This window comes from Centroberyx affinis, unplaced genomic scaffold (assembly GCF_046629955.1).
Source record: "Centroberyx affinis isolate AG114_WGS23_722 - 3 ecotype Tasmania unplaced genomic scaffold, CSIRO-AGI_Caff_v1 ptg000063l_1, whole genome shotgun sequence".
NCBI classification, from domain to species: domain Eukaryota; kingdom Metazoa; phylum Chordata; class Actinopteri; order Beryciformes; family Berycidae; genus Centroberyx; species Centroberyx affinis.
The window spans coordinates 366,591-438,679 of NW_027278774.1; the positions used below are offsets into that span (position 1 = coordinate 366,591).

Consider the following 72,089-nt stretch of genomic DNA (forward strand, 5'->3'; position numbering starts at 1 on the left):
TTCAAAGGTCAACCCTAAATCATTCTCCCAAGTTTTCTTTAATGTCTGGAATGATGACTTTCCTCCTTTTGCAAGAACCATATAAAATTCGCTGATCTTTCCCTTGATTGTGTCCGAAGTTAGCAACAGATCTTCGATTTCCAGTAGTTCTTTTCGCAGTTTGTTTGTTTTTATAAGTGACTGGATGACACTATGAATTTGTAAGAATTTTAAGAAGTCTTTATTAGAAATATTATATTCAGACCGTAGATCACTAAATGATTTCAATTGTATGTTTTCTTTAAAAAGATCTCTAAATTGTTTTACACCAAGATTTGTCCATTCACTTATACCAGTCAATGTGGGATGCCTCGGTATGTCAGGATTTTGATGGATAGGGGAATACATTGTTGTACACATATTCCCACCATACTTCTTTCTACATTCTTTCCAGGTTTTCAACGTATTGAAAATGGTGAAGCTTCTTTGAATGTCTTTTATTTTTTCAAAATGGTTTATAAATATAAGAGAGCTCAAGGATAGTGGTTCCAATGAATGTTTTTCTATTTGTATCCACTGAGACTCTTGTCTCTCCAATATCCATGACACTAAATTTCTTAACTGAGCTGACCAAAAATAATGTTGGAAATTAGGGAGCTCCAGTCCTCCCATTGATTGTGGTTTCATTAATGTAAGGAGGCTGATCCTAGGTTTTTTATTGCTCCAAATAAATTTAGAAAGATATTTATTCAATGTTTTGAAAAAAGCTACTGATAAGAAACAGGGTATCATCTGAAATAGGAAATTAAATCGTGGGAGAATATTCATTCTAATGACATTTATCCGGCCCAATAGTGAGAGGGGGAGTGTACTCCATTTTAGTAGGTCCAATTTGACCTTATCCATAAGAGGTACATAATTTTCCTTAAATAAATTGTCTAAATTTGGTGTAATATTGATACCCAGGTATTTGAAACCCTCTTGTGTCCAATTAAAGGGACAAGATGAAAGCAGTTTTTCCGTTGGCGTCAGGTGAAAAAGGGCGGCGTTAGATTTAGTAAAATTAATCTTGTAACCTGAATGAAAAGAGAACTGATTAATTGTATTCTATAAGTGTAAAATAGATTTTTCTGGTTCTGTTATGTATAAGAGAATATCATCGGCGTACAATGAAATTTTGTGTTCATCATCACCCACTATTAAGCCCTTGATGTCTATATTGTCCCTAATACCTGACGCCAGTGGTTCGATCACCATTGCAAATAACAATGGAGACAATGGACAGCCCTGTCTAGTCCCTCTAGTGAGAGAGAAAAAGTCAGAGCAAGTACCGTTGGTTATGACTGCTGCTTTTGGACATGTGTAAACCATTTTAACCCATTCAAGAAAATCATTGCCCATATTAAATTTGTGCAACACAGAGAACAAAAAGCTCCATTCAACCCTGTCAAAAGCCTTCTCCGCATCCAGTGCGAAAAGCACTGGATGCGTTTAGGACTATTACATTTAGGACTCTTCTTATATTATCGGCGGCGTAACGCCCTTTTATAAAACCAGATTGATCAGGCTTGATCAAATTGGGCAGAACAGCATCTAGTCTTCTTGCTAATAACTTTGTAATAATTTTATAGTCATGGTTTAAGAGACTGATAGGTCTATAAGAGGAGCACTGAGAGGGATCTTTACCACTTTTATATATGACACTAATATGGGCAAGATTCATTGACTGTGGGAGTGATTTTTTGCGACAGATATTATTAATCATGTCCATGAAAATAGGTTTGATCTCCATCCAGAACTCTTTATAAAACTCTATTGGAAAACCGTCTGGACCTGGGCTTTTATTGGAGAACATTGAGTTAATAGTTGTAATAATTTCCATTTCAGTAAATGGGGAGTTTAGCAGCTGCCGATCCTGATCGGACACCTTGGGATGGTTTATATTTTTAAGATAGTTATTTAATACATCCTGGGAATAATCCAGCTGAGACGTGTAAAGGTTGTTATCGAATTCAAAAAATGCATCATTTATGTCTTTGGGGTGATGGGTTATTTTATTATCGCTAAGTTGAATACTTTTAATTGTCTTTTGAGCTTGTTCTTTTTTTAACTGATGAGCTAAAATTTGCTTGATTTATTCCCAAATTCATAATCTTTTTGCTTGATATAATGCATTTGAATGGTTTCATTTGAGATATTTAGGTTTAGTTGAGCTCTGGCAACCACTAATAACCGCCAATTATTCTCTGTTGGGGCACTCTTGTGAAGTCTTTCATATCTTAATACATCTCTTTCTAATTTTTTTCTTTTTATTTGTTTCTCATGATTTTTAAAAGAAGCATAAGATATGATAGAACCTCGTAACGTAGCTTTCGCTGCTTCCCAAATAATGTTAGGATCTAAAGAGGCATTTGTGTTTTCTTTAATGTAATTTGTTATCCACCCTCTCATTTTTAATTTAAATTCATTATCTTGAAGTCGTGAGGGGTTAAATTTCCATCTTCTAAAAGTAGAATTTTCATAGTTGAGATTAATTGATAGTTGAATTCTTGAGTGATCTGAGAGGACAATTGGATGTATAGTACATTTACTTATCATATGCACATATCTGGAAGGTACAAAAAAGTAATCTAGCCGGGAGTAGGAGTTGTGTACATTTGAAAAGAAAGTATAATCCCTAACTTCCGGGTTTAACTCCCTCCATGCATCAATTAAACCACAATCAGCACATAACCCATTCAAAGTCTTTGTAGCTTTAGGACTTGAATTTTTTGCCTGATTCGATTTGTCCCTTTGTGACTTTGTCAAATTGAAGTCTCCTCCTAATATGCCTAATCCTTTGCAATTTTCATTGAAAAGTAATACCATGTCTGATATGAATGATGGTTCGTCAATATTAGGAGCGTAGACATTTAGAAAGGTAACTGGAGTTCCACAGATAGAGCCGGCAATCAGCACAAATCTACCATTTGGATCGGTGACCAACTTTTCCAGGTTAAATGGGAGGTTCTTATTTAAAAGAATACATGTCCCTCTACTGTGTGATTTATATGAGGAAAAGTAAACTTGGCCTATCCAATCTTTTTGTAATCTGGCATGTTCATTGTCTGAGAGATAAGTTTCTTGTAAAAATATTACATCTGCCTTGTCTCTCTTAAGGACAGATAATATTTTCTCCTTTTTGATGTAATTACCCAGACCCTTGGTGTTCCATGAAATAATATTCATATCACACATGGTGTCTTTTGTACTGCGTAAATATTGTGATGTGAATGAGTTGTGGGACTCTGTTCAGTGACGTAATGAGCATGGACTCACTGATTGATTGAATACAGGTGGGACTGATTGCGAGCGGGGGGAGAGACTCTTAAGCAGGCAAAAGGCTGAGCAGAGGGCGCATTCAGGGGAAGCATCTTGCTGCTGCTGTTCGGCACTCTTTTGGGAGGGAGGGTGTCGTTCGCAGTTATTTAGGACTGCCGGCGACGAAGACAGGCAGAGTAGGGGGTTAGTTGTTCCTGTGTTAGGAGGGGAGGTCTGCTGCCTCCTGTAGAAAGTCAGGGCCGGGACTGTAGAAGAGTGCAGTAGCCGTCACCGCTCCCTGCCTTATTTCCTGCCGTCTGGCGTGACACTGGGGCCCGACTGAATCCTGTCCACGCCGTCCAGCGAAGCCGTTTCCCCGGGGAGTTGGACGGCGTCTCAAGCTTAGACCCCAGGGGAGGGTCTCGCCGAGTGGCGAGTTAATTTGTTAAAATATTGTGTATGTATATTTGTATGTGTGTGTGTAGGTCGGCCTATTTGTGGTTTTAATAGCGTGGGAAGGGGGAACAGATGAGGGAGGGGCAAGTCCATAGGCGGGACATTCAGATGGTTTCACTTTAAGCCGGTGGTAGTGGTGTATTGCAGTGCCTGTGCTGTGTTGCTTTGGTTGATAACTTGCAGTGCCTCCTGTTGAGAGGGTGTCAGCGTGCCGTGTTCGAGTGGTGTGCCTTAAGCTAGAGTCTAGCCCTGTGTGTAGTGGTTTTTCAACTTAGTGGAAACCTTGACTGTCCTGGTGTGGCTGGTTGCCCCTAGTTGTTTGTAGTCCCCCCTCACCTTTTATGAAGCTGCTATCTATCTATATATATATTTGTCTATTTAATAAAGATTGCTCTGTTTGTACTGTATATACTTGCATCTGTGGTTATTCAAGGGCTCTGGCATTAATAGCAGTATTCTGCTAAATAAGGACAAAACCCACATTTATTACAATATTAAGTGTATATGTTTGAACATAGACGATGTTGCTGCTTTGATAAACGAGAGTAACTCCAAAAACATCCCTCGATTCATTAGAAGTTAACTGAAATAAAATAAATACTAAACCCACCCAGTTTTGTTGTGGAAACCACAACACCCTTTTCATAATAGGCCAGAGGAAGCAACAATCACAAAGAAACATAAATAAAAAAACAAAATAAAACATTGTCAAAACATTTTTTGTTGTTTCTTGCAAGCTATGATGAATGAAACGGCAAAATTCACAAAGATTTCCAACAACAGTTCAAAAGTGGCTTCTGTCCACTAGAAATGTCCAACCAGCTGTCATTGCCATGTATAAGGAGTCCATCATAGTTGTATGGCCGTTAGCTTTTGCATTAGAATTTTGCCAGGTGCATTTCTTTGTTTTCGTCTTTAGATAAAATCCTGAAATATGGCCGACATTAAAGAAAACAAGCTCATGATGTTGATTTAAAAACAGACCTTTAATGTGTGCTGGGCTAAAGTACTTTACTATACTATAATATGAATGCCTAATTGTGGTATGCCTGAATAATGAAGAATTATTTACATAAACATTAACATACCTCATGTTTATCTTTTATACTAGTATAATATTAACAAAAACAAGTTTATTTGAGTTGATTTCAGGTATTCTTTACCTGTGGATTCACTGTAGGAGCTGTGGAATTCGAAAGCCATTGTTTGCATTGTAATGCAGAAACGGAACTCTGAACATGTGAGATCTGGTGCACAGCAGAGCAAACTTCAGTCCACCACACGCAGCTCGAATAAGCAATACGGTACTGGCGAAATAGGTAAAACAAGGAATTTTACAAGCAAAACTATCATTGAACCTGCAATGACCATGGAACTGTAGAATCCATCTGTAAAGGTGTGTACTTTTTGTGTTTTCTTTCTACTTATAAAGTGATTAAGTCGTGATTAAGTAAGTAATAAAATCATCCCGTTTGTTAGTTGACAAACTTTTAAACTGTATTAAATCCATCAAAGACATTCTCCATTCTTAAAATTGTATCCCAATGTGTATCATTAGTTATCAAGATCTATGGCTTTAATGTAATTGTGTTTTTGTGCTTCCAGATGAAGATAGAAGCAGTTTCTGTGCTTCAACAACAGGAGGCACTCAACAGAGAGATGGAGAGACTGGCGCAAAAAGCCCAGCAGCTTGAGAGAGCGAAGCTCACTCTGGCCAGCGATGCTGACGATCTCCTCTCCCAGGAGGAATGGATGCAGATGAATAAAGAGGTAGGGAAGAGGGAGAGGCTAGATAGACAGAAAGAAGATGTGGCTAGCTGAGGTGTCACTTTGATGAAACAAACAGATTGCCCACTGTATAATAATCAAAAATCGTTCTTTTTTTTTTCTAGAACGTGAAAGACCACCATCAGCTCCTTCTTAAGATTGCCAGGGAGAAAGAGAGGCAGTCTCTGCGCCGGATCCAGCTTAGCAGAGATGAGAAGGTCCTGGCACGGGAGACAGAGCATCTCGCCCTGAAGAAGGAACGTCTGGAGGACAAGACAGCAGAAAAACAACAATACGCTGAGGAAGCACTGCAGAAAACACTTTTGCATGACAAGGAAGGAGTCAACAAGCTGAGGGCAGACCTGGAGCTGGAAAAGCAAAGACTCATCGGAGAGAGAGAGGCCCTTCAACGAGAGGTCGATGAAATGAGCATGATGAGGAAGGCCTTCCAGCTGGAGAGGGACAGCATGGAGAAGGAAAGAGAGACCTTCCAAAAAGACAGAGTAGCACAAGGCATGAGGAGGAAGGCTTTCAAAGCTGAAAGCGAAAACATCCGCATGGAAAGGGAGGCCTTCCAGCTCCAAATGGCAGAGATGGCCATCATACGGAAGACCTACATTAAGGAGCAGGCAGGGATACAAAAGATGAGGGAGGCCTTCAACAAAGAAGCTGGCATGCTTAAGCAGAAGAACAGCATCAGCACAGATAAGGGGAAAGCAGGCAATGTGGTCAACACGCCAGCAAAGGCATCATCCAGCCTCCCCTCAGTGTGGGCCTGCAGAGACAAACACGGCAACTGTGGCTGCTCAAAGAAAGGCATACAGAAGGTGACGGAGGCCGTGAGCAAAGACGTGGTCATGATGAAGCCGAAGAAATGCCCAGATAAAAAAAACCCAGCAAAGAAGGAAGCGATCCTCAAAAGAATGACAGGCAATGTTGTCAACGCACCAGCAAAGTCTCCATCCAGCCTCACCTCAGTGTGGGCCTGTAGAGATGAACACGGCAACTGTGGCTGCAAAAACAAGCGTTAACATGGCAAACACAAAAAAGTCATTCAGTTTATTCATTAATTTAATAAAATTTGCATAATTTGCAAATGTCGTCACTGTGTTTTGATTTAGAGATACTGTATGTCATTTATGGGAAGTTTGTCCTTAGTAAATTAATTAATACATTCATTTCTTTGCATTAATTTTTTTGATGAGCAAAGCATTAAAAAACACTCACTAGAAAAGGCTAAATTTAGGCCAAATAGAGAGAGATGTGTGTGTATCTTACACAGTGAAAATACATTGTAGATGGTCATATTTGCAGTGACTAATGACTGGATCACCTTAGAAAAACTATAGAGAAACTATAGGTGGCGGTGACTATAACAATGTTTACTTGCACTTATATGTACAGATAACAGCTAAGCTGTTGGTTTGCCAGTTCAGGGGCTGCCCGTTCTGATCAAAAATGTGCATTTAATTGTGAATACCTCAGAAACCTTGTGACAGATCTCTTAGAAAAATACGTAGAACACACAGTTTGATGTATGTCTATGTAACGTAAAAACTGTAGAATAGTAATAGTAATAGTGATAGGATAGGAACTGTAGGATAGTAACAGTGTGCACACTAATGACAACATGCCCAATACTAAACAGTTCTTCAAAAGACACTTTCAACTTGATGATGATTCAACTGATGGATGTGTTTCTCTCTCTCTCTCTCTCTCTCTCTCTCTCTCTCTCTCTCTCTCTTTGTCAGCCCCATAATCAATTTTACTCATTACATCAATCCTCCTTAGCTATCAAGGTTATTCTGTGTGCAATGTGGACAGGTTTCTGATGCAAATCCCATTTTAAAAATTTTTTGCCCAGTGAAGTGAATTCTGTGGAGTACCTTATACTGTATGAGTTGTAGGTTGGCATTCTTAGTGCATGAAATAGATGTTTTTGCACATTTGGTTCCAGAAGTCATTTAACAGGGTTTCTAGCTTGCGTATGAAACAGTGGTAGAGGTGGCACAAGACTCACCAAGACTGAAGTCTGAGAGTGACACTGGCAACAACCAATGGGAGTTTAGATACAGGGAGAAGAAAGAGAAAATGAACTGGAAGATTTACATATATACCCCAGCATCTGCTTATTCACATGAAACCTACTATACTTCGCTTTATAATCTAAAATATGCAATGATTTGCTGACTTGCGAAATACGATCGACTTCTTGTTTACTTTCAAGACTCCTACCCGAATACATAATGTTTTGACACTGTGCCGAAACGTCAAATGTACATTTGGGACAGTCAATAATAGTATATGATTGCAAAGTAGTATCCAGTTATGGAATTATATTTATCACCACTTTGGCTGATTTAATGTGAAACATGATGGGTTTGTTTGCTACATCAGTTAACAAGCCAACTCGGTAACATTAGCGATTAATATAAAATGGCCATGGCAACATAAAAGCTATAGCTGGCTAGTGAGTCCGCATCAACCTTAATGCTATTCAAGTGCGAGACGAGTACATTTGTCTTTCCAATTGAAGATACACATTAATCTGTGGTAGTGACAGAGCTAATGGCCGAGATTTAAAGTGGTGTTGTCTGTGCCGTAAACTGTTTACGCTCGACTCACATACGGCTGACTTAGATCGGGCAGCGACAGCACGCCTGCGCGACTCAGATCGGGTAGTGACTCAGATGAACAATAGGTAATGACAATCCTTCATGTCTCCTCGGGTGCATTGTCTTGTGTCTCCTCCGTTCTCATCTCCTTGCTGACCTGGCATCCAAAAATGAGCCGCCATCATTAAGGAAGTTCCAATTGGTTAAAAGACGCATGAAGGATCCTTCACCTCTCCTCGCCTCCGTCCTCCAATAAGGCGTGGTCGGAGGATACTCAGGTGTATCCTCACGTGCGGATATAAGCCCACCTCCATACCATCAGAAAACGTGCCGACATTGGCAGAAAAAAATGCACAGGTGTAAGTAGCCCCAATTTGTTATATATTCTTCAAACATAAATGGCATAGGGAATTAGTCGTCAAGACGCCCGTGCACAGCCACTTATGATCAGGTGCAGGTTGGTCATAGGAATAAGATAGTCCATAGAAACGAATTTCGCTTCTCAAGCCCAATCTTAAGAAAATAAAGATGTAAGATAACAACTAAGTTTAACAGTGTGCGGTTGGATAATTTCTTTATATAAATAGCATAGGGTTTAAATGTTAGCCTGATATTTGTTCATCAAGGGTTACGTTAAATGTTCATATAGGCTACTGATAGATCTGTTGTAGTTGTAGGAGGTTAAACTTTTCCCATAGGCTAAGTAAATGAGCTTAAAGGCGGGAGGCCATCGGCGCTTCCTCCCGCTTTCATAGAGTCATGAGTGGAGGACCAGCAGCCGGAGTCAGCCGCTGTGCGCTCCCCATCCAGCACCGATCCCAGTCCCCCTGATGAGCAACCGGGGCCATCAGATACTGCTGCCCGCTCCCATGTGTGACCTCCGCGGCTTCCTCGGGTCCCACGGCAGGCAAGAGGCGAAGAGGAGAGGGAGCGCTGTACGGGCTGAGCAGCAGACTGAACTATATTAGAGAGAATGACAGGACATTTCTTCATCATAAAGGCCGGTATGTTTGTCTTTTGCTGGAATCACTTCTGTCTTCTCTGGATCACCAGTTGGTTTACTGTGTTTGTTTGATGTGTCTCTCATTCTGTATTCATCATTCTTGTGAACTGTGTTTGTGTGTGTTGCCGTGGAATTTCTCTTCGGGAGAATGGGAGAATAAATTCTTACTAAACCTCATTAACAGCATTCCGTTGTTTAAATCGCACATTATGCTCTTACAGCTAGATCTGTATTTATTTAGGAATAAAAATAATGCACTTTGGTTCATTGCCAGTGAGTGTCAAACAGCCCACATGACCGTCTAATCCAAGTCGCATAAAGGATAAAAGTTGGACAATAACGAATAGACACACATCAGCTCATGACATTTCTTTAAAAGCCCACTAATAATCTAATTTGTATAGCACCATTCTTATCAGTGCTACAAAGTGCTTTACAAAATGAAAATGCAGCATACAGCAGACAGAATAAAAAACAAAACAAAATATAAACAGAAATCAGGAAACGGGACACTTTTTAGGTGTTAGGAATTTCTACTACAGTGTTCTACCTTCATGAGACAAGGCTCATTAGAGGCTGGCATAATTTAGATGAATTAAATATTAATCAACCGGCCTATATTTGGGACAGGCCTTTAATTCCTTTCGCACAAAACTCTTGCTCAGCAAAGATGGGAAATACTATCAAATTGTTTATTTAAACCAGTATGGATATTACTTGTATAAAAATTAGGCTATCGAATAACATATCAATTACGAATCATTCATTTGATCTCACTCCGAGAGAGAAAGAGAGAAGTGGTGGTCAAGCGAGCTAGAAAGTGAATGAAGAGAGGGAACGGTGGTAGCGAGAAAGCCGGTGAATCAGTGAAATAAAACGTTATTTTCTGCTTGTTTCACAGCGGTTACGTTCTAAAGCACAGAGAGAGAGAGAGAGAGAGAGAGAGAGAGACAGAGAGAGAGAGAGAGAGAGAGAGAGAGCCCCGTATCAAAATACCGGTAGCCTACCTTAGAAAGGATGAAAGCTGAAAAAAGATCAACGGAGAAATGTCTTGCTGCTGCTTCTCCTGAGTTTTGTTCAGCAAATTTGACAACTGACAGCTTGAATTTCAGGTCGTACTTTTTTCTCTGTGCCGCCATGGCGATCAACAAATGTGACTGACGTTTGAATGCAAGTAAAAAAAAATAAAATAAACTGCTTCGAGCAGCGTCAATGGCAACCGGCTTCTAATTGAGACCGGCCTTTATTTGTCAAAACGTGCAGCCACACCTGGCCAGTAAAAGGGACTCGGCGTTTAATTGGGGTCTTCAATGCGGGTGGGAAAAAAACACTGCTAAAGATCATGTGACTGCCGACTGTTAATTACTGTGACTGAAGTGTTTTTTTTTTAAAGTGTGGGTTTATTTTTGACACAGTGAGGGTACTACAGATTTTTTTTTTGCCGTACCCCCGACGTAACTGCGAGTACCCCTGGGGGTACGCGTACCCCACTTTGGGAATAGCTGCCTTAGAGGGAAGGGTCACTACAAATCAATACAACGTTATTCTGAGTGATCACCTTTATCCTATGATGAAACATTTCTATCCTGATGGGAGTGGTCTCTTCCAGGATGACAATGCCCCCATCCACAGGGGTCACTGAATGGTCTGATGAGTATGAAAATTATGTGAATGATATGCTATGGCCTTCACCATAGTTACCAGATCTCAACCCAATTGAACACCTATGGGAGACTTTGGACCGACGTGTCAGACAGCGCTCTCCACCACCATCATCTGTGCCTGAAGTTCCTGCCACCAATGCCCCAATAATGAACCCTCTTTCAAGTCACTTAGATCTTTTCCTCTTGCCGTCTTGATGTGGCCTGCTCAGCATTTTCATACATGCCACAGAGCATGATAGGATGTGAATTGCTTAATTGTATCATGCAGTACACCTGTATGGAAGCATCTGCATTTGTTATGATTCTCCACTCATTTGCTCAGGTATTTCCTTTAATTTGTCACCCGTCTATACATATATGGTGTTGACAGGGGCAGACTTAATGATTTGGGGGCCCTAGGCAAAGGCAAGCATGGGGCCCCCTGAATCCCACCAGCTCACCTCAACCACCGCCAATGTATGGCACCCACCTGGGAGAGGTGACAGCATTATTGTTGTTGCTATTGAAACTGTAGTTGCTATTGCTATTTTCTTTATAATTTAAAGTGTATGCTAATTGCTTATTATTACATTAACACTATGAATAATTATTGATCAAAACTAATAAAAAGATATCTTTAAAATAAAAAAAAAACAGAAAAGAAGAATGGGTATCCTGGCAGATAAGTGGGTGAATGCGTGTACTGTATCTGCAATGTCAAAGGTTCAAGTATGACTCATCTTTCCTTTCTCTCTCAAATGTATACTATGTCCAATACTCTTTAGAAGCAATTTATCAGAATATTGTTTCAAATAATACTTCCTCTACAACCTAGCTGGTTAAATGAAGGTTAAATAAAGATGCAACTCAACTTTGGTTTGTTAAATTGTGAGTATATTCACATTATACATTACATGGAAAATGAACCTGAAACCTTCATAACCCATCACAATTCAAGATACAGCTGTCTTACTCCACTAGTGTAGTAGACCTCGTAAGTTGAATTTTCATATATGACATCAGCCTTGCCCAAATGTACAGGGATTGTACAATTGACTGATTCAAAACAGGGATGGTTAGAGCAAGCTATGAGCACAAAGGTAACAATGTAACAACAGTGTGCTACTTAGATGTTGAGAGAGACGGAGTCACTCATTCTGACGTAAAATATATGCGCCAAAGTTTTTAGCTTATTATTAGCAAAAATACTGCTTAGACTTGAAAACAGTTACAGAAATCAACAGACCGAGTGCCATTACAGAGATAAATAAACTGTACGTAGGTATAAACGAACAAACTTTGAAAAGCGTAAATTAAACACAGACTGTGACAGGGACGATTATGTGAAAACCCCATTTATTTTCCCTACAGGTGGAACCGTAAGTCCATATTTGGGCATGTTGGTGTCAGACTTGCATAAAAAATATAGATAAGACATTTCACTGTGAAAAAATGTCTTCAGTAAATACAGCCAGTGGTTGGACCAGTAAAATGAACAGGAACAATATCACACAGCTAAGAAATGAGAAATGTTGAGAAATTTTATTTGGAAAAAAAAATGCTTTCATGTCATCCCTACACAGTTTCTCTCAAAAGGTTTCCTGACTAGAAGGGTCAAAATAAGAATTACTGTTGCCCTACTACACAAAAATAACAACCTGTAGCGGATTCATATGGATAGAAACCCGTCTGTCTATTGGGAAGCACAACACACACACACACACACACACACACACACACACACACACACACACACACACTATCTGAGGCCCAGTTTCTTCTTCTCTCTCTGTTTCTTGCGGACTATCTCAATGTTGCGGTCCTTCCACATGCTCTTCCTTAGTTTGATAGGACGGCTGCCGACGTACTTCCCTGGACACAAACACACACACAGTGATGTAGACAGATACACAGGAGCTACAGTTAGTCATCAGTGTGATAGGAAGGCTGCTGGCCAGATCTGTACAAGTATTATTTGCTTTGCTGCGTGTAACAACGCATTATGTAATAACAACGCATTATGCAATAACTCGACAAAATGTAATAAATGTTCACTTCATTATGTAATAACACCCGCATTTTGTAATAATCTGCCGCATTTTGTAATACACAGCCTGAATGCAATATGTATGGTATGGTACAAGTTCTTTGCCTAAATATACTGTAATTGGGCATTGAGAGAATAAAGAATTTGAAAGAATTTACTGTTCCATATTGGTCTTTTGTTGTGCAACCATTTTTTGTCTCTTTTTCTGTATAAAATTTGCATAATCCTGATTGCTTAATGGCAGAGCTGTGTGTGTGTGTGTGTCTCCTGACATTTGTGTGTACCAGTACTTAGATGTTTGTGTCAGTATAACACTCAGTGTCGTGCAGTTTCTACGTCTCTATGAACCCTCAAGTACAGTTTCTATTAAGATAAGGAATACAGTGACACTTAATGTAGTTTTGACCAATGAAAGATACTAATCTACTGAACTAATAGACACTGATCACATTTTTTTTTTTTCACACGTTGCCTTTCAGGGGTTCCACATATGACTTATTTTGGAGTAGGATTTCTGTAGCCAAAATTAAATTAATGAAAATCATGGCTTTATTTGGCAAAATACTACTTAATTCTGCTATGCCTTTCACATTAGGCTAACTATTGTAAGAATAAGAACGATGCACAGAATGGAGCGCATGACACAAAGGGCATTGAAAGTTCAACCAAAGTCATGGTCACTCTTGGGGCGGTCGTGTAAAACCCATTAAGAAAAACATTACATTTTTCAATTTCTAAAGATACCCCCCTTAAAAAGCTGCAAAATGCAGCCAGGTGAAATCGTTTTAGCCGCTTTGTAAATGAGACTGACCGTTCATCTCTCTCATGGCTCTGACATAGTCGTTGGGATCTTTGAAGCTGACAAAGCCATAGCCTTTGGTCTTCCCTGTACGCTTGTCTCTCACCACCTGATGACATAGCATAGCACAGAAACCTGAAACTTAAAGGAATAGTTCACCCCAAAATGTTCTTTTAAACACAGTAAGAACAAAGAGAAGAAAGCAGAAAAGAGATAAAAATGAAAAAAAAAATCTGACCTTAGCTTTGAGAAAGGAGGGGTATCGGCTGAAGGCTCTGGCCAAGATGTCATCGTTCACCTCATTACCAAGATCACCGCAAAATATACGGAAATCGTCTGTCGACAAAAAGAGAAAATAAGTTTCAGACAGCAATGAAAAAGAGGATGAGACAGTGTCAGTGAACAGTGTCAGAACCTGGTGCACTATGTGGGTTGTTTGCAGGGTTTATGCAGGTTCAGCAGTTTGAATTGAATACTTTTTAAAACATTTTAATGCCATGACGTCATGTGCTAATTTGCATATCAATATATAACCTACAGTCTCCGCTCGCAGTGGAGGGAGGGGGGCTACACTGTGTGTGGGAAGCGCTGTGATCATTAGACCTCTCTGGATGACAAGCAAGTAGAGCAAACCGGCATCAGCCGTACCAATTTATTGGCAAATGCTTTGGGATTCAACACTTTAACATTGTACCCCATGGTCAGAAAAAGTCACCAGATTTGTCGCTAGTCGCTTTTCAGAAATAAAGTCGCCAGGGGGTTCTGAAAAGTCACTAAATCTAGTGACAAAGTCGCCAAGTTGGCAACACTGACTGTAACTAGCGAATTGATTGGCTCCATTTCTATAGGCGCTTGCTTCCTTTTGTTGACAGTCGATGCACGCGCATCCAAACGCGCATCCACAGCATCAGATGTTCGCGCTCCATTGTCTTTCTATGGAAGTCGCTTTGACTAGGCAGGCACTCAACCCCCCCGAGGCTGCAGTGGGCACAGGCTCACCAAAACTGGACAGTTGAAGATTGGAAAAATGTAGCCTGGTCTGATGAATCTCGATTTCTGCTGCGACATTAAGATGGTAGGGTCAGACTTTGGCGTCAACAGCATGAATCCATGGACCCAACCTGTCTTGTGTCAGCAGTTCAAGCTGGTGGTGGTGGTGTAATGGTGTGGGGAATGTTTTCTTGGCACACTTTGGGCCCCTTAATACCAATCATAATCGTTTGAATGCCACAGCCTATCTGAGTATTGTTGCTGACCATGTGCATCCCTTTATGGCCACAATTTACCCATCTTCGAATGGCTACTTCGAATGGCCAGCATGATAATGCACCATGTCACAAAGCAAAAGTCGTCTCAAACTGGTTTCATGAACATGACAATGAGTTCAGTGTACTTCAATGGCCTTCCCAGTCACCAGATCTCAATCCAAAAGAGCACCTTTGGGATGTGGTAGAACGGGAGATTCGCAGCATGAATCTGCAGCTGACAAATCTGAAGAAATTATGTGATGCAATCATGTCAACATGGACCAGAATCTCAAAGGAATGTTTTCAACATCTTGTGGAATCCATACCACGAAGAATTGAGGCTGTTCTGAGAGCAAAGGGAGGCCCTACCCAGTATTAGTATGGTGTTCCTAATAAAGTGCTCGGTGAGTATATACAGTACACATTAAATTATTATAGCCTAAGCCTATATTATATTATATAGTATTACACAATTTCCAGTCACTTGTTTTGGACTCAGTTTTCACTGAACAAATCCAACGGAATGTAAAGGGGGAAACCATCATCTCATGCTCATACACACACATACATACATGTATGTACATACATGTGTGTATGTGTGTGTGAATTGAACCTTTTTTGCTATATGTCCATGGAAGCTGCCTGGATGGCAGGGAATTGGTCCGGGAATCTCTCCACTATCAAGAACAGGCTGTTCCAGGCTGTTGACTTTTGGTACCTGCTAAAGATGCCCTGGTAGCAGTTTGGTCGTCACTGTCACGGCTGACACTGAAGTCAGGGAAAGTGATGGTCCAGCCGTCTGTTACACAGAGGGCTGGGAGTATGATGAGGCGGCGACACTTGGCTGCATTCCACCGGTACTTTTCTTCATGGAATCAAATACAGTGCAACTCTCTTGTCTTAGGTTGATGCCATGCACAATTAAATGCTTCATTAAATTTGATGTGTTACTGTACTTTGCACTAATTTATTTAATCACAGATGTTGCACCTTGTGTTGTCGCCATCAATTTTGGTGAAACGAAGCCAGACTTTGGATCATCTCTGTGACATTTACTGTGTGTAGGTTCCTTCGCACAAGCATAACTGAGCAATCTGAGCAGCAGCAAAACACTCACGCAAAAAAACAAAAACACAAATGCACACCTGAGCGCCAAATATTATTCCTCTTCCTGCTTATGGGAAGTAACAACTTGGAGAATCGGCAGTCAGATTTTAGAACAAGCATTGTGATTGGCTAAATGACGGTGGACAGATTAACTATTCAGGTATTGAACTTTGGCACTGAATGTCTCAGCCCTTTTCGGTAATCAGTAGTACCTGATTTAATTTGGTCTATGCCAATAAAAGTAGCGAATTTCAGTACCCAACCCCAGACAGGGTTGTGAATGTGATTCTTGATTTTTTTGGAAAAAGATATAATTTTTTTGAAATAGGGATGTACATTTAAAAAAATCTTGATCGATTTGCACTCAAGTTAACGATCAAATATTGATAAAAAAAAACAAAAAAAACAAACAAAAAAAAACACACACCACCACACACACTTCTAATCAAAGCATTATCCAGACAAACAACCAAACAACTTGACTCACACTGATAAGCATATTGAAGCTGAAAGGAGGCTATAATCATAAAGAACAAAATAAGAATATTATTATGTAGGCTGAGGCTGTATTATTAGCCTATGTGGGCGATGGAGTTATGGCTCCTAAAATCCTGGCGCGTTCTCATCTTGCATTTTCATATTCCCATATTAGTCAGACTGAAATAAAGTTTCCAAACTCCAAAGGAAATTACAAAGGCCTACTGTTGACCAAATAGGCTGGGGTTAACTGTTTTAGGCCTGCTGCCTAAACATTTTTATTTATAAAGATCAGCATGTCCAAACGCTCCAGAATAGAAAATCATAGTTGCATAGTTGTATAGTTTCTTTTCTCTTCATCTTTACTGTCTCTTCATCTTTATCAGGGGTGTGAACATAAGCGGAGGCTACTGTAAATTAAGACATTTTCAGAGTTTTCCAGGCCCTGGTTATACCTGAATCCCACTCCAGTAGACTCTGGTCCTCCCAGCAAGTCCCAGCTGCTGTACGGATACACTTCTTCACCTTCTCAGCCTTTCCTTTTTTCTTGTCCTCGGTAGTGCTTTCCGCAGGCTGGGAGACCACAGGACAGGACAAGTACACAAACACATCATATATATAATATTTATAATATTTAATATATATGAGACTGATCTGCCGGTCACCGGTCATGGCCGATCACCGGCCGATCGATCGGTGCATCTCTAGTTAGTGCATATAAAGAAATATGCCTTTCAAGCTGAATTTAGTAGGCCTATTTGATTTCTAATATACGTCCTTTGTATTGATTCTAAATTAATGTGGTGATGTAGTGATTAATTTGGTCATTCTAGATTTAAATATCTATGATTACAAGCTTCAGTCTTCAGAAAAAAAGCTATTAATCGCGATTAATCACAGAAAATTGTGCGATTAATTAGTTCATTTTTCCCATCGATTCCCAGCCCTAATACATACACATACTGTATATACATACATATAGGTTAACTCATAAATACACATATACATGTTATAAATAAAAAATAAATAAATATCTATATATACACACATATATACACATACGGAGTAGAATGCTACTTTGAAGTGTGAAGTACCTCAGTGTGGGGGGGTTCAGCGTCAGGCATGCTGGGTCCAATAACACTGCTGCTGTCTTCACTCTCCTTCTTGTCCAGCAGACCTGCTGCCATCACTGCTGCCTGCTGCTCTGCAACTCGCGCTGCCAGTTCCTCCTACAAACACCACATTCAAAACACTGACTCTTGACTGGCAACCTACTGCTACAACCACAACTTTCATTTATCTATGCTCCTCGAGCAACACCTGCTTCACATTCATACAGTTACACACATTCACACTAGGAACTCAATTTGTAGCTGTGCCTGCCGGACACGCTGCTATATTTGCTTTGTAGCCTGTAATCTGAACAAATTGTAAGTGTGTGTTAAATACCATTCTAGCTTGTCTTTGTGCTCTGATATCGGTTCTTTTAGGTCCAGCAGGGGTCGGAGGGGCACAGTAGACTGTGGGTGCTGCCTGGATGATTGATGGCGTTGGTTTGATAGAAGGCGGGGCTACCGGTCTGGTGGGTGGGGCTGACACCATGGGGGGCATATCACTGACCTGGGTGAGAGAGAGAGAGAGAGAGAGAGAGAGAGAGAGCGAGAGAGAGAGAGAACTTCGCTTTATGGCACTTACTCTTGTTGTTCTCTCCCGACTAGATCCTTGCTTGTGTTGTATTAAAATCTCATGTGTACGTCGCTTTGGATAAAAGCATCTGCCAAATGGGAAATTGTAAATTGTATAGTGAATATTGGCACAAAATATTGGCTATCAGCAGTTAAAAAACATATTGGAATTGGTATTGGCGTTAAAAAAACCCATATTGGTCAAACCCCAATCCAGTCCACAAATTCGATCTCCTTATGTGGTCAGAAAATCCTCAGCCTCTTGCAGGGTCTAATGTCAAAATGTGAAGTTTAGTCATCTTTGGTTAAAGTGGGCTTTGGCTATGGCATGATAACCATGAAATAGCTTGTAGATGAAGGCAGATTTGCAAAATCAGTATCAAACTTGGCAGCCTCGTCTGGAAATGCATTTCAAACGTGTAACAAATGTCATGCAATTCAACATGAAGGGGGGGGGCTATAATGACATTTCAAATTTTAAAAGTCTGCATCTCACAGAAAGTAAGTCCGGTAGACACCAAACTCTGTAACGTAGCATTTATACAGTCCCTCCAGTATTTCGCGATCGCAATAATTAGCGCAAATTCAACCAATGTCGATTGACAGCCACGTCTCTCCCGTGAAGCACACCGGAGAATGGCTAAAAATGCCTGGACAACAGAGGGGGCAGTGACAGAAACTGCTGCATCAAAGTCCATAGCAACCGCTGAAAGAATAAATATGTTAGATTAAATTTATCAGGTAGTGTCATGAAAAGTTTGGTAAGATGGTAGGGAGAGAGGGAGAGAAAGATGCAAGCGTGTGTGTGAGTGAGAGAGAGAGAGATACCAGCAATTTTATCACACACAAAACATTGCAAATTGCATTGCAATTTTCGAGAAAAGCCGCCACAAAATCAAGCATTTTAGACTGCAATCAATCAAATCCTGGTGGGTCTGATTTTAAATCTGCCTTGGGTCCACCTAATGACAATGACCAGCATGACAATTTTCTGCCATTTGGAATATTGTGAAAACATTTTTTTTCCCCTAAGGCTTTTTTGGCCCATGTATTCATTATTGCTCCTCCATCCATGAAACATCGCAATAGTGACGTGTACAGAGACATCTAATGCACAAGACTGGATAAGTTGCCTTTTGGCAATATGGCAACACAGATGGGTTCGGCTCTCATGTGCCTCAAAATGTCACTGTGCAGATCCGTTGAGAATGAATAGCGGCCCTCTTGGAGGCAGACTCTATATCAGAACCCAACCTGGAATTTCATGGAGGTCAGTAGGTTTGGCTGGATCCAGACCTGCTGACACATCTTACTTTGCCCACTGTAACCTTACTGAAAGATAACTGCTTGCCCTTGAACTCTTAATGCAGTTCACTCTACTTCATATTCCTCTGCAACACATACATGAGGTTACTGGATGTGAGTGTTAAGTAAGCACTGAATTCACTTGCAACGTGAGCTTTGTCAAACAAACAACAACAAATATTGTAGGGTTCTTACTTCTCCCCGTTATTCCCATGGTAGGTCCTTCAAGGATTTCCATGGTTTTTGGGTTGCCCATATGACACTTAATTTGATATATATACATTTTTCCCTTTGCCTCATTTCTATATATTTCTATCAATTCTATCAAGTGTGATCTCATCCTTGCTTACTTTCTAGTTGAGCAAAACCTTGTGTGTTGTGGCTAAGCCAAGTCTGCACTTGTGTACTGCTTCAGACTCTGACCTGAGGTGCTGAGGCCATGTGCTGGATGGGCTGAGGAGCACCCTGGGGTGTCTGGCCCTGCAGGGAGGGAGGCAGCATCATGGGAGGAGGCGGAGGAGGCCGCGGAAGAGGAGGAGCCATCATGCCCTGGGTAGGAGGACCACGCATGACTTGCATCCTCTGACCACCTACACACACACACACACACACACACAGGATAATAACGTCAACACTTGCACAGCACTGAAGACAGATAATGACCAAATTAAAATTTTTGGGTGACTTGCTCCTTGGTAAGATGGGAAAATGAGAGGAGTGAGGCCCTGTTAGCTGGCGGCGGCAGACTGAGCTGGTCAGCCTCAGAGAACTGATCACTGATGGCAGAAACTTTATCAGTAAAGAAGGATGCGACGAGGTCAGCAGTGAGCAAAGTTGGGGGTGGAGGTGGTGGAGGGTTGAGGAGTGAGTTAAAAGCTGAAAATCATTTTCAGCAAATGAACTAATCATTTTTTCTTTGGCGCTGCTGATTTTCTCCTGATAATAAGTGGTCTTGGCACTTTTTGGCAGCCTTACTGACCGACTGCTATCTCCTATCCCAGATCAGAGCTTGTTCTGGTGACGTTATTACCTGGTATTTAAGTAACGTTAGTGGGATTATTTAATAGAGGTGTGAATCTTCACTGGCCCCACGATTTGATTATGATTCAGAGGGCTATGATGCGATTGTAAAACGATTATTGATGCATCTTGATGCATCAAAATTTTTGATTTCTATACATGATTTATTTTTTCTCACTGTGTGACAACTTGCTACTTTTAAAACATAGCGTATTTGTAATGATCCATAATTAAAATAAACAGATGAATTTACCAGAGATGCAAACTCACCTTTCGGCGAAATTCACAGTTTTGAGATCAAAATAGGTCACCTATGAGATTCGTGTAGATCCGAGGAGAATTGTTTTGTTTTGGGTTTTTTTTTTTGGGGGGGGGGGGGGGTCGGATTGATCGGGTTAGATGCAGAATTGGTTAATTGAGGTGAAACAGACTGAGCACCGAGTTATTTTCTTCACCTCAGAGTTGGTTTAAGTTGTTTAAGTGCTGCAGTGTGTGTTGGTCAGCCGGTCTCATTGTTTGTTTCTGCTGATCGCTGCTCTGCTGTGCTAACGTTAGTCTCTGAATGACACCGTAGAAAGTTCACAATATACTTCACATTCGTCTCGCAAAGGTAATTATTGAGTCATTAAATCCAAAAATGCTTGCAACCGCTGCCTTTTTTGAAGATGAACTACAAGATACACGGATGTATTGACAAGATAACTCTAGCGTGTGCGCGCTGTACACTGTCCGGGTGCTGCACTGCCCTCGCAGTTGAGTTCCTCCTTTTTCGTTCCGTCAACATCACGTTATTAACTAACATTTAGAAAATCGTTTCTTGACATTTGGGAATCGATTCAGAATCGTCCACGTCCGCATAGCGACGCATCTTAGAATCGAGAAATTTCCACACCTCTATTATTTAACCGATTACCACGTAGCAGGGCTTCAGTGCATTGAATCAAACTCAGCTGAATTGAACACACAAGCCGTGGGTCTGTACAGGAGCTGTGCTTGTTATATTACTGCCACTGTTACATGTTATATTGCCAGAGCATTCCCAAGTAGGCTAGTAGCCAATGTAAATCAATAAACCAGTGTAAATTACTAGTAAATGTAAGGTAATAAACTACTGTAGGCTGGTAGGTTAGCATTTAATGTAAGGTCATGAACAACTGTAGATTAGTAATCTTACCAGGTCTCTGCAGGATGTGGGGGACGAAGGCTGGTCTCATCATGGGAGGAGGTGGAGGACGTACTGGGGGGACTGGGACAGACAGGTTACCAGTGAATGGAAGTGATGCATGTGAGGGACACTGCTCTACAACAAACTGGTGCACTACTGGATGTATACTAGAGACCAGTCCTGACTGGACCAGGCTCAGCCACATGGACAATACACACATGCATATAGATGGACTTGGTGTGTTGAGCGAGTGGCCGCTAGGACCAGAGACAACCAGTTGGGAGGATACTGGATTATTTGGGCTATACTGGTCACCCACTGGTATTTGACACCAATAAGATAAGATAGATAACTTTATTAATCCCCTTGGGGAAATTCAGGTTCCACAGCAGCAACTGGCAGAACAGTACCAAGGAAAAGTATAGGAAGATAATATAAATGAAGAGGTAATAAGATAAATAAAGGTAATTTACATAATATATATAGAGACAGTGCAAATAAAAAATGCTTGTGTATGTATATATATACATACATAAATTAAATACATTTTTGTGGACGCTACCTGAAGCTGAAAACGCGATTTGAGTCAGAAAACAGCGACGCTACCACCACGCTACAGAGAAATGTAGTTAAACTAGTAGCACCGCTACTTGTACACCAAACACAATTTCAGTCTTAGTATAGGTGGTAGAGTCAAATGACGCTCTATCTGTGTGTGTGTATGCAAGTGTTTGTGTGGTCACCTGGTCCCACAAAGGCAGGAGGTGGAGGACCAACAAAACTAGCAGCTCTGGCTTCTAACGTCTGCTGGACCTGAGAGTGAGAGAGACAGAGAGACAGAGAGAGAGAACGAGAGAGAACGAGAGAGAGAGAGAGAGAGAGAGAGAGAGAGAGAGAGAGAAATGAGCGAGATCTAATCCATCAGTTGATACTGTTAACAATAATAATCTGATCACTATTCAGAAACAGCCTGCCCTCCATGCATCCACTGTAAATAAATCCATTACATTCTGTCAGAATTTTGATATGGATGGAGAAACTTTTCATTTCATTATTTTTGAAAGCATCTTTGCTTTACGGATGTTTTTTTTTTACATGTGCCTAAGACTTTTGCACAGTACTGTATACATACTTAAAAAATCTGATCTCTCTGGATTAGACAAGAAAGTAGAGCAAGCCGGCATCAGCCATACCAATTTATTGCCAAATGCTTTGGGATTCAACACATTGCAAGAAAGAAAGTAAGGTCCACACACTGTAGCTCCCTTTAGTTCTTTTAATTAAACATCCCACATGTGACGTTTCAAGCTATTGCTCTTCTTGAGACATAAATGATTGAACACATTGGCACTGTTCCCCCTGGTCAGTATAAATGCCTCATTTTATATTTTAATTAATTTATCACGGTATCGCAAAATCCATATCATTGACTATAACACCAGTATACCGCCCACCCCTTGCAGGGCGGTTATGTCTAAACCGGAAATGAGCTCTCCAGTGCCCCCATGTTTGATTGGGTCAATAATAGGTGGTTTGCCCCTTCTTATGTCTGCTGAAATGCACACAATGTTTGATGGTGTTATATTAATCTGTTCGGAAGTTTAAGTGCCTTTTTGTGAGAAGCCACGGCCACTGCCACATCCCCCTTTGTCCAATCGGTGTGAACAGTTCATCACTTCTTCCTTGCCCCATGACCAACATTTCCACAACGTTTTCAAGGTATAGCGTGAATCATTTTGGAAGTTACCTTTTTATGAGAAGCCACAGCCACTGCCACACCCCCCTTTGGCCAATCAGTGTGAAAAGTTAATCTGTAATTCTTTGCCCCGTGACCAAAATCTACATAGTTTCATGGTGTTACATGAATCCATTCAGAAGTTACGTGCCTTTTTATGAGAAGCCATGCCCACTGCCACAACCCTCCGTTGGCCAATTGGTGTGAAAAGTTAACCAGTTCTTCCTTGCCCCATGCCCAATCTTTCCACAAAGATTCATGCAAATAAATAAATAAATTCAGTTCATTTTTTGTTAAAGTTGTGTTATCGTGTTGAGAGTGGAGACACTTTGGACTGTTTTGAAAGCTTGTTGGAGCATTCAAGTGTGCTCTGACATCCATCTGGGACAGAGTCAGAGTCAACTGCCAAACAGCAACCTTTTTAATGCAAGAAATACTAAATTTACATTATCCTTTTACGGCTTATTGTTTCTCTTCTGGGTTTGATTTTCGGACAACATTGCTTGTGATTTTGTGTATTTGCAATACAAATTTGAATTTAAAGACTGGATTTAGTTGGGGTTTTTTTTAAATAGTAGGTTATATTCTATAACAGATTTGAATATTCAGATTAGTATTTGATAGAATATTTGATTATGAAAATTATCGTTAGTCGCAGCCCTACAAGAGGAACTTTGAGAATGTAGAAGGGATCTTGCTGAAACCTTCCTAAAAAAGTGGAAGTGCAGAATAAAAAGGGGTTCTGTGCAGAACCAGCTAGATGGGTTGTGGGTACAACCCCATAATATGCAAGGGTTCTGTGATGAAAGAACATGTGAGGGTTCTTTACTAGGGATGCTGCGATCGATCGGCAGGCAATCGGAATCGGCCGATATTCAGTATAAATATGAGATCGGAGAAGTCCGATAATGCTTTATAGTCGCCGATTGCAAAATCCGATCGATGACGCAAAACATGTGAGCCATTTCTCAGCGGAGTTGGTGTCATTGTCACATGCTAACTCACCTCAAAACATGTCGGCGGTGTGGATGTTAATTAAAAACACAAATCTTCATGGACAACCGGTAACATCACAGTCCGTCACGCCCGCTAGTTCCCCGCATTTAATTCTCTGCTTATTTAATGCATCAAGTCATCGCATGCCATGTGCGTTTGCTTACATAATGGAACTGGACGACGGTTGAGACCCTAACAGCGGAGAGGCAACTGAAAAATCTCATTTCTCTCTCTCTTAAGAACATTCACTTATACAAAAACAAAGACTGAAACGGATCTTCGGAGGGTGTCTCCATTTATTTAACTCGACTCAACAACACAGGCAAGTGGCAACAGTCTGAGTCTTGTGCTTCGGTTATCTCACTAAATTGTAGTTGCGCTACCTAGAACGCACATTGTTTTGTTTACATAATGATCAAGTAAATATTGAGGTAGAAAAAAAGAAAATGTGGATACTTTTTAACCAGGACTCAATTTGAAGGATGAAATGTATGTCAAATGGAAACTGTTAGACCTATAATACTGCTATACCAGCTGCTATAACAAATCAAAAAAAACTATCGGTATGGTATATATGGCTCATAGACGATCGGCGGCAAAAAACGTTATCGGGGCATCCCTATTCTTTACTGAACCCATCTTATTGGGTTCCAAATGTAACTCAGGGTTCCCACACCTTCTTAAACATCAAATTCAAGCACTTTTCAAGGACTTTCCAGGACCAATTCCCTCAAATTCAAGGACCCAACACGGCATAGTTTGAGACACGATCAGGGTTAATTACTGTTACAACAGTGAGAATTTTTATAATGAGAACTAGCAGGCTTTACAGAAGCTCACAGACTACAATTAAAAAGAGAGAGAGGCTTGAATGTGTGAACACTTCTCAACTGTGCTGTGTTACAGTGATGGCAGACTATGTGGTCTCTTGCCTTCTCTAACACAGCACAGCAAAACAATATATTGTGTAGAGACAGAGACTTATTTATGAGTTGAGCCGCGAGTCCTGGAATTTACATTTTACTACTTACTGTGAGTTCTAAGTAGAACCATTTAGTAAGGGTTCTATATTAATCACACAGACAGAGTTCTAAGATACACCTTCAAAAAGGGTTCCACCTAGAACTAAAATGATTCTTCTATGAGGATGAGTCAAAGAACCCTACATGTAGTTAGCCCTTCTATTTGTAACAGCATAGAGTGTCATTACCAACCTGTCTGTAGGTGTTAGTGCCTATAATGGGTCGGACCATTGGGACTGCTGGGACAGCCAGAGCTACTGGTACTGCCTCCATTACGGCTGGGCCTCCTGATACTGGACCGCCAAGAACCTCCTGCTCAAAACTAGAGGGAGAGGCAGAGAGAGAGAGAATATACATAAGCACCAAAGTCAACTAAGCCAAAGTGAACTATGAACAGAAGACATTGCATTATACATATCTGCAGAAACAAGTGGCAAATGACGGTGAAAAGCCAAGGTTATGTTGGAAGTTGCTGGTTAATGTTTGTGACGTTATGGGCAGGGATCTTTCTAGCCGGTCAACAATATAATACTTCCATGGGTAGACCTTCCTGCATGTGTTGTTGCAAGCTGATGATGAACCGAATGATGGCCCAAATAGCCACAAATATATAGGACAAAACTAGAATTATTCCCCAATGCACTACAGTTGCATAAAACTACAGGGGAAACTGCTTTGGGACAAATGAGATGCGGATTGTGCAAAAGGGGCTGCAATTCAATATCAGGAAGATGTCCCTAATATTGTGTGCATTCAGTGTATGTTCTCATTAGAGAGCTGACATTTTTTTACAATGTATTTGTCATTTCCCTAATAAGTAAAAAAATATATATATATATATTTTGGGGAAAAGAGATTTTGTACATGTCTGATTTATCACAGCACAACCTGTGATTCTAAAAATGTATTAAGCATAAAAATAACAAATTGGGCTAATGTCATAACATAAGGAATACAGAAATTGTGAAGGGAATGGCAATCATCTTAACTAGAATCAAAGTATCCCAGCCACTTACATACATTAGATCCCTTTTGGGAACAAATTAAGTCATGAATACTGACAAACGTATATGTCTGTTCTGGTCCACTTAGCGATGGAAAAATGAATAAAATTGGACTTTGACAAAAAAATTGAAAAACCCTGTATTGCAGTAGTTGTACTCACAGAGCCATCTCAGCCTCCATCTCTTTCAAACGCTCTTCTCCAGACTTGAGCGCCATGCTAGGAGACAAAAACACCAATCAATTTAATTAATTTCTATTATCTACCAAAAGGAAAATAAAAGTGATAACAATAAATATTTACAATTTAGAAAATAACATGAAAACACCATCTACAAAAAAAGTCTGTGTGCTTCTCACGCTCTGTCTCGCTCCACACGTTGCCATTTATCACTTTGATCATGAAGGTTCTCTCAGCAGAAATAGGCTTGATTGATATAAAAAAAAAAAAAGGTCTACGTCTAGCTGCATGGCATGACCATGACACGTTTTATTGCTGTCATTTCATTATTCGCTGACATTGTTTCCTACGTTCAAAGTAGATATCCTATGAAAGTATTTGTATTGAATATTGATGCGTAACTACTCGAGCCAGAATTTGTCTGGTAAATGGTTGAAGCCATTGAAGTTTCCTCACAGCCAAGTATGTGGGCATTTTATGTTGTGCACAGTGCAGTTATATCTTTAGTCCACTACTTGAAGGGTAGGTTTGTACAAACCCATCGTTTTGGACAAAATTAGCATTATGTAGCCTATGCAATAATCAAATATTGTTATAGGTCAGCAGTAGACTGCGCTCTATGGTCTGTATTGATATGTTCGGAACCTTTTCGGTCTGGAAACCTTGCCCACATGAAGTCAAAATGCCGCAAAGACTTTTTCCGCATAATTCTTAACGGAAAGCCTCGGGACTGGCACCCATGCAGTGTAGTGCTAGTCCCAACGGGGCTGTTGCTAATAACAGATATTTTACAAAAGGCATTGTACTTTGTATTGGTATTTAAACAATACGATACGATTTAAAAAGTTTGCATTATAAAATGCTGGTTCTTGGCCGCAGCGCAGTGAGTTGATTCTTAGTTTGTCATATTCGTGTTTAGGTACTACCCGTGGTACCTAAACACGAATATGACAAGCTAAAGATGGAAGGAAGCTAACAGTTAGCTAGCTCTAATGTTAGTTAATTAGCAAATCAGCATCATTAGAAGATCAGCATGTAAATGAGGATAACGTTGCACATAAGATGAACCAATTAGAAATCATTCAGAAAAACATTACCTTTAACCGGCGGAGCTTCAGGCAGAGTTCAGTGTAGTTCTTGTTAGCTAGCTAGCTAGCTAGCTGTGCCTGTGTTCGACTGTGGTTCGAGTTAACAGAAAAGAACACTTCCGGTTTGGGTGTTTACAAAATAGTTCCGTGAAAGTGGCCACAATATCATTTCCGGTTCTGTCGCCGAAGCGCATTTTCTTTTCAAAATAAAAGCCCGACAAGACTGCCACTTAAAACACGGTTGTGAGTCGTGAAATCTTCTAACTGCGAAATGTTTCAGAAGATCGCCCTTTAATGCCCGCGAATCAAGTTAATGCTGAGCTGGAATAACAAATAGAAAGATAGGGGGCCTACTGTAGAGTTTTATTGTAATAAATAGTAGGCCTTAAATTTCCTCATCACTTTGATATAATAGAGTATTTCGCATAGAATGTAAATGTCAAATGTTTTTTGACAACAATATAGAACAACAAAACGATTTTCTTTAGTTTAAAAACTCTTTGCAATTTTGAATAATACATACACCACTGAAGACCAAAAATTGTAATTATAATTGTAATTTTATTCTTAAATTTACTGATAGAGCTCTTGATACAAGAAGTAAAAAATATACAGCAGCTGAACATGATAAATAAAATAATAAATAAAACATGTTATAAACTGCATTAATTCACACAGAAAGATGAAAAAAGGCACTATTTCCACATGTAATTAGCGTGGCTGGGAAAACTACAAATTGTGCCCTATTGAAATGGGGGTGAAAATGAATCTACAGGGGGAGAGGAATAAGAAAATGTATAGATATTAAAAAACCTATTGTCATTGTATGTGGGATGCATACCATTTTGAAATGCATACCATGTGATATTTTAAGTAGGATGAGAACGAAAATGTAAAGCCCAATCACACATGTATTTTTTTTTTCCAAAAATAATTATATCCATGTAAGTTGAAAAAAAAATCTTTTATGTGCAACCTTAAAGATATGTTGGAAGGCTATTTGTCTGTGTGTGTATGTGTCTGTGTGTGTGTGTGTGTGTGTGTGTGTGTGTGAGAGAGAGAGAGAGAGAGAGAGAGAGAGAGAGAGAGAGAGAGACCAGTGAAATGACAGAGGACTAATCTCTGATGTGTTGTTCTGTTTTAGAATTCAGTATTTACTGATGTTAAACCATGCCAGTAAAGCTCTTTGATCTGATTTATTTCGATCATGTAGGCTACTGTTACACAAATAATCAAATATACAAACAAAACAATAATGATAAATGTTCGAAATATTGTCATGCTGCAGAGATGTCCTGGCCTACACATCATATTCTACAGACTTAAGAAAACATCTTTGTTTGCTACAGATCCCCGCAAATATCACACCATAATCATTTTCATACATTTTTCAATGAAAATAAGAATAATGATGTAAAAATTATCATTCTCTCTAATATCGCAAATTATATCGCAATTGCAATATCAGTCAAAATAATCACAATTAGATATTTTTTCAAAATCGTTCAGCCCTAGCCTAAATGTTAGTTTGTAGTGAAAGTACACGTCTGCAGGAGTGTTTTGACATAGAACTTGTGCTGTTACAATGAAAGGTAAACTGTACAGTGTCCACTTTATTCTACAAATGTAGTATGGCTGCCTTTGAGGGCCTGTCATGACTTTTTTTTTTTTTAAATAGCTTGAACCTAAATTTTAGTTTGTAGTGAAAGAACCGGTCTGTAGGAGTGTTTTGACATATAACTTGTGCACTTACAATGAAAGGTGACCTGTGTAGTGTTTAATCTGTGTAGCGTATGTAGTCCAAAACTGTTTAAATGTAGAGGGGAACCTTCAACTAAATGATTACAGCAATTCTTATCATGGAAAAACATTGTACAAATTGTATAGTTGCATTTTGTTGCTTAATTATTTGTTTTTTGTGCAAAAAGACGTTTTTTTTAGTCAACATTTGAGTGTTGTGGATTTCTAGAAATTACGCTTTTATTCTGAAAAAATGGCACCGGAAGTCTTATTCTTATTTCAGCTGGAGATGAGGAACACATCTATGCTAAAATAGAGCTTAACGCATAGGATTGGCGGAACACGAGCGACTTTGTTGATGTCAAGCGGTTAAAGTTGACGTTTATTAGATGAGAAACTTCACGTTGACAGAGACGAGGAAGAATCATGTTTGAAAATTTCAGAGAAAGACTTCAGACGGTTCAGCAGGATTTCACCACGGGGTAAGCCTGCTCTCTGACACTAATATTTATACTAGTAGGACGCTTACTACTGTAACATGTCTGCTTTCTGAAACTGTTAGGACTTGTTTACACCTGAGATATCTGATGATTTACTTCTCTTGCAAGTCTGCTTTCTGATACTTTCAGGGCCATTTATTTTCCACCTCAGAGATCTGACTATTTACTGTTTTAAGTGGCTAGCTAGCTAGTTGCAGCTTCTATTCCATGGTTAGCTATATTAGTTACTGCACGTAAATTCAGTTCACCCCTCCTGGACTAAAATTGATACATCAGTGCAGCTATAATGAATATGATATTGTTTTAACTATTTTTCAGTTTGTTAATGACAAAAACCATTAGGTCGCTGGTTAGCTAGTTAGATTGTTAGCCTGCTAACTAGCTGAATTATTGCTCTCAGCTGACAATCATGTGGTGAGAGAGAAAAAAGAGAGGGTCCACTTGTAATTTTCACCGGCGTACGCCGAAACTGGCCCGGGTAGGCGGAGTCGGCCGGATGACCCGCTTTAACCTGACGGCTGAGACCGGCGCTGACGTCGTCTATTGGCTGAGATACTGAACAGAGTTACTAAGAGAACCAGACAAAACACAAGCAAGCTGAGGTTCACATTTCTCTTGCAAGATGTGATTTAGCCTATCCTTGTGCCAACATGTTTTGTGTTTACATCACACAAAGCTGCTGAAATAAGGATTCTTGTTGACAAGCTTTCTGAAGTCCTTCTGTTACATGAGTAAAACATATTTTTCAGAGCAATACTGGATCATAGAGAAGAGAGAAATGCACTCTATCTACATTCAACTAGTGTGGCTAGGAAAGATCATTAGAATTTCAGATGACTTGCTTGACCTAAGTAATGACTTGACTCGTTTGACTTTTAGCAGGGACTCAACTTGACTTCATTGATTCTAAACACACTGTGACTTGGGACCTGACTCGGGACTTGAAGGTTGAGACTTGAGACTTGCTTGTGACTTGCACATGTGACTTACTCTCAACTCTGCCTTCAATGCTGCCTAACGGCCCTGCTCCACTACAGCCATCAGGCATCAGGCATTGCCATCAGCCGGCAGCCATCGAAGGTTCTGGTGAATCCATTGAAAAGTCAACACGATCTGTAGAGCAGGGAGAACGTTGCATTGGCAAACGTCACGCAACGCTGATAGTGGAGCTCTAACGTAAAGAAGAGCACTGAGCTCGAAACACGTTGCATATTCTGCATGGTTATAGCCGAAAGATGTTCACCGGCTCATGCGCTTTTGTTAATTTATGTACTTTTGAAGCTTTAATATTTTGGCTATTTTGACATTATTGATTTACCTTTTAACTTGAAAATTTCACCACAGTATCTCCTTATATCCCGCTGATGCCTATATTAAAAATGTTTCTATTTTGATTTTAGGTCATTAAGCTACATTAAAGGAATAGTTCACCCAAAAATGAAAATTCAGTCATTATCTACTCATCCAAATGCCAGCTGAAACTTGGGTAAAGTTTGTTAGTCCATACAACAGTCCCTGAGCAGAACTCCATAGAAGCCTTCTCCAAAACAACTGAAGTTGCTGGGGCCCTGTCTTCAGAGTTAAAAAAAATAATAACTGAAAATAACCAGAAAATGACTCAATACAGCTCGTCCCGCATATTCCAAGTCTCCTGAAGCCAAATGATTTCTTTCTTTCTTTCTTTCTTTCAGCATTAAGACCTTAGGGGACAAGTCTAAAGATTCCAAAGTCAAGAGAAGACCCAGGTGAGCAGAAACAGAGCATTTACAAGTGTATGTGTGTGTTCATTTGTAGTGTGTAGGTAATAAACACCATAAATTTTCCTCTGTGTTGGTCAGGTTTGAAGAAAACCTTCCTCAGTTTACTGCTGGATTGGAGCTTCTCAGCAGGTTACTGTACAAGCATATGCACACATGCACGCAGACACCCAGTGAATTTCAATGTCATACATACAACATGTCATACACACGTTTGTTGGCGTAAGTGTATGCTTATGTATTTGTATGGTGTGTGTGTGTGTGTGTGTGTGTGTGTGTGTAGGTATGAGGAGAGTTGGGTTCTGCTTCATAAAAGAGCTAAAGACTGTGCTCAGGCTGCAGAGGTAGGCTCAATACTGTTCTGTTCTATTCTGCTGTGTTAGGGATGCACCAGGGCCACTTCTTTATTGCCATTACTGACACAGAGTATACAACTTAGTATATTCTGATTAGGGGTGAGTGGTATACCAGCATTAACAATAGTTGGATATTGGATATGGACATTTGCATAGATGTCAATAATAACTAATGGATGCTAGTGGGCTAAACAAGCAAACTCTGCAACCACCAGCAATGTCTCATCAGTTCCCTCTATAGTTCATGCTTGACAAGTGGGCATGTGAATAGACCTGAGAAATGGCATAAAAATTACTTTTGAACTGGCAGAGCAACATAAGCGCTGAATGTAACAGATAAGTACAAACTAAATGCAGTGCATTTTTGTTGCAATGATAAATGGCTGAATTTGTGACATAAATCATTTTATTAGCTCTACTTCACTGTAAAAGAAAGTTTGACAAACAGCATATTTGAATATTGAATCTGTAATCATGACATGATTTTGATCAATGGGTCAGCTATTTCTAACCCTGATACTGGTATTAGGGTGGTGCATCCCTAATTTTGTACTATTCTAATCTCTTGTACTATTCTAATGTATTCTGATTTATTCTTTTGTTCTGTTTTTTTTTTTATTCCATTCTATGCTCAGGTTGTTGTTTTTAGCATTATCAACATCATCAGTTTTACCTACTGAGATGATACTTCTAAATTTTTATCAACCTTTGGCTTAACAGAATAGTCAGATATGAAACACATTGAATGAACAATTATTGAAGTTTTATCTGTAGATCCATACCTCTGTAGATTTAAAGTTAAACCTAATTTGTTTTCATCGTAGTATACATTTGGCAACCTTGAATCTTGAACACTACAGCGCCCCCTTCTGTCTGAATTGCATTAATTTTAGTTTGCATGTTTGAAATGCCTTTCCAGACAAGACTGCCAAGTTTGGTACTGATTGTAGAAATGCACTGCAGTAAGACCATAAAACCACACCCACTTTTATCAATCAGGACCAGTAGTATATGGTTTTAGAACATGTGTACTAAATTTAACGCAATTTCAATAATGTCTGGCGACCTCCAACTCCTCCCACCTCTAACTCCTTCTACCTCCAGCTCCTCCTCCTGCATGTCATTGGTCTTTCAATTTTTTTTCCATTTGTTTGGTCCACAGTCCTGGCCATAACTTACTGCTTAAACACGTCTGTAGTTTCTAGACTTTTCCAAACATACATTATTGGACATTGGACTTCAAACAATTGATAAAGATTACATTTTTGGTCATGAATTTTAATAGTTCCGAACAGTATCCAAGTTTATTCACATCACTGGTAAATAATAGTGAAAAATTACACTTTAACATTGTTCAGTGTTTAGCATTAGCAACTCTGAACTTCTGCTTTATCTCCCTACCACCTTCAAAATAAAAGTCTCATCTCCTCAAAAAACATTTATCGTAGCAGGTGGAGATTCTCAGCCATAAATGCAGAAAAAGATTTGAGCTTAATTTGCGATCATGCTTCAATCAGTTAACCAAAGACCATGGAATTTTATTCTGTAATAGTTCAATAAATATAATAATCTTACAGCCCAAGTATGCTGCATGGTTTTTAATTTAGAACAAGCTACAGAATTCAGTTGGCTTAAAAACAAAATACAATTTCGTAATACAATACAAATACGAGATACAAAAATAATTCACCACAAGAAAAACATATTCACCACGGCATTATTTTTCAATGAACACAGTGAACACAGCACATTTCAGATGATTTTTCAGAGCACCTAATGTAGATTGTTACAGACATCTTGAGAGTACAGACATCCCTTTGTTTTATTTCCCCACTTGAACACACCAAAGAGGAAGTTGGCAGACTGATTATGCACAGGTCTTTGGAGGACAAGATTGTGAGTTCAAGTCCTGATCTACTGTGATCGTTTTGAAGTTTCATGAAAAGTAAATCAACATTAATAATGATTGACAATGACAAAACACAAAGCAGGTATTTGACATCATCGGTCAATGGCAAAGTACCTGATTTGGCATCACTGATTGGGGTGTGGCGAGAGGTTTCATCCCACAGAGAGCAGTGCAGCAGCAGTTTTCTAGCCCATGTATTTTAATATTGATTCATTTGTTAATGCAGGGCTTAAAGACCTCTGGCAATGTGCCGGATTTCCGGCGTATGGACGTTTTAGATTCACCAACTATTCTTGAAAAAAAAACCCCAAAAAACTCACTCCTTGTGTGTTTTTTTTTTTTATGCGTTTTATCCAATCATGTTTAGTGAAGCAAAGCAATATTTTACAATTACCAATGGAATGCGAGTGAAGTTTTTATGTATCTAACAAACAGCGAGCTACTTTCTATCACCATGTAGCACTGATTCCGTGGTGTAGCACAGCTGAAATATGGAAAAGAAGTTTATGACAGCTGGTGAAGATACACGCGTCACTGAGACACGAGTAAAAAACAAACAGCGATAGACACGGATTGAATGAACCGGTGGAGACGGAAAATCGTTTGACACTTGGTGCGTCAAATTAAGCGAACCGGGTGTTTGTTCTGCACTGTGGGCTCAAAGATGCTGTACGGCACCAGCAGAAAGAAAGTGCTTTTTTGACATGAGGTAAATCCCAGAGACAACGCCGCTGTGCGCACACTCCGATATCTGACCACATTGCCGGGAGCGACAGTTTCAGCTGCCACTCCAGCAGCAATGATAGACTGGAACGTGATCTGACAATTTACAACCATCATTCAGCTTAAAATGTGGCATTGCTTTGACTGTTCTCGACGGAGACCCCCAGGGGTCACCTGGTAAGAAAAAAATAATTGATGCAGAAATCCATACGGGCACCGATTGGTAAACCGTGCACGGCTCCGTGCGCACATTAGTTTGGCTGGCTGTCAAATTTTGGTTATGAACACCATTAGGAGGACAGCACAAAGGCCCCACCAGAGAAGGCAAAACCCTGGACCATTGCTACAGCACCATCAAGGATGCATACCAGTGAACCATCCCTGCCCCACTTAGGAACTCTGACCATGCCCCCATCCACCTCATCGCCTCATACAGGCAAAAGATAAAAACTGCCAAGCCTGAGGTAAAATAAGTGAGAACATGGTCCGCTGAGGCCATAGAGGATCTGATGGACTGCTTGGACTCCACAGATTGGGACATTTTTAAAACTACAAATGATAATCTGGATGATTATGACGATGCAGTCTAACTGATATAAGAAAAAATGTCCCAATCTGTGGAGTCCTGCATCCCAACAAGGACTATGAACAGGTACAACAGCAAACCCTGGTTCTCTGCTGAGCTGGGGAAATTACGCTCCACCAGGGAAGAGGCTGAATGACCGGGAGGCATACAAAAGGGCCAAGTATGCACTCAACAAACACAAATACAGGGACAAACTGGGACAGCATTTCTCCACAAATGACTGTTCTTCCATCTGGAGGGGACTCCAGGCCATCACAAATTACAAAACAAACCCCTCAAATGCTGCAGCAGACCCCCCCCATACTCCCAAACCAGCTTAACAACTTTTACTCAAGATTTGAAAAACAAAGGACTTCCACTCCACCCCCCTTCCCCAGCCCAGCCACAGCCATTCTAAAACACTCTACCACTCAAAACCTCCATCATCATTCCAGTGCCCAAAAAACAGAAGATCTCTTGCCTGAATGAATACAGACCGGTCGCCTACCCCCCCCCCCCCCCCCCCCCCCCAGTCCACATACAGGGAGGAAACAAGCCGGCTGGTGTCATGATGTGGAGCCAACAGCAGCTGAACACATAAAACTGTGGAGAGGGTCATTGACATCAGAAGGAAGCCCACTACACTCCCTCCCTTGGAATTACATGGCACCACAGTTAGCAGAGCAGAGTCTTACAAATTCCTGGGAGCTGTCATCCAACAGGACCTCAAGTGGGACAGGAACATCACCAAATTTCCTTGTACATTGCACTTGCCGAATAAAAGTTTCTGATTCTGGCTTTTTGTGTCTCCAGGTGTCTTGTATACAAAATCAAAACCTTAGATATTGTCTACAGTGTTAATACTGTCTGTATTGTTGCAACTTCTGTAACTTACAACCGACCTCTTTCTCTCTTCTCTCCCACTATCTCCTTCCACTCCCTCTCTCCACCGGTCTATCTGTTTGCCAGGCAGTGGATGGGCAAGTAGTGATGCTGTCAGCACATTGGGACAGGAGGACAGCAGCACTGACACAACTACAGGAACAACTGCAAACGTTGCCGGGCTTTATCAGCGAACTCGACACTATCACAGCTAGGATAGGTACGGAGCCTGTATCATTATCCACAGCACAGGTGAAAAATAATAATAAATATAGCCGCAAGCGGTGATTGCAGGGTTGAAGCACACTTTGAAAAGGCGGACAGACAAAACATCACGGAATGTGGACATGGTAGAAAGACAGACACACAAGTTTTTTGAAGATTGGACACACAGTCTATTAGTTATGGCCAATTTTTTTTGTCAAATTTAACATTTAACTGTGGCTATATTGTTCATGGTACATTGTTCAAGTTATTCACAATGGCCAGACTTTCTATTGGAAAATATGTCCCCTGTTCTTGGCAGTTTATTACTTCAGAAAAAACAAGCCTGGATTTGAACCCACAATCTCCCACAAGCTGATGCTTTGTCTACTGAGCCAATCTGCTGTTTTGGTTTTACTGAGGAGAAAATAACTTAAGTGAGAAGTATTGTGATACTGCAGCCTGTGATTGAAAGTGCTAACCACTTAACTACATACAACTTTATAGTGCTCTCCATTAATGAATAAATCAGTACTAAATCACATGGGCTAGAAAATTGCTGCTCCACTGCTCTCTATGAAAAAAGTGATTTAAAAAAAAAATGAAAATGGCAAATTTAAAATCAACACCTTCCAAAGAATCTATGGGCACAATCATTTTCTCTCTACAACAAATGGTTCAGAAGTTATTGGCCAAAATGTAAAGTTGTTTGTTACAGCGCCACCATCTGGCCAATATGCGTGGGATACCTTGTCTGAGTAGTGGGGGGCCATAGGAGCCCACCTGTCAAATATGGTTGCTGTAGGACTTAGGGCTTCTGAGCTGCAGACACTTTTAGTGGAGAAATAGAAAGAAAGAAAGAAGAATTCCAGTACATACAAGGACCAGTACCATCCAGCACTACTTGCTTGGAGCCCCAAATATTTGCGTGGCAGTCATGTGCCACAGCAATTTCATTCCAACTCACAGACAAAGTGTTAGATGAATGTTGTTAATAATCTGTTTTTCATGTAAGATATCTTCTAGGTGAGAGAGCGGGTGTTGCATATTTCCATTGATAAGCAGTCTGTTATTGTTGGGACAGAGATCCATAGCTTTTGTACCTATGCAAAAGATGGTGAAGTAGAAGTGCAGTGTGTGATGTTAACGTGTCTTTGATTTCAGTCAAGAATGTATAGTTGTATACAGTATGTGGCTAGTTACACTTGAATGAGTAGCATTTGTAGCGAAAGGGAAAGTGCAAGGTATTGCGTACGTATCGCGATGTTATGTTGACACAAACAAAATTACTGTATTTTGTTCAAATCTCAACATATCGGCATTTGGCTTGGTAGATATCTTTAAAATTTGTATCTCACCAACCTGTAGAAATTCATATGCACTAATTACCTTGGACAGGGGTTACGTTTTGTGCCGTCTGTCTGTCTGTCTGTTAGCTGGATAACTCAAAAAGTTATGAATAGATTTGCATAAAACTTTGTGGAAAGTTTGGTCATGGGGCAAGGAAGAACTGATTCATTTTCACACCAATTGGCCAAAGCGGCAAAGGGGGGTGTGGCTTCTCATAAAAAGGCAGGTAACTTCAACATGCACACATTTTGTGTGTCATTTACACAATTAAGACTTAGAGGGGCTAATTCATAAAACTCTGCGGTAACAGAATAGCGGCACGCAAAATCTGCACGGTAATTTCCCCTGATTCATAAATTTACCACACCCATGAATACCGTGACAGAGCCACATTACCACTGTGTTATCGTCAGCTGTAGCCCAGGTGACAGCCAATCAAAACCAACATGTTAATTAAGCTTTACATATGTAACACCTGTCAATGGGCAGCAGAGACACGTTAGAATGGCAGATGAACCTCTTCCTCCTCAGTCACTCCTACTGCTGTAATTGCAATGTTGGCCATGATAAACCGAATGTTTATGATGTCACTTACTGAAATGATAAATTGGCCAGTGGTGATCGTGACCTGATGAAGACGTTGTAAGATAAATATATGGGAGCATTGGCAGAAGTGTGCAGCGTTCTCTTTCTTAAATACTTTAGCTCTACTACACTCCAGCACCTGCTAAAAAGTTTATTGGACGTGCGTATGGTCATCTTCTCTTTTTTATCATGATAAACTGAATCCCACAATTCCCACAACCCCAGAATTCTCTTTAGTACTATTGAACATCTTATCAGTGCTCCCATGACTGCAAATATCAAGCACTCCCCTGATGAATGTGAGAGTTTCATGTTTTTTTTCTTTGAGAAAGTTGTAAACATTAGAAATCACACTATTCCTTCTGACTATTATTTAGATTTGACCCACCATGTTTCCTCATCACTGAGTTGTTTTGAGCGCACATCTCCACTATCTCTGTTAGATATTGTGTCACATATGAACTCTACCTGCTTCCCTGACATCCTACCATCAAGGTTTTTAAAGAGATAATTGGAACCATCTGTCCTCATATCCTTTCCACCTGGCCACAGGCTCCGTTCCACCATATTTCAAACATGCACTGGTCCAGCCACTCCTTAAAAAGCCTAGCCTTGACCCATCTATCCTTACTAACTATCGACCCATCTCAAAACTCCCATTTCTGTCTGTCAAAAGTCTGAGAAAAAGTTGTTTACATTCAACTGACAAATTACATGAGTTGCAGTGAATTGTTTGAAAAATTCTAATCTGGTGTCAGATCGGGTCATAGCACTGAGACTGCTTTACTCAATATCTAAATGCTCTGATTCATTGGACTTAACATATTTGTGGCCAACAGTGTGTTAATGAGTTGCACCTTAGTCTGTCAGACAGCAGACTACTAGCTGCTTTCCGAACTATCCAAAGTCACCATCCCACCATCCAAAGTCACCATCCCAAGTAATCTAAAAATACAAGAAAATTACATTTTGTCTTTTCTTTGGCATAAATTGTTAAATAGGTGTATGGTATGATAGTTAGAATGAGGCAAAAAATGTTTTCAGTGTGACTTTAATGAAAGGTGCAGTAACATTGTTTTTGCCAGACAGCCAAGCGGGGCCAGCCAATACTCGTATTTGTGCCTGACTAACTGACTGACTCCCCATTGTTGAAACAAGCATGCACAACGTTCCCATTCATAGGCTCATCTGTAGCGCAACAATGGATCTAAATCAGTCTCTAATGTGCTTAATGTGCGCATCACATCATTTGTCATTTGGTGCTGCACAGACCAGTAGACCAGTATCACTGTATTCAATTTGACAGAGCCTCCCGTTGTGAAAACGAAAGTGATACGCAAACAACACAATTTGCTCCAAACTTGCATGTGTTAGTAACGTATTTGTAAACAGTGACACTTTTTAATCAGAGATGTATAAAACCGCTCATCTCTCAGACAGTTAACATGAGTGCAAAGACTGCCATATTGCCCCTGTTTACCATTGGATTTCACCGAAGCTGCTGTCACTGTAGGTAAGGACAAGTAATTAATGCTATAGAAATTTAGCATAATAGAAGCAACTTGTAACACGCCGACTTCTGAATATTTGCCTGATACTGCCCAATTTAAGTCTAGGGGCACCATTTTAAGGCTCTAGGACAAAGTCTTGTGCCCGAAAACAGGCAGTCTCGCATGAGTCTAATATATGTGTAGATTCAGAGCAATCCGTTTTCCGTGCCACATTTTATGCCACAGCACCTGTTTTAGGGCACAGGGCATTGCCCAAGATCCTGCAAATGGTGCTCTATGTCTTACTGCCTTTCAATAGGGAGGAAGCTTCTGGAACCTACATGATGGTCAAATGTTTCAGTTCCTGACAGAGAATGTTCCCCACAGCAGCATTCGTGGTCTGGCTTTTTACTTTTAACGTTCATTTCCTTTTTTACTTATACTTATTTCTTTTAAGTGTCTAAATTGTGTGTCTACAGCCCATTTGGAAGGTGACTTTGAGGAGATGGAGAGCAGACTGGTATACCTGGAGACTCTATGTTGCCAGTGTGAGCAGCAGAGATTTAAACAACATCAAATCAACCAACTGGAGAACTATAAGAAGAAGAAGAGGTATGTGACATACATAATATTATTAGTGTGCCTGCTTTGCAATGCAAAGGAGCACACTCATATTATTGCTCATACTTATTATTATTCTTCCTTGCAAAACTTCGGCGCGTAACTAGTCTCGCAGCGTAGCCGCGACACCCCTCAAAATACATCAAAACGTGCGCCTTGAACGGGAATCAAGTGCTATGACTTTTCTTAGAGATTGCACGTAAAGTTTTCGCACGAAGTGCGAAAACGTGCCATTTTCGGCCCATTGAAATGAATGGAGAATCGGAAAAAAAATCGCAGAAATTCATCAAACCGGCCCCTCTTTGGAGCCTCGCCACTTGGTCATACTTTGTCGCAGAAACATGATTAAAAGTTTTTTTTTTTTTAAAGATTTATTTTTGGCATTTTATGCTTTATTTGAGAGAGACACAGGAAGGTATGGGAGAGAGAGCGGGGGGAGGACATGCAGCAAAGGACCACGGGTCGGATTCGAACCCGGGTCGCTGCGGGAAGGCCTGAGCCAAATGGTACGCGCCCTACTTGGTGAGCCACCAGGGCGCCCCATGATTAAAAGTTTACATGGGTCACAAGACTTTGAACTCTGTTGGTCTAACGAAACTTTTCAATAGCTACTACGGTTTTTACACAATCGCAGTTTACGTTTTATACGATTTTTGGACAGTTTCAGATTTTATGATGGGTGTGTATTGCACGGAATGTTCAGACCTAGAGCACGTGATGTCATCACACACTCTAGCTCCACGCCTTCAAGTTTTATCAGAAATCTTCCAAACATTATCATCTTAGTCCCACAGCTTCCACTCTACAAGCAAGATTTATACACCAAATTGTAGGCATTTTTGTCCTCTCTCACCCAATGTTACTTCCATTGAAATAGGACCCACGGTTTTTGAATAAATCGCCCAAAAGGGCAGGTAGTGCTGTCCAACACTCCCATCCGCTTCAATGTAATTTGACCGCTCAAACCCAGAGTGAGAAGAAGAAAAGAAGGTGATTTATATTTTATCACAGCTCCTTTTTTTTAAAAATCATACAGACACATGTCATACATCAGTGTCACCAGTGAAGTCTTGGGACGCTCTAAGTGAAAAAACATTTTTGATGCGAGCTTTACTTTTCGAGATACAGGGATTTGTTCGAGGACAGTCTTGGCTTATTGTGAGAGCTAATGAAACATTAGTTCAAAGTTTCTCGCCTCAGTGTGCCTGCTTTGCAATGCAAAAGACACACTCATATTCTGTGTCATACTGTTTGTGTTTGTGTGTGTGCAAGGGATGGAGATGCGCACCAAGCAGCAGGCACACTGCAAATTTCCAGAAATTTTCTAGTTATTATTTATGGTTGCAAGCCTGTAGGACTGAATTCCTGTCATTTTTGTGTTGGTTTATTATTTCCAGGGTTTTTCCTGGCACAAAAAGAGGCTTAGGTGGTGCCTCAGTGCGACTGGTCTGGCTTTGTCAATGCAGCCAAATTAACCCCCAAACCACTGGATTCCTTGGGTCATTCCGCATTTAGCCGTATCACGCCCATTTCCGCCAGACTAGATTTTCCGCCATTTTGTCTGAAAGTGTTTTTTCGCTACTCCTCCTAGGCCGTTCATCCGATAGACACGAAACTTGGAGTGGAGCATCTTGGGACCGTCGTCTTTCAAACTTCCATTTGGATAATTGATTGCGATAATGGGTTGGCTTTTATCAACCGATTAAACTTTTAACGAAACATGCCCTAACACAAAATAAGGCTTAAGTCCTTGACTATTCATTTAATCAAGCTAAAATTTGTAACACATGTTGAGGAGTGTTGCTTGAGCACGCCCACAAAAGCATTTGGAGTTCCATCACTAGCGGGCACTATAGATGCAAAAAGTTTATATCTGAATGACTTAATTGACTGAATGGATTTTAATCAAAAACTTTGTACACATGGTCTAAGACTATGTCCAAGTTAATGTAATTGAACAATGGAGTGCACTAATACAGTTAAAATACTAAATAAAATACTATAGGCTTTAAAGAGCCTATAGATTGGACATGACTTCGCCCTCCTTATTTGTGCTCCCTCTATTTTCACCAGTGGACTCACTAGCCTAATGGTTAATGCATAGGTCTGCAATGCAAAAGATTGTGGGTTCAAATCCCGTGGGTAACACTGTCGCCTCACATCACTCAGTTTGTGATAACTAAGCGTAATGTCTTAAGTTTCTCATTTTTGGACAAATGACCATATTGTGCTTGGACCCCGTCCGTTGCCGCTTGCGGATATATTTATTTATTATTATTATTATTTTTTTTATTATGTTCATGATTTTTATGAACTTAACACTGATGTGTGTATGTGATGTTTGACTGATATGCAATGTAATTGTTGTAGCCTAATGTGGTATATGTGATATATGTGCCTATATGTGTATTTAATATGTTGTTTAATTTAGAGTGCAATGGAATGGAATGACAGCATCTTTTTTATGGTCCAAGACAAATTTCTCCATGGAGACCAATAAAAAATCTAATCTAATCTAATCAAATCTACATCACCCAGAGCTATCTTTAACAGCGATAAAGTGTTTTAGGATTCCTGTAACATGAATAACACCTTAACGACATTTAATGGACATTACCTGGGTTACTCTGGCATGGAAACGTAGCCAGTGCTTCTAACATCATGAAAATAGACAGTGACATTATGGTAACATTGTTTGTGTTTTAACAGGAGAGAGCTGGAGGCCCTGAAAGGTGAGCTGCCACACTGTCATCAAGCCTACTGCTGTACAACACCCTTCCTACTTTACAACACAAACATTCTTACTACTTCACAAGACAAACATCTTGATTACTGTACAATACAAACACTCTTACTCCTTTACAGTGCAAACACTCACAAATCTTCAATACACTGTGACTACTTTACAACACAATCTCCCTACATAACAGCACAAACACCCAGACTACAACACTACAGCACAAACATTAAAAAAAAAAAAAATTAGTACACTTACTACTACACTATACATCAGTACAGTACTACTTCAATAACAAACACTGATTATTCTATTGGACAGCCTGACTACAACACACACTTACTACTTAATAACACAAACTATTTTACACAAACTCTTACTGCTTTTCAACACACTCTGAGCACTTTACCAAACAGCCTTACTACAACACAAACACTAGTTGACAACATGAACACTTACACTTGACACTTTGACTAACACTTGTTACTTTACAACACAGACTCTGATTACAGCACAAACGCTGACTATTTTACAACAAACACTCAGAATACTCTACATAATAAACTGACGACAACACAAACACTGACTACTTTACAACACAAACACTTTTACGTAATGTAATAATATTGTAATAATATTGATCAATATGTAATTACTGCTAAGAATCAGTGACAAATCTGAAGCTATGCTTATGGTACATAGTAGTAACACATTCCTGGTGACTCAAAATGAATTAATGGTTTGTTTGACACCAAACATTGCAATGTTATGTACATTATACATTAAATTATTATATGAGTGTAAAAAGGCATGTTCCACACTTTGTGGAATTGTCAATTGGAATTGTCTGTTATTTGGTACATTTTGAGAGTGCAGTGGAGTTGAGGACAGTGGAGCCACAGAACTCACCACTGACTGTAGCAGGGTGACTCCACCATGACAGAGGGAGGTCGAGTCACTTACAGTGCTATTGCAATTTCCATCCCCATGCCATATGGCGTTGATAGGTTGTAGATAACTCATTTGAATATCTAGTGACACCCTGACTAATTGTGTTATTAATGGTATACTGTGAAATACTAAAGAGTTTGTAAAGTACTGTATAATGTTGTTTTTTTTCCTGGTTCTAGTGGAGCTGGACTCTGAACATGCCCAGAAGGTGGCTGAGCTGGAGCAGGCCACGCAGCAGAAACTTAAGGAACAACAGAAAATCTATGAAGAAGCTTTTAACCAAGACATGGAACAATATCTATCTACCGGATACCTACAACTCAGAGGTAACTAACTTAGACTAAACTAATTCATAGCTAAACTAAATAACAGTGTTCTAAATGCCATTAAAAACAGTTTTACAAACAAGATAAAAACTAAAAGCCAATAATCTTATTGGCTTTTAGTTCAATCAACAAAAAGACCAGGCATTTTTATGGCACAGTTGCGTTATATTTTATGGCAGTTACATTATAGCTACAAGCAGCAATATGGCAACCAGGCTCGGTCTAGCCATTTAGTAGTTTATATGGAACATTTTCTGTGCCACATTCTAACTATAAATTCTGCTTCATGTCATGCATATTTTGATGGGCTATTCCAACTGGACTACTGACGATACAGATAAACGTTTTTCATTCATATCCAAGCATTATATAACATTTGCCATATTTTTGAGTCATCAAAGCTAGCCAATGCATTCGAAGAGTGTAAGTTTTTGTTATTAGATGTTCACATAATTTATTGTTGGATTGTGGCACAAGGAGAGAAAATAAATTATATAAAAAAACATTTAAAAAAATCATTTTTTAGTATTCATTCAGAATTCTTTTTAAGCCTATATAAAATCTAAAACAATGGCAAAACAGTTTAGTCAGGGGAGAGAAAGAAGTAAGAAGAGAATGATGTAGTGTGTATTAAACCTTTAAAAAATTCAAGAAAAATTCCCATGCATACTTACTATTTTTTTCCCATTCATTTCTATAATTAAATTAACATTGTCTGACAAAAAATTGGGAAAATACTACCTTATTTATTAAGAAAAATGCATAAAGTACCATTTACAGTAAAACATTTCAATGCACTGTGGGCTCTATTTTTGATGTATCAAAAGTCAAAATGTATCATTTATCAGGGACAGTCAGAAAAATCAAATACTCTAAAAAAATGTTTTTAACCCATTTAAGCCTACTGCCAAAGGGTATAGTTGTCAATTCTCATTAATACACTTTTTTTTTTTTTTTGCTTTAAATGTTTTTTTATTGTGATAGCCTGCAAGAAAACAAAGAAATAATAATACAGTACCACCAAATGTTGCATGCTACCTCAGAGTTGACCTGTGCACATATGTACCAAATTTGTTTGGTGGTGGTTGGTGAAGAATGGACAAAATTTGTAGGAGGAGTAGCGAAAAAACAGTTTTGGACAAAATTCAAAATGGCGGAAAATCTAGTTAGGCAGGAATGGGCAAAATGAACCCAAGAATCCAGGGAAAGTGGAATTTACTTCCTCACTTATTTCCTGTCACATGATGTTCTTCCTGGCGGTACTTCCTGATGGCATGGCAGTGGCAAAACCTCCCAAAAAAAGGTCATTTTCATATAATCATGATAGCTTAATTTTTAACATATAATATGGTGCCAGAGACGGAGCAGAATGCATACAATACTGATGACATGGCATGCGATTTTGGGCAACATCTAGAACCTCCCACTTACAAATAGTTATTTTGACTAATAGGAATGGGATGATCTGCTTATCTCACAATACAATTCAGTAGGCGATATGGGTTCAGGATTCAATACAACCATGATACAATGTGATTAATAAAAGTTCAGTGACAACAAAATCTGACTGTGCAGACCACAAATCTTTCTAGCGATGGCATTGGCTTGCTAGAATGTAAAGAACAATTTAAAAATGTCTTTATAAAGTGCAAACAATATAATTTCAACAGAGAACTTGTGAAACTGTGATGGGCAAGCTATCTGATTTGTAAATTAATTGTTCAAAAGAGTTAAAACTCCATATATTCTAGAATATATGCATTTTGAAGATTTTTTACGTTCAGAAGAACATAAACATACATACATAATAAAGGATTTTTCTGGTGTTGTTAGTCAGTGTTCTTGCACTTTTATACCAAATGCACTTCTGAATAAACATTGATCTATTAAAAGCAATTAAGTTCAATGAAATCCCACTATTTTCCTCTATAATGCAGTTTTTACTTTAAAGAGGTACTTATAAGGTTTATGCCCACCAGCAACTATAGTTGCCATATGTTTAAACAAGATTTTCTTGGAAATAAAGAAAAACTTGGAGAAAATAACATGCAGAACATGTTCATATGGGATGCTATCAACATGGCTATATATTATATTGTGTCACAAATGGGTTAAGTAGTGATTTAGCAGGTGACACTAATACTACTACCATTACTACCACTACAACAACAACTGCTACTACTACTACACTACTATACTAATTGTAATTTGTGTGTGTCTGTGTGTAGAGCCAACAGGAGGTCAGGTGTGTGTTCTGGATCAGTTGACAGTGACTGACATGTCAGACCAAGAGGCGTTGGATGATTTTCTCAACTCCACGGGTGATGACATCAGTGCTGCCTCATCACTGACCTCAGGTAAGCCCCTCCTCTGCCAACGTATAGACTGAAGGAAACTCAAGACAGAATTTGGAAAAATACTTTATGTAGTTATAAATAAAGGAATACTGTGCATTTAGGGAAACTAGCACATTTGGTCAATGACTGAGAACAACTTAATTCCAGTGCTCCATGCTAACACTTTGTCGGGTGATACTCGGCACCAAGCTAACACTTTCGCATACATTATGTTGAGTTATAGTCAGCTTCATGCTAACTCTTGAGCATACACTATGTTGAGTGATAGTACGCTCCATGCTAACACTTTAGCATACACTATGTTGGGTTTGAATTAATTTTGTCCACTTACTATAATCAAAGACATTTAGGATCAAAAACCAAAAAGGGAATTACTGCAACCCAAAACTATGAACACTGTAAAATATGACGGAGTGCTGAAGGCACTTTGTAAGGCAAAGAAATTAGATTTGCATCCAAAAATACAGGCTTTGCAAAATAAATTTTAATTTTTAATTTGAAACCGTGCATGTTCATTACTTCAATCTCCCTCAGATTGCAATTTAATTCCTCATGCAACCGCATGCCATGATGCTGCAGCCTATGACTTAAAGGTTTTAGAACTGTAATAGATCCCCCCATAAATCAATTTCATCATGGCTTTACAAACATCATCTTGAGAGTATTCACAGTATTTTTCATTAGTTTATGAAGACAAATCAATCTATATTGAACATGTAATAATAATAATAACAATAATAATAATATAGCCGCAAGCGGTGATTGCGGGGTCCAAGCACAATTTGATAAGACAGACAGATAGAAAATACATTACAGAAGGTAGAAAGACACACACAAAAACTGACATGTTGTGAATATCGAACATGCAGTATAACACCGGCTTTTGTGTTGGCCTGTGACTTCTGTCAAGTTAATCTTTCCATTGCAACCACATTGCTGGAGTTGTTCACAACGGCCAGACTTTCTATTATTTGTCCTGATGACTAATGACTTTGGAAAGGACAAGTCTGGATTTGAACCCACAACCTTCCACATGAAAGGCTGATACTTTACCTACTGAGCCAAAGGACTGTTATAGGTTTAGTGAGGAGAAACTAAAGGGAGAAGTTTTGAAGTTTTTATGAAACTTCAAAATGGTCACAGTTCATCAGGGGCTTGAACTCACAACCTTGTGGTCCAAAGACCTGAGCTTTACCACTCTGCCAACTTCCACTTTGGTGTGTGCCACAGTGAGGAAACAAAACAAAGCGACAAGTGATAGGTCACAGGTGCTAGTCCAACCCATATTGAAAGCCTCAGAAAGAATATTATAACTGTACTAGGGCACCACATTAATCAATTTAGATTGATCAAACTATCTTGAACATATCACATTGTCAATTTATCAAACTATTTGCAGCTGCACATTTCCATCTATTGTGCATTCAGTTTTCAAGATATCATTATAATTTTTGGGCTGTTTACTAATTAAGGTATGGCGAAAATCATGTTTTTTTTCCTGTAACGTACAGTTTAGGAGGACAACACTGTGGGATCACAGTCAGTTTTTGCTATAAACAGAGGGGGGCGACGTCAGAATCGGGGGTAGGTAGCAGTGTACGAAAGATTTATCTCACTTCACCCGACATGTCCTGAAAATTTCAGCTCTCTTAGACATATGGCTGATTTTTTATGAATTTTTGAAGTTGTGACTTTAATACCAATGAAGATTTGGTTATTATGCAATAAGCTACGCCCACTTTCATCAATAATGACAAGATTTCATGGATCAACTTGGACATCATCCTAGAACATGTAAAAAATTTCACAAAAATCTATGCAGTCAATTACGAGATATTAACTTTTTGCATTTGTAGCGCCCACTAGTGGTACAGCTCAAAATGTTTTTGTGGGTGTGTTCACGCAACACTTCTCAACATGTGTTTAAAATTTTGGCTTGATTAGATGAATGGTTAATGAGTTATGGCCAATTTAGTGTTATGGCGTGTTTTGTTAAATGTTTATTGGTCAATAAAAGCCAAACCATTGCCAAACCATTCATGTGAATTGGATGAACGGCCTAGGAGGAGTTGTGGAAAAAAGTGTTTCTTACATAATTCAAAATGGCGGACAATGCAATATGGTGGACTTTGAAAGTGATATATGGGTTGGACTCGGCACATTCCAAAGACTCTAGGAACACGAGAATTTTCTGTCTATGACACATGGTTCAGAAGTTATTGGCCAAAACATAAAGTTGCTTGTTGTAGCGCCACCATCTGGCCAATGTGCATAGGCTGCTTTGCCTGAGTAGTGGTGGGCCATAGGAGCCCACCTGCCAAATATGGTTGCTGTAGGACTTACGGTTTCTGAGCTGCAGATACTTTTAGTGGAGAAAAAGAAAGAAAGAAGAAAGAAAGAACAATTCCAGCAAATACAATAGGGTTCCAGCACTACGTGCTTGGACCCCTAATTATAACCTTTATTTGTATGGCACCAAAGTGCTTTACATCAATGGAAGAAAATACACACACACACATATACATATATATATATATATATATAGTGTGTATATATATATATAAAAACGAGCAAAATGCATTGCATTAAAAGAAGTAAAAATAGAAAGATAATATGCAAATAAAACAAAATAGACAAAGTGAATTGCCTGCCTCTCTTAATATTCTTTGGTAGGGTGTTCCACAATTTAGGAGCATTAGGAGCAGGAAAAAAAAAACAACAACTCACGGGGTGATACACTCAAAGTAGGCCCAGAACGGAAACCAGGTCTCATAGAAACGTTCAGGTTTTCCACGAGAGCTGAATTTAAGTTTCTCTAGTTTAAGGCCTCCTAATAAGTCTCTGACCCAATGATTATAAGAGGGCAAAAAATGTAAGGGGGAAACATGGTATTTTGAGAGATTGGACCAGATATGGAAAGATGTTTCAAGTTAAGGGCTAATCGGAATTGATTCCAGATCTTGAGTGATTGTTTTACCACTGGGTTGTCGCCACATTTTCTTAAAGGAAATGGAAGAGAGCAACATAGTAAAGACGACAGAGCGGTAGGTTTGCATGATTCTGACTGTAGCTGGACCCAGAGAGGAATTGTATGCGCTTGATCTGGTGGTATCCAGTGTAGAAGGCCTCTGAAATTCGCTGTCCAGTAATATATTTGGAAATTTGGTAGTGCTAGACCTCCCAAGTGTTTGGATCTTTGTAAATGGTTCTTACCAATGCATGGTACTATACCATCCCAAATACAAGACAGAAAAGTTTGTTCAATTGAAGTGAAAAATGACTTTGTTATAAAAACAGGTAAACATTGGAAAAAATACAAGAACTTCGGGAGCACATTCATTTTTATAACATTAACCTGACCAATGAGTGAAAGAGGTAGAGTCTTCCAATATATAAAACATTGCTTGAGGCTATCAACTAGACCAGCAATGTTTGCCTTGAATAAGTCTGAGTATTTTTGTGTTACTTTTACTCCTAGATATGTAAACTGGTCACAGACCACTCTGAACTGGAAGTGTGAAAATGAGCTATTCAAAGCAACGTTGTTTACCGTAAACAGTTCACTTTTCCCCACATTTAACTTGACACTTTGCCAAAAGCTTCCATAACAGATATAGCCTTGAGCAGAGAGACATTTAGATTGGATGTAAACAAAAGAAGATCATCAGCATACAAAGACAGTTTCAGTTTAAGAGTAGCACGAGAAATACCCTGAATATCATTGTTAGCCCATAATGCTATGGCAAGAGGCTCGACCGCTAGAGCAAACAATAGGGGTGACAAAGGGCATCCTTGTCTTGTGCCATGCTCTAGAGGGAAATACTCAGAAGATATGTTATTTGAGTGCGCTGAAGCCATTGGGGATAGACATCGGGTCTTAATCCATGTCACAAATTTGGGGCCAAATCCGAATCTTTGAAAGGTGTCTGTCAAATAATCCCACTCAACATGATCAAATGCCTTCTCTGCATCAAAAGATACAACTACCTCAGGACGCTTTGATGCAGGGGAGTACAGCACATTGAGGAGCCGTCTGATGTTGAAAAAGGAATGTCTATTTCTAATAAATCCTGTTTGGTCAGGATGTATTATCACTATAATTTAGAATTAGAAAAAGGTCTATGACCGAAACGTCACAACAAACTGAGATTTGTAAGTAGATGTGCGGGAGCCTCATATATTTAAGTTTCCCAATTGAAACAAATGAGTAAATGATGATACCCACTCACTATAAACTCACTATAGAGTACCATAGACATGCTAAATCCCTATAGTAATATGATAGGAGGAATATTATGATTTTTCACTGTGTTTTTAGGCTGTTTTTTAGCCTACATTTTTTCCCCAACATACAATTAGCCTATCATTACTTAGGCCTAATATTGTTCTGTACTTGATCGAAGTTGATCCAGTCCACAAAATTTTGCACACAGCATATGTGGATGTCCTATATTGTGAATATTACACCAATTTTTGATTGTCCTAGCCATTTAGCTGTGAAACACAACCAAAATTTACCGTAAAAACATTGTGTAATTCCTAAATGCTTGATGCTAGAGCAATCAGATTCCACATAAATATATTAGGTAGGCCCAGAAATGTCAGACCACATTTGGTCATGCTCCGTCCCGTCACCATCAGGCCAACCCTGCAGTAGCACCTATTTTTTTATTTGTCCTACAAAGTTGCCATAAAGAAAATTAATATTTCAACTGCCTACATTATCTTTGTACATACTTGTAACCATTAGACGGTGACACACATAAGTTGACAGCGAAGACACAAACAGGAAGGTTGCATAATTCCTCAGCACCTAAATGTTTGGGCAACCAAACTTAATCTAAATGTTCGTGAAGGGCTTAGAAGTATGTCAGTCCACATATGGTTATGCTCTATAGCTTTACCATAAGGCCAGAATTGGCATTTTTTCAGAAGGCAATATATCAGGCAACATTTCACCTGCACCTAAATATTATTCTTATTCTTCTTCTTAATATTATTTTAATTCTTATTATTCCCCTGGCTGCAAGATAAGGATCAGTCAAGGTTAAGATGACCTTTCATAGTTTAGGTATAAAACCTGCATAGCTTTTATATACAACAATACACCCTCAGTATTCTATTCACAAACATTTTGTCATTGTTCTAACCAACTGTCTAATATTCTGTTATTGTCACGCTAGGTCCTGACTGCTGCTGCCCTGACTCTCTAAGTTAGCTGTTAAGTTAACATTCAGTTACATTGTTGTTATTGGTTTCACTTTTATTTACCCATTGAATAAAAGTAATATTGTGGTTGCTCTTCTAGGTCCAAACCGTGAATTCTTGTCCTCTGACTCTCTGAGTCAGCTAACTAAATAATTAAACTGAACTCAAGTGACTGTAATTGTTCTTTCAATTCCACAACAAAGTGTTGGTGCGCTGTTTCTTCATTAGTTAACTCTAACCCTAGTTAGGTAGTTGGTTAACTCAGATGTTGTGTCCTCTCTAACAGGTCCAGACCTTGAGTCCTGGTCTTCTGAATCTCTGAGAAGCTCAACAAGCCAAGCCCCTCCCACAAACAACCAGCCAGCCAACCAGGGTGCAGCAAGGGGGCACGAGGATGAGGTGGCGAGCGAGGAGAGTGATGAGCCTCTGGTCCAATCAGACGAGGAGGATGTTCAAATAGATATGTCATTGGTTGTTCTACCAGAGGTTGGTCCAATGAGAAGCTCTGATGAGAGCGACTCCGCAGGGGACTTGCCCTCTGGGTAGCCTAGCAACCTGCCTAACAACCTGCCCCTATTATCTCCCTAATTACAGGGTAACAACTACCCTCTGTCAGCCTTTGGTAATGTAACAGCTACCCACTATCACCCGAGTAATGTAATAACTACCCACTATTACCCCTGCTACATGTAACGGTTACCCCCTCTATACCCTGCTGGGCACTGTAACCTAGCCTTTTCTTTTACTTGATGTCACAGCCCCCATCTCCGGCCATCTTGAAATAGTGCTCTAGTGATGGCCAATTTCATCTCTCATCTTTGGTTTAAACGGTGCTATGCCAGATTTAATGTAAAGATCCAGCTGACTTATCAGTGTTATTCACAAAGTTGGGCTGCAACAAAGAAGAGCATCCCGTGCCCCCCTAATTGAGACGCTGGAGATTCACCCATTTTACCCAAATTAAATTCTTGTGTTGGTCACTGGCACACAATCTGCTCCACATTGGAAGTGACAACTCACCAAGAAATCTTAGATCTTTTGCCTCTCTTGTCCCTTTTGTACCTTTTGGTATCCTCAAAATTAAAAGAATTTCCTTTTCGCTGTCATTTGGGGCCACAAAAATGTCCTAGTGCAGCTTTAATACTACTTGGAAATAAAATGGCACAAGTGATAGCCCATACCTGTACCAACTATTGCCGCACTCTACCCTGAGCAGTGAGACCAGACGAATTAACACCTACTCCTTCTTTTCCCCCTGGGCAATGTAACATATGGAACTGCATTATGGCCAACAATAGAGAAATCTGAATGTACTGGACAGCTTCCAGTGTATGACTGATAGTTAGAAAAAAAAGAGAATACAAAGAGAATACAATCAATCCTGCTTTCCTGTTCTACCTTCAGCCCTGGACAAACAGTTGAGAATGACGGTGAAGGTCAGACCACCTCCAAACTGGCAATCAAACAATTCTTATCATTCAGATATTGTATGTCTATCTTTAAACATGTCTCTCTATCAGCATGTCTGTTTGCCTATTTGTCTGACAGCAAGATCATGTCTGTCTTTCTGTCACCCTGTCTACATGATAAATAAATCAATCTGTCCTTATATTGGCTTGTCTGTAAGTTTTATAAAGTTTATTTATAGAATACAGAAAACGAGTGAGTGAGTGAGTGAGTGAGTGAGTGAGTGAGTGAGTGAGTGAGTGAGTGAGTGAGTGAGTGAGTGAGTGAGTGAGTGAGTGAGTGAGTGAGTGAGTGAGTGAGTGAGTGAGTGAGTGAGTGATACATTTTATTTCTAGAGTGCTTTACATGGTACTCAAAGACACTTTACAGCGAAGGGATAAAGAGAATAAAATATTAAAATATATAAAGCAAATGTTACAAAAGTGATGATAATAAATAAATGACCATAATAAAAATAAATATCATGAGTATTAAGAGAGTAGAAAGACAGAAAACAGAGAGGCAGTGGGAGTCAAGTATTTTGAAGCAGTTTTGAAGAGGTGGGTTTTGAGTTTATTTTTGAATGAAGGTAGTGAGTCTGATTTTCTGATGTGTGAAGGGAGGGAGTTCCAGAGGGTCAGGATCGGTTGCCATCAGCGATGGCGAAGGCTCTGTCCCCCAAGGTGCGGTGCTTGGGTCCTGGTGATGGGGGTCAGGAGGTTGGCATCAGCTGATCTGAGGTGGCGGGTGGGGATGTGGCAATGGAGGTTTGTCAGGTGTGAGGGGGCAAGATTATTGAGAGCTTTGTACGTGATGAGGAGGATCTTTAAGTGGATTCGGTGCTGTATTGTGTTACCTGGCAGACCCAGTACAAGGTCCCAGATCAGCCCTCACTCTAAGGTGGCCTAATTAACCTGCCTACTATTTTAACAGCGCAGGATTCTAATGGATATAGGCTGAAGTCGAGAGATATTCATCCAGCGGCTGACTGTCTACTATCCCAAAGTCTACCCTACTTCCACTCCAAATGCACCCCTACTGGCCTGTGTAGAAGTACATATATGAAGCCACTTTGGTTAACAACAGCTACTCTCTAATGTAGCAGTTGGTGTGGTTGCTGGATAATAATTTAAGCAATAAGTATACTTTTACTGCTAAGGGCATGTACATTTTCTTGGTCTAAATTAACCCATAAGAACCTTCATCTCGTGAACCTGGCTTAGTGACACTCTATCTGGAATCTTTTACATCTACAAGGAGAGGCACACTACCCCTGTGAGAGCCCTCACAGAGGATAGAACGCTAAGAATTCAGTACTTTAACTGTAAATGGTTTGCTTTATTTCTTCACTCAAGCAGATAAGTTCAGCTAAAGCAAATTTCAGTACAGTAAATTTGTTAAAGTAAAATCAATAAAAACAAGATAACTGCTAATTAAGAATAAATAAAATAAAACTCCTTGTCTACCTGTTTAATCATTATTTAATTCTGAGTGATTTCTCAGCCAGGCAGCGTGTATGACACATACGTACTGTATGTGCGTGCCCCTTAGTGCATGGCATGTACACTTGACACTGATAGATCACTCAGTATGCCTTTTAGCACACAGACATTGACATTGCCTCGTTATTAAATAAGGTTACCTGATTAAATTATTATTATTTTGTTCAGTTCTAAATAATTAGGAGGAGAAAGTGAGATTTCTATTCCTATCATAACTCCCTATCCTACTAACCTTTCTTCAGAGCAACCCTTCAAGAAATAATCCAAAATCAATCATCCAAAGAATTAATCCCAAGAATATATCCAAAGAGTATTTCCAAAGAGTGTTTGCTGTCTTCAGAGACTAAGAGTAATCGAAGCTGTAAGTCCCACTTCTCCGTTTCGGGGCTAAGTCCTGTTCTTTGCCCAGAGGCTACGTCCTCAGCCGAGAACTTCTCTGAAAATGGTTAACTCCCACCAGTATAGTCCAATCCTCAGTTCAAGCGACGTAGTTTCCTCGTCCTGAGAGCCCTCACCGGGCGACTCTTCTCCGTACAATTTCTGATGCCTCTCTTTCTCCTCCTTTTTACTGACAATCATACCATATTTAGCTCAGCTTTACCTCCGGTGGCTTGGTGTGCTATCTTGAATATAATAAAAAAAAATAAAAATAAAATAATAATAATAATAATATATATATATATATATATATATATATATATATATATATATATATATATATATATATATGTATATATACACATATATATATATGTATATATATATATATGTATATATACACATATATACACACATACACATATATACATATATACACATATACATACATATACACACACACATATATATATATATATATATATATATATATATATATATATATACACACACATACATACATATATTAATAAAAAAAGAAATAAATGCATAAACAACTTTGATAAAAATAAAAATAGAAATAATTCAATGATCTAGCAATGTTCAATGATTTAGCAATTGCTTTGATGCAATGTTGTGTTACATCAAATTCATTGATATTGATTAAATTTTGAATATTTTCTTATTGAATTGTTGAAATTTTATTCATGCACAACATGATTAGACACCCTTTCTGATGACAAAATGTGCGTAAATCATAAAACACAGAATTCAGAAAAATGTAAAACGGGGAACACAGAATTTGGGAAAAAATAAAACAGAATCTGAAAAAAATTAAAACGGATTTCATAGGGCCCTAGATTTGCATAAGCGTTTACAACCATGAAAGCAAGCATTAATTGCAGAATAAATGCACATACATGATATAAAGCAGAGGTGTCAAATCTTATCTGCAAAGGGCAGGTGTGGTTGCAGGTTTTCTTTCCAACCAAGCAAGAGCACACCTGATACGACTAATCAACTGTGTGAAGACTGAGATCATTTGAACTAATGAGTCGAGTCTGGTGTGATCCTGCTCGGTTGGAATGAAAACCTGCAGCTACACCAGCCCTTTATGGATTAGTTTAGACAACCCTGGTGTAGAGAGAAATTGACACAAAAAGAATACGTTGGAGGGTCAAAGAAACTTTTAAGTAAGGAAAGTAGAGCAGTAGTTAGTCTAAAGTCTAATTACCTGCAGGTGTAGCGTTCATTCACTTTACTCGGCCATAACTTGCAATGATGGATCAATGCGCATGCGCGCTTACAACACCTGAACAGGACCGTGTTCACAGCGGTCCAAAAAGCATAAGTACGCATATTTACCATACAACAATTATGTGATCAATATACCACATTATCTCCCCTTTTAGCTGAGAATAACATCCAACTAAAATGATTCCATATAACACTAGAAATATTAATAAACATGTTTTTCTTAACTGAACAACAGTTGTCTGGTAATTAACAAAATATATATGGCCTCAGTTTAACTCAAATAGCATTTTTTCTTTCAACATTTCCTCATGTATAAGGTATGAGTGTTCAGACTGTCCGAGTGTGGGTATAAAGACACAGTCCACTGCAGTGGTATACAGTCTTATGGCATATATCGCTTTGGTGGGTTACTCACTCGGGTTGAGCGCCTCAGAGCCACGGGTTCGGGCTCTGGGAGCTCTGGTGTCTGAATAGTAGAGTCAACAATTTCCTGAGAACTGCTGCAGTCTTTACCATCAACCTGTTCTGCATGTGATTCCGTACCATCTGTATCAGGTTCAGCAATGGCTCGAGCTCGCAGCTGGTCTCCATGGCGTCTGTGTACTGTATCGGAGTCCCGCTCTCTGACTTCATACGATACAGGGCCTGTCTGTCTCACCACCAACCCTGGAATCCACTTGTGACCTCCCACAGTGCTACGCAGATATACAGCGTCGTCCACACTAAAGAACCGGTCTGCAGCACTGTGGTCATGGCGGTCTTTTTGTTGATACTGTCTCTTACGTACTGTCTCTTTGGTGCAAGGCTTAAGAAAATCCAGCCTTGTCCGGACGTGTCTGTGTAGAAACAGGTCTGCCGGGGACTGCCCAGTTGTGCAGTTAGGCGTCGTCCAATATTGCAACAGGAACAGTGAAATCTTGTCCTCAATGTGCAGGGAAGTGTTAGCAAGCTTTTTCATACCTGCCTTGAATGTCTGTACATATCGCTCTGCCAGACCATTAGTTGCTGGATGTCCCGGGGCACTTGTGGTGTGCAGAATTCCATTCTGCTTGGCGAAAGTCTGGAACTCCTCAGATGTGAATGTGGTAGCGTTGTCTGTCACAATTTGTTCAGGCAGACCAAAGGAGGCAAACAGTCTCCTCAGCCTCGTAATGGTAGCTTGAGAGGTGATTTGTGACATGCGAAACACTTCCAACCACTTCGTATGTGAATCGACAACAATCATGAACATGTTGTTCAGGAAGGGTCCAGCCTGGAAACTCCCATGGGTGCAGTGGAACCCGCTGAGGCATTTTTTGTTCCAGCTGGCATGTCTCACATTCCTTGCAAATTTACCATACAACAATTATGTGATCAATATACCACACCAATCACACGCACATTACATAGTATCCAGTTGCTGGCTGGTGGTGTGCCCTCTTTCATGGCCTTGGTTACATTGAGCACTGAGGCTGGTGGCCACCAGCATAATTTTCTGTCGGTGCCCTTGAACCACTCTGATGGAATGATGTCCGCCGTCTTTCAGCCATCATGGTCAACTTCATCCACGAACTCCACCACACTGAATGAGGGTATCCTGCAAAGTTCATCAAGTCATGTGCTGTGTAGCTGAGGCAAAGCCACAAACGTATTCTGAAGAGGCAATAAAAGCAGTGGTTTTGTGAAGTCTGTTACTGGAGCACTGGCAAGCTGACCAGACAGTCTTGATAGCAAACGGACTCCCAGAGATGTTGAATCAATGGGGTAGTTGAAAAAACATGCCCCCGTCTCAAAAAGTTCATACACCACGTGTTCCTCCAGTTGAATGCACAATAAAAAACAATAACAAACAAAACAATTGGTACCACTGGAGTTTGAGATTATTGTGTCTTTGTGTTTATACATCTTGTATTGAACATACTGATGCATGGACAATTCTGTCAGCATTGGTCCAGATGCATGGGGCTGTTTCAGTTCAACACATTCAGGCATTTCTTGAGACATGCGAGGAAATAATTGCCTTTCATAGACACGCCTGACAATTTTTAAGTATTCTCATAGCAGATGATAAAACCAGGAAGTTTTTGTACTGTTGACGGGGCAATCTCTGAAAAAGCACAACTGGCCCTGTATAAAATAAAAATTGCCTGAATTCTGTAGCCTTCCATTGGCTGTACTCAGACAAAGACTGTGGCTTTCTGGAGAAGCTCCGTGGTAAGCTTTGTCTACACTGTTTCAAGTGATCAGAGATGGTGGATAGAACAGAAGATGGAACCCAACACTGCAATGGTCCCTTAAACCACAGAGCAATCAATTTACGGACAATGCCCAAGCAAACTAAGTGCATATAGTCCAGAGGAAAAGCGGAAACCATGCCAATGCCTTGCCCCTGGCGAGGTGATTTAGAGTGGTGGTGGTCTTCATCAGACATTTGTTCAAACTGAGTGTCTGTCCTTGGGCTAGAATGCATGTCTGGAAACACAACTCTACCATCAACATAAATGCCATACTGTGTGCAACGCTCACAAGAACTGTAGCCACCATGACCTTTGGTACATTTTAAAAAAGCTCTTGCTGGAGTGTCACAGATAAAAGCATCTGGAAGTGGTACATTGTACTTTTTACCATTAAAAGTTACACCAATTGTTGTGATGATTTTTAAATCTTCTATAAAATCATGCATGTAGTCGTTTACTGATTCAGGTTTACAGGGACCTGCATATACACCTATGATAAACACATTTGATTCTGGTAGTTCAACTATTTGACCTAAAATAGGCCACAGCTGCATATTAGAGCTCCTATGGAGAGGCAATCCATCAACATTCACACGAACAGTCAATGTATCTGTTGTCAGTTCATGCTCATTTGTCATTTTCAGTTCTGAAATTATTGCACTTGCAAGCCCAAAATGGTAGTAGCTTCCCTGTCCCATCTCTTTGACCTCACAATCTTTCAATGTACTGAGGAGAGTTCTGGGATCCTCAGGTAAATCCAGACCTAGCTCCAAAAGTAAACCTAATAGCTCTGACAGCGCAGATTGAGACACATTTCGGGTAGCTGCCCATTCAGCTAGTTTCCTCTTAGTGTCAGAATGGGGTTGCTCTTCAGCAAAATCACAGCTAGGACCTTCATCAGGGTCACTAGCCATGTAGTCATCAACTTCACTATCAATGTCAAAATCGAGATTTACAGCTTCATCAGCATTGTTCTCCACATCTTCCTCGATATTTTGCACTGCCTGGTCCACAGCCTGATCTGCCTGTTCCACAGCCTCCATGGCAAGGCTCATTAAATGCTGCTGCACTCTGATTTTGATTCTCCTCCTCATTGTCCGTGAATTGCCATGAAGGTAATCCATTTCACTAAACTACACAGAGTAGACAATAATCATATAGTATTTCCCACAGAATTTTATGAAGCTGTGGTGGTGGGGGATCTAGTTAGAGAAACCACTAAACACGTGCAGCGGTCAGCCGAATGGGATAGCACGAGGTCTGTAAATATGATAAATAAATAATTAATATAATTATAATATAGTTTCAGCCCTAAAACAAGCAGTGGTGCTACATCACACAGCATACTAAACGTATAGGTGTACAGTTTTCACAGTACTGTTTGCTGTCCCCCTTTTATGGAGCAGTGAATCCATCGAGAAGGACTACTGGGCCCACGACTCTCAGACAATCCTCAAACACTGCAACTGCATTAATAATGAGATAAGATGCGTCACGGTCCATCTGATTTCAATATCCTGGGGGAAACTATATTCGCACATGGCAAAATTTTCTTTTTTTCCTTAAGTAAAAGTAGCAATACCTTTAGGTACAATTACTCCACTACAAGTTAAAGTCCTGCGTTCAAAATCTTACTTAGGTTAAAGTACAGAAGTATTAGCAGCAGATTATACTTAAAATATCTTAAGTAAAATTACTCGTTTGACAGCAGAAAAGCTATTTTTAACTATTTTACAATCCCAAATCAGAAAAAGTTGGGATGGTATGTTAAATTGAAATTAAAACTGAAAACAGTGATTTGTAAATTATCTTTGACCTGTATTACATTGAAAACAAGCACAATATTTGATGTTTTATCTCATGAATTTTACTGTTTTTTCAAAATAAACACTTATTTCAATTTTGAGTCTTGCAACATATTTCAAAAAAAGTTGGGACAGTAAAGAATTTACCACTTTGTAATGTTGCCATTCCTTTTCACAACACTTAAAAGACGTTTAGGGACTGAGGACACCAAGTGATGAAACGTTTCAGGTGTAATTTTGTCCCATTCTTCCTGCAAACAAGTCTTAAGGTGTGCAACAGTATGGGGTCTTCGTTGACGCATTTTGAAACGCCAAATGCGTTTCAAAATGCTCTATTGGGGACAGGTCGGGACTGCAGGCAGGCCAGTCCAGCACCCGCACCCTCTTCTTCCACAGCCATGCCTTTTTAATGTGTGCAGAATGTGGTTTTGCATTGTCTTGTTGAAATCTTTTCCAGGGACGCCCATGCATACTATGCATGGGCGTCCCTGGAAAAGATGTCGTCTTGAAGGCAGCATATGTTGCTCCAAAATCTCTATGTACTTTTCGGCATTAATGGTGCCATCACAGAAGTGTAAGTTACCTTTGCCTAGGGCACTGACACAACCCCATACCATGACAGACCCTGGCTTTTGGACTTGTTGCTGGTAACAGTCTGGATGGTCCTTTTCTTCTTTGGTCCGGAGCACACAGCGTCCATTTCTTCCAAAAAAGACCTGAAATACTGATTCGTCTGACCACAATACACGTTTCCACTGTGTGATGGTCCATCCCAGATGCCTCCGAGCCCAGAGAAGTCGACGGTGCTTCTGGACACGGTTGACATAAGGCTTCCTTTTGGCACAGTAAAGTTTTAACTGCCATTTGTGGATGTAACTACTTATTGTAGTGCTTGACAAAGGTTTTCCAAAGTAATCCTGAGCCCATGTGGTTATATCGCTTATAGATGAATGACGGTTCTTGATGCAGTGCCGTCTGAGGGATCGGAGAGCACAGTTATTCAGCTTAGACTTGCGCCCTAGCCCTTTACGCGCTGAAATTCCTCCAGATTCCTTGAATCTTTTAATTATGTTATGCACCGTAGAGGGTGAAATATCCCTTCCTATCTTTCTTTGAGGAACATTGTTTTTAAACATTTCAATAATTTTCTCACGCATTTGTTGGCAAACTGGCAATCCTCGGCCCATCTTTGCTCCTAAAGGACTAGGCCTTTCCTGGATGCTGCTTTTGTACCAAATCAACCAGATTACAATCACCTGTTGACATCACCTGTTTCAAATCACATCATTATTTAATTATTTTACCTCATTACTAGCCCTAAATTGCCCCCGTCCCAACTTTTTTTGGAATGTGTTGCAGGCCTGAATGGCAGGAATTGATGTATATTTACAAATGAAATGAAGTTGACCAGACAAAACATGAAATGGCCTTCTAACAGCTTCGCTATTGGTTTACCCATGGCGCGCTAGTGCGCCTGCTGAACTTTTTTTTATCTACGCTCTCATCCAATCAGGATGAGGGCCAGTGGGCGCGCCCTCCTATATAAGGCCTACACGCCCACTGCTCTGCTACCATGTAAGTCTTCAGCGAGACCCAGGGAGACAGCAGGGCCAAAGTTAGAAGGCTACGCCTATGCTCATAGAACTTGAGTTACAATACTTAACTATCGTTCTATTTCACATAGGCTTCGCCTTCTAACAGCTTCGCTATTGGTTTAGAGGCGAAGCTGGATATAGTCTGCTCCCTGCTGGATCCAGAGATAACCCCTGATATACCAACAGTAGCACATAAGCACCTCAACATACTGACCCTTACTCACCAAAGGTGAATAAGAGGATGGAGATATATTGATTATTAGTGGAGAGGGACGTATTGTCCCACCTCTGTCATAATAAATCATTCATCTATGAGGCACAAGCCAAGCTGTGAATGAGTAAAGAAGGTGTGTGTGAGGAAGACAAACATGTTACAGGTGTGTTGTGACAACCTTTATGATTATGGGTTTATGAGAGAAATCACTCCATAATAAAAATCCTATTATGACTCCCCAGCAACCACACTAAACACAGAGTGGGTTAGGGAGCCTTGTGACACATCCATCAGATAGAAGCGGATGAAAAGACAGGGTGAGGACCAAGACGCCGCTGTACAGATGTCCTCCACTGAAACGCCCCCGAAAAGCACTGTGGAAGCGGCTACACTCCGTGTAGAGTGAGCTCTGATTGACGGGGGCGGCGTGCGTCCTGCATTCACGTAGGCATGCGTGATGCCGTCACACAGCCAGTATGACAGCCACTGTCTGGAGAGGGGTTTCCCCACCGATGCGTCACTGTAATGCACCAACAGCTGTTGTGCTGATCTGACAGTGGCTGTGCACGCCAGTGGGCGCACTGGGCAGAGTCTGTGGAGACTCTCCTCTCTCTCCTCCCTGTGAGGGGCAGGGAAAAAGGTGCTCAGGGTAATAGTGCAAGACCTGAAAGAACTAATATTTTTAGGAATGAATGTAGGGTTGGGTCTCAACACTGCGCTGCTCCCATCTCCATTAATAGCCAAACAGCTTGGATGTATGGAAAGGTGCATAAATCAATTTTGTTGATGTCAAAGCCAGCAACAAGGCTGTCTTGATTGACAGCCATTTCAGAGATATTTGAGCAATAGGCTCAAACGGCTGATGGCCCAGAGCTTGCAGCACCAGAGGAAGATCCCACTGTGGCGCCCTGTAAGAAGCAGCGCATGAGAGTGTGACTGAATACCGACCTGTCTCCTAAGCCTGCGTGGCAGGAGGACATGGCTGAGGCATAAACCTTCAATGTAGAAGGTGCAAGGTTTCTGTCAAACAACATTTGGAGAAATGTGAGGATGCCATTAACAGGACAAATGACAGGGACGATGCCTTTATCCTCACACCAGCGTTGGAAGGAAAGCCACTTTCCTGTGTAAAGAGCTGAATAGTGTTAATCACTGCAGGCGGCAGCCCTTACAGCTCTAACCTGTCCCTCTCCGGAGCCAGGCCGACAGGCACTGACTGATGGCTCCGTCTGCTTGAGACAGAGCTCCCATGCGCCACGGGATTGGCCACGGTGGCGCACTGAGAAGCTGTGACATCTCCGGGTACCATGATGCGCTGATGCGCTCTGGAGCTATCAGAATTACCGATAGCTTCTCCACTCTCACCCAAGATAATACACAGGGAATTAAAGGGACAGGGGGAAAAGCGTACAGCAGTGTTTGAGGCGTTGAGCCTCAAACACTGCTGACGGTGAGCGAATGCATTGACACCCAATGGTAGTGTTGTAGTCGAGACCACCTAAACCAAGACTGAGTCAAGACCAAGACCAGAGCATATCAAGTCCGAGTCAAGACCAAGACTTTGAGGGGGGCGAGACTGAGTCAAGACCGAGACCAGACCAATGCGAGACCGTTTTTAAGACCATGACTGTAATCATAGTGTTGGCTCGACATTTACACCATTTCTCTGCTAAAATTCCCAACGAAAGAAAGCATTATTTAGGAATTTTAGTAAAATACAAATGGATGTACAGTATATACTCAGTGACAGAAGGCAATCCTTTGATCTGAAACACTGCAATTCCATATCACTGACCTTTGGAAATGCTCAACACAGTGGGCAGAATGAAACAGAAGTGTAAAAACACCTTACTGCTGCTAAATTATGACTCCCCCAAATTGTCACATCAGCCACTGATAAATTATTCAGTAAGTAATAACCTGTATGATGATACAGTATATGATCTGTATGCGGGAGTGTGCTGTTAATCAACAGAAGCATTAGTCTATAGTGGTTATATTGAAAAAAATATTTATTTGAAATGTTGGCCTGCAGTAGAAAATAATTTCACAATGGAAAATAAGTTGACATATGGTGCCTTCAAAAGTACCAACCAATAACTGCTGTCACAATCAATGTATGAAGAACATATCTACACTTGAAAGGTGAGTCTCTAATGAACCAAAATACAGATTTACTAGATTTGAATTTTTTTTGTCATTTTTCAATATGATGCATGCCAAAAGTGGCGAGGCAGTATGACTCTAACCTTGGTAATATTACTCTACAGCTGGAAATTATTCTTCACAACAAACATGGCAAAATAGGAAATTAGTTTAAATTAGAGTTTGGTTGCATTTTAGAAACATGAGAGATTGCAACATTCTGTGACCTAAACGTGCTCGGTGGGGTCTCATTATAATGCCTCTTCGACTGAAAACCCTCTCCACTGGTGCCGAGGAGGCAGGGACTGACAGCACCTTCAGTGTCAATATGTGGAGTTGTGGGAATCTGTTGTGGTATTTTGCCCAGACGACAAGTGCATTGTCAATGTCAGAGTCCTGGATGACATCAAAGTATTTGCTGATCTGTGTTACAATACTTGCATCCTGGCCTGAGCTGCGCTTCTTGTGGGCCTTGTAGCGGGACAGAAGGCGTGGGCATTTGACTGGTGGCGAGTCATTGGCTGGATCCACATCAGTGGCCCCTGAGTCGGTTGTATCTCCTCCGATGACTAAAATCTTTCATCCGGTTAAAAGATATAGTTAAAAACGACCAAGATCTAAAAAGTGACGTGACTTGAAACAGGAAGAAAGTAGTCGGCTGCAAATGTTTTAATGTCCGGCCATCCATGTTCCGCCGACGGCATGTGAGGGGCAAGTCCCCCCTCAACCGGAGAGGGAGGCGTCTGTGAACATCAAGATGTGTGATGTCACTCTGCCCATGGGGACTCCGTGACGCATCACTTGTGGGGATTCCCAGTAATTCAAGTTGGGCTTCACTGACAGGGGAATTGTCACTAATCGCCTTTTGCGGCGACGGGGGTCGCCATGTAGGCGGGCGAACCATCTCTGTATCATCCGCATGTGAAGGAGACCAAGTGGCACAACCACGTGAGCTACTGACATCAATCCCAACAGATGCATGACTGACAACACTGTTACTGACTGGAGAGCCTGGCAGCGCTGGAGAGCTGTGCGGATTGCGTCTTGCTGAAGCTCTGTGAGCTTGGCTCTCATAATGGAGGAATCCAGCTGGATGCCCAGATAGACAGCCTGCTGGCTGGGAGTCGGGGAGCTCTTTTTTTCTTTATTGCAAAACCTAGGAGGCTGATATGTCTCACTAACTGGGCTGTGTGGGACATGGCCAACTCCGCTGTGGTGGGGGCCATTAAGATCAGGTCGTCCAGATAGAAAAGTATCCTCAGACCTCGCCGGTGCATGAGGCGAGAGAGTAACCGAAAGCGATTCTCTGGTATTCGTACGCTGTCCCCTGGAAGGCAAAACACAAGAATTTCCTGTGTTTTGGGAGAATGGGCATGTGGAAATAGGCATCTTTCAGATCTATCGTTGTGAACCAATCTCCTGGCTGCACACAGTCCAGTAAGTGCTTGGTAGTGAGCATATGGAAAGGTCTCTCCACAATACAGTTGTTGAGAGAGCGCAGATCCTCCTGTTTTCTTTGGCACAAGAAAGTAGCGGGAGTAGAATCCCTTTTCTACCTCCTCCGGGGGCACTGTGGTTATGGCCCCTTCCCCAGCAGCTGATTTATCTCTGCTGATAAGCTGCGTCTTGTGGGTTTCTCATGGCTGACTCCATTAAGCCGTTGAAGGCAGCGCGTAGCCTCGTTTCAGTGTCTTGTCCATCCATTCTGACAGACTGCAGTTCTGACGCCACTCTGAATAACGCTCTGAGAGTGGGCGTGCATTCAGTTGTGGAGCATTTTGGAGAAATGTGCTGTAATCTGAGAGAGCCCTCGCCACCGCTGGCCGGTCTGCCATTTGTGCCGGCACAACCCATGGGGGGCCCGCATCGAAAGGGCGGGGGTGTCGCCTCCTCTTGGTCAGACATATCTGGCTCTGTGGAGAGCGGCTGAGCGCAGGAGGTGTGTGTCTTATTACCAGCGCAGCTGCGCTTGCGTAACAGTGTAAATGAGACTGTGCCTCTTCTGCTGACATAGCGTATATGGGAGAGGCTGATCTCTTTCAAGATAAAGCAGAGCTTCCATCTCGGTTCATACTAACACACTCAGATACAGGCAACATGGTCTACACTGCACAAGACATAGTGTGCGCTGATGGGGGCACATTCACTGTTGTAGTCAGTGTGTGGGAGCTACGCGAAGGCCGTGGAGCCCTGCGTGATCCGTCAGCTACCCCAGTCTAGTCGACTGAGACCAGCAGAATGTTTCTGCCTACCTTGAGTAACCACTGCGCTCTTCGCAAGTGGCCGACGTGAATGAGAACCGTGTGGACTCAGCTGAGGGGGGACCGTGCATACTGTCTGTGAGACCGGAGCATGCAGACTGCTCTACCATGAGAGTCGGGAGAGGGAGGAGAAACACGTCTCTTCTCCTTTTTGGCCACAGCAGTGGGCATGTCGCTTTTGTTGTCAATCAACATGTCAGTACAAACAACACAATCAGAACTTGGGAGCGCTGGCAGGAGAGGCTCGGGAATATGGCTCTCCGTCGTTCCCACCGACAGTCAGAATCTCCTCCTCTTTGACTTGCCTGCCTACATGTTGCTCCAAGAGCAAGGCGGCACTCTCTGGCGCGGTGCGGTGGGCTCCGCACGGGGCTCAGAAGGAGGGGGGTGAGGCTGAGTCGGCGCCGGGACCAGTGGTATGGTGTGAGGAGCGGCAGAGGCCGGAACAGCTTAGTCACCTCCTGCAGGAGATGGCGATGCTGCAGCGTGGCCCAGGTCATCGCTCTCCCGGCGGCCACGGCCAGTGCCTGGGTGAGGTGGAGAATGGCTCCTGAGGCTGTTGCCACCTCCTCCACTTCGGCAGGGAAGAGGGCAGATTTTCCTGCTGCCGTGGCCGAGAGGGAGCTGCTCAGTAGAGCAATGTTGTTTGCTGCTGCAGCTGACTGGGTGGCGCAGGCATAGCTTCGGTCCGCCAGCAAGGCAGAATACTGGTCTTTTTTGGTGGGCAGAGTTGGCTTCTTATTGGACATCCAACTCCCGTGCGGGAGGAGGAGAGCGGCCAGGCTGGGCTCGAGCCGAGGGACGCCACCATGTTGTGCCTTGGTCCTCCCACCCACCATGGTGAATGGCAGATAGGTGGTGACAGGAGCTTTGACAGAAGTTGGCTCAGTCACCATACCGTCAATGTACTTATTAATTGCGGGGAACTGGGGACAAATAATGTCACCCCTTGCTGATGGTGATGGCCGATAAAGGTCCCCCAGCACCTCGTTGGGCTCCACCTGCGGTAGCGCCGCAGGGAGAGGAATGCCCTTACACCGGGCTGCCGCCTTCACAACACCAGGGAAATCTTCCCTGATTAGGCGAGCCGGCGGTTTGGTGTTGATGGGGGGGGGGGGGGGCAGTGACAACCGACGCCATGGAGACGGATTCCATCTCCAATGCCACGTCTACACCATATCCTTCCCCCATCCAGGGAGTGGAGATGCGGGGGGGACGGTGGCTGTGAATTGGTGGGGGACCGAGAGGACCCATCCGAGTCCTCCTCAGAGTCTGCCGCACCTAGTGCTATGATGGCCTGCTGGAGAGGAATCTCCTCTCCCAGCTCGCCGGCCTCTTCCACCAGGAAATGGGCCAGACGGTCTTGCTTCTCCTGCTGAGGTAGGCCGGCGCAGCTTTGGCAGGGGGTAGAAGCTTCAAGACCCTGGCGTGTGTGCTGCTCGCCCAGACACTCGAAGCACTGAGTGTGGGTGTCGTGCCCGGCGAGGTAGCCAGGACAGGAAGGGCAGCGACGAGCTGGACCTGAAGTTTCACTCATTTCGAAGTCATAGAAGCGTAGTAGTTTGTGCAGTCGAGCTGAATAAAAATGGGAGCAGAGCAGTGGGCGTGTAGCCTTATATAGGAGGGCGTGCCCACCAGCCCTCATCCTGATTGGATGAGAGCATCGATGAAAAAAAGTTCAGCAGGCGTGCTAGCACGCCATGGGTAAACCAATAGCGAAGCTGTTAGAAGGCAAAGCCTATGTGAAATAGAACTTGTGCTGATACTGTCTGCAATGAAATACAAGTCAAAGTACATTTAGAAATCACTGCTTTCTGTTTTTTATTTGCATTTTCCATACTGTCCCAACTTTTTCCTAGTTGGAGTTGTATATACTGTTGGGTAATTTAATCTTTAACATTGCATCATATTCTGTAAACTGAAAATATATTTTGTATGTAAAACCTTGATCTCTGAAGTACAATATTTACAGTACAGTGGATAAACAACTGAATTATTTTTACTGTCCGTTGAATAACTTACTGTAAAGAACAAGCTGTAAGCTCCAAGTTTTGAACTGTAAGTAATGGATTATTAATGTTTCTTAGTGAACTATAAGGCCATGATTGTTGTAGGGTACAGCGTTATAATGTCATGGCACCACAGCGGGAATACCCACAATCACAAAATATTATATGCGCTAAACAAGATCCCAGTAATAAAATGGAGCCTTATTCTCCTTTTCCTCAGTCTTTTCTTGGGCATTTCTCCTTCCACCTCCATTCTCTACCATGAAATAAAAGACAAATGTTTTGACAAATGCAGGTATGAATGCATCTATGGTACAGACAATAGAGGCCCTTCACAGAATTTTAGAATGCCCTTTTCCCCTCCATGTTGTAAAAGACAACAGTTGCCATGTGCAAAACAATGGTTGCCATGTGTTGATATGAGAAATAAATCAACAATTAAATTTGGTCTCTTGTTACTGGATCTTGCAAACAATTCACAGTGGAACAGTAATATGTTGTTCCAATGTTTTCCCTACCCTACCACTGCACAAAAAATTGGGATTTTCTTTTCAAAATGGTTACATGCAACCATGTTGGAAGAGAGACAGTTACACAAACATTCCATGCAAATCCTCTATTGACCATCCACAGGCCATGTAACAACACCAAAAGCCAACACCAAAAGACATGCATGCATACTCCTGCCATTGCCCTTGACCAAGGTACTGGCATTACAACTGGAGTTGGTCCCCAGGCGCTGCACTGTGGCTGCCCAGTGCCCACTGCTCCTAAATAGTTAGGATGGGTCAAATGCAGAGGAAAAATTTCCCCAAGGGGATAATAAACTATAACTTACCTTAACTTAACCAATCACACTGTAGCTATGACACTGTAAGAGAAAATGTCAATGCTTCTTACACAAAATAATATTCATAAGTGTTATTGCAAATGCATTACTGATTAACAATAGATAGAATTTGATTAGTGTCATCACGATCGCCGTGGCCATATTGTTGACATACCCTGCAGCTGTCAAAAGTAACAAGTGACAGCCAGCCCAGGTGACAGCAGCACTAAGAGGACGCTAGCCACCGTTAGCCTATTACTGTTTTTACTGCGTTAGGATCTATTGCACAACAGCGATGGTGTCCTGTGTAATACACGGCTGTACTAATAACAGCAATAAAACCCCCGGGGTTAGTTTTTATGCCATCCCTACTGTCCGCAGACGTGAAGGGAAAGAGACTGAGGATCTGAGCCAGCGCAGGAGAGACTTGTGGCTAGCTAGGATGCGAAACAGGCGAAACTTTAAGCCAACTCCTCACAGCAAAGTCTGCTCACATCATTTTACCACAGGTAGACATTAACGTTAGCTAAGGGAAGAAGAGTTTGTAAGATCAATTGATTGGTCATGATTGATCCTGAGCCAATAATGTTGTCTATTAAGTTAACAGTGAACCTGAGCCTGTTGTGTTTACCTGCTTCTCTAGCTCCTCCTACGCCTCCATCTTCTCTGAGTTTTGTACCTTACGGCGGATCGCAAACCAACTTTTTTAGGTGCATACCGCCACCTACTGTACCAGAGAGTGTAGTATCATGAAAACATATAACTTCCATAACTGTTAAAATATAATTAAAATTCTATTTAGTAAACCTGGATCTTAAAGAAAACTAATGAGATCCCCTTCCTTCCAATCTCTACCTTACCACAAAGTCTGTACTTTTCCATAGTAAATTTACTACATAATACACGTTCTACATTTTACTATTACATTCCTCACATTTATCTGAAGCACTCTTGTCCATAATAAACAAAGGGGACTTTTGCCATGATTCCATCACTGGCATGTCTAATTGATCCTCTCCAGCTCTCACCTTCTTGATCTCTTTCTTTCTCTCCATCTCTCCTTCCCTCCATCCTGTAGAAGCCCCTTTCTGCCACCTATTTAAAAAAATCTGGCACATAACTTTTTTTGTTATGTGCCAAGTATTATTTTCACTATATGACTTAGTAATTATGAGAAGCTTTCTCATTATTTATGACTTTGTGTCTTGTAAATATGAGAAAGTTTCTCATAATTATGAAATACTAAGTTCTAATTTTGAGAAAACAAATCACTTGATGAAGATATGTGCCAGATTTTTTTAACAGGTGGTGGAAATGGGCTTCCACCTCCCCTCTCTATCTCTCTTATTTGTTCTCCAAAGCCTCCCCCCATTTCTGACAGAGCACTTTCTTTTAGGCAAGCCATCATACCTACATGACAGCACTCATCCTGACTGGGCCCCCTCACTGAAGCTGGCAGGAGAGACAGGAAAGACAGGCGAGACTGAGAGAGCAAAACATATCAATTCAGGGAAGGCAAGAGTAACGGCCAGGTACAACAGGGTGCAGCAGCGTAGAACACAGAAAATGGTGGCAAGCACAGCGAATGTGGCAAAGGAGCAAGACAGTTCAGGGATGGATACTACTGAGGCTGTTATGGATGCTGTTGAAACTGTTGAGGACGACACATGCACATCTGAAGTGTGCTCTAAAACAAAAGCTGATTATCAGAGACTGCTTAGTGAGAATATTGCACTCAAATATCAGCTAGACAGTGAAAAGATAACCATGGACACACTCAGAGACAATGAGAAGAAAGTCAGATATTACACTGGTTTACCCAGTTTTGCTACGTTAATGGTGCTCTTTCACTTCATTGAAGGCTTCCTCACTGACAGCGTTAAAACTTCACTCGACAAGTTTCAAAAACTTGTGTTGGTACTGATGAGACTCCATCACAACTTCCCCGAACAGGATCTTGCCTACAGATTCGACATTTTATAGTCTACAGTGTCCAAAACCTTTGTTTGTGTTATACATGTTTTGTATGTGAGGCTTAAGAAGTTCATTTTTTGGCCAAGGAGAGAAGAGCTTTGGAAGTCTATGCCAATGACCTTCCGACAACATTTTGGGTCTAAGGTTACAGTAATAATCGATTGTTTTGCAATTTTTATCGAGAGGCCTTCAAATTTGACAGCATGCTTGTAGTTTCTCTCTGTGCTTGGGTCCTTTCCATTCCTCAACCAAGAACTTGATCAGACTGGCTTTGCTGGCAGCACTGCAGAGCAGTTTCCTCCACTGCTGGATGGTTGGTTGAGGAACGGAAAGGACCCAAGCACAGAGAGAAACTACAAGACAAGACCCTATGTGAAGAAGTCTGCTTCAAAATCAGCAAGAACCAGTGGGAGGAGTTAACACAGCTCAAATCCTCTCAGGAAGAAGCTGACACCCGCATGCTATTGCATGCTCTCCATGCAGCAGAGTCTGGCTACAAGGTGGTGATCATCACGGCTGATGACACAGATGTTCTGGTGCTGACTCTGGGTTTGAGCA

At 40.8% G+C, this 72,089-nt stretch overlaps 2 protein-coding genes across 2 annotated transcripts; one reads left to right on the forward strand and one right to left on the reverse strand.

The window, feature by feature from the left end:
- Nucleotides 1–12,290: 12,290 nt before the first annotated feature.
- rbm42 (RNA binding motif protein 42) lies at nt 12,291–27,754 on the reverse strand. Its single transcript, XM_071520152.1, has 12 exons — nt 27,649–27,754; nt 26,534–26,590; nt 25,561–25,690; nt 22,359–22,428; nt 21,625–21,696; nt 19,854–20,020; nt 17,890–18,060; nt 17,535–17,669; nt 16,896–17,013; nt 13,848–13,945; nt 13,622–13,718; nt 12,291–12,635 (listed from the first exon to the last, which is right to left on the reverse strand). Exons 2-12 carry the CDS (start codon nt 26,587–26,589, stop codon nt 12,523–12,525), a joined length of 1,227 nt encoding a protein of 408 aa, XP_071376253.1. The 5' UTR covers nt 26,590; nt 27,649–27,754; the 3' UTR covers nt 12,291–12,522.
- A 1,911-nt stretch (nt 27,755–29,665) lies between these two features.
- On the forward strand, nt 29,666–53,500 carry dtnbp1a (dystrobrevin binding protein 1a). The gene is made up of 10 exons (XM_071520179.1): nt 29,666–29,861; nt 31,571–31,624; nt 31,718–31,768; nt 31,920–31,980; nt 36,159–36,291; nt 40,180–40,312; nt 43,031–43,053; nt 44,189–44,335; nt 46,564–46,692; nt 52,187–53,500. Exons 1-10 carry the CDS (start codon nt 29,806–29,808, stop codon nt 52,444–52,446), a joined length of 1,047 nt encoding a protein of 348 aa, XP_071376280.1. The 5' UTR covers nt 29,666–29,805; the 3' UTR covers nt 52,447–53,500.
- The last annotated feature ends 18,589 nt before the right edge of the window (nt 53,501–72,089 follow it).

Coding starts and splice junctions, on each gene's coding strand:
- rbm42 (XM_071520152.1), bottom strand. CDS start 26,589: ATGGCGCTCAAGTCTGGAGAAGAGCGTTTGAAAGAGATGGAGGCTGAG. Junction 25,691..26,533: donor ATGGAGGCTGAGATGGCTCT/GTGAGTACAACT, acceptor CTCTCCCTCTAG/TTTTGAGCAGGAGGTTCTTG. Junction 13,719..13,847: donor CCTCCTTTCTCAAAGCTAAG/GTCAGATTTTTT, acceptor CTATGTCATCAG/GTGGTGAGAGACAAGCGTAC.
- dtnbp1a (XM_071520179.1), top strand. CDS start 29,806: ATGTTTGAAAATTTCAGAGAAAGACTTCAGACGGTTCAGCAGGATTTC. Junction 31,625..31,717: donor AAAGTCAAGAGAAGACCCAG/GTGAGCAGAAAC, acceptor TGTGTTGGTCAG/GTTTGAAGAAAACCTTCCTC. Junction 43,054..44,188: donor AGAGCTGGAGGCCCTGAAAG/GTGAGCTGCCAC, acceptor TCCTGGTTCTAG/TGGAGCTGGACTCTGAACAT.